Raw genomic sequence first — 65,454 nt, 5'->3', positions numbered from 1 at the left:
GGAAACCAGAGGTTTCACAGGGGTAGCCCTGACATGGCATTCCTGTTGTTTTTTTCATCCAAGTACATTTGGATAAGCATCAAAACTTCAATCACATTCATCCACAACACACACACACACCAGACAGATCCTATATCAGTTGGAGATGAAAACGAAACATTCTTTTATAAAAGTATGAAAATCTCTCCTTAATATGCGTTTTAAAAACTTTGAGGGGATGCGCGAAAGGGAAAACCCAAAGAGAACAATAAATACTAACGGTAGATTTGGGCTATTACAAATGAGTATAAGAGATAGACACCGGATGATGTGGTGTGCCGGCAACAACGCTGGACCCCGATAGAAAGTGGACTGTGAAGTCCCACATCGGTTGGAGAGGAGACGAAGTATTCTTTATAAGGAAGTAAAAACCTCCTCCTAGAAGGACAATATCTGCTAGCGGTAAACTTGAGGTAAGAACATTGGGGATAAATGGTTGGTTGTTGCTGCTCTTGTTTCCCAGCTGCGCCCATGTCCCAAGTACCAAACAGCATAGGCATCCAAACCAAGAGGAAATCAAAATCTATAATATTCTTTTCTTCCAAGATGTATGCACTAGTTGAGTAAGTTCAACACAACAAAACAACAAATGGTAGAAGATAGGTATTTGCTTGTTCATAACAGCTATGGCATCTTCAGAACAATAAAATTATTCCCTGGGTAGTGTATAATTTCTCCGTTACTGTGGTCGTGCTCGTCCAGCGATCTCGTAAATAACGTCACAAAATACTCCCTGTCATAAGTTGACAGCTGAATTATACCAGCACTCTGCAATTATATACAATGTATCGTTGGCTCAAAGATGCATTGAAAAATTGGAAAGCCTTGTACTATAAATAAAAATGATTTCATCAGTTGAATGTGGTATCCCATAAGGGTGTGGAAACCCGAGAAATGGGAGCTGAGAAGTAGGGGTGTACACCCAATCCGCCAACCCGAGAACCCAACCCGAATTATAAGGGTTTCATTTGGTTTAAAAGGACTTTGAGTTCGGGTTCAAATTTTAAATTATTGGGACAACCCGACCCAATCCTAAAACCATAAAAAAAGACCCAAGCCCACACAGCCCGCCCATCAGTCATGTTGTCACGTGGCGCACATGCACTATTGAAGCTGGAGAAGATTAATTATTGTAATTGTCTCACTTATAATTATCTCTCTTATTCAAGATGCAACGCTCTCTTCATCTATCTCATTGTCTCTCTCTACTCATCTTCATCGTTCATCTATCTAAGCTAAGTAAGCTACACTACAAAATACAAACCTTGATAAGGATTAATCTTGTTATCGATGTTAGTAACTTGAAACGTTACAATCCTGATCAGAAAGACTCCAAGCACAAAGAGACAACACGACCCCATGTAACTGAGAAAACGCGACGAGTCAACAAATGGATAAGGGATGTACAAAAGGAGAGGAAGAGACTCCATGATGCTGAAATCGATTGGAAACTTGTTGAAAAACCTAAAGCCAACCACATTCTACATTGCTGACAAGGATGTCAACCAGTTAAGTGGGGAGGATGCCACGATCATGTTTGTTCAAGGTGTATTGCACATAACCGATGTCCATTCTAATTCTTTTTTACTTGCTTTCATTAGATAGTTTAATAATAATAATAATAATAATAATAATAATAATAATAATAATAATAATAATAATAATAGTGCATTTGCAATAATACTAATACAATTAATAATGACAATAATGCTAAAATAATAATAACGACAATAATTATTATTATATAGATTGCATTATTTTATATTTATTGTTGTTGTTAAATCATATATTCATAATAGAAGGTTGCAAGCGGACATGAAAAATTAGGAAAATAAATGCCCACATGTTGCAGTCTGTACAGCAACAAACAGCTAAACACATTCCACGTGGCCTTCTGTCATTTCTCTACCCTCCACATGAATGGGCCCCACTCCCCATTTCCCACTATATAAAACTCGACGCCAATCCAATTCCCTCACCGTCACCGCCACCGCCGCCGCAAAACATTCCAACCAAAATGGTGGGTGTTTTCCGGCGCTCTCTATCATTCCCAAACAAGCCGCCGGCCATTTCCCGTCAGACAAAGCCCCGAATTTCCCGGCACCTTAGATCCCTAAGTTTACCCTGCAGATCCCACCCATTAATCTCATCTCTCAAGGACGAAATCGCCAATCTCAAATCCTGGTCGTCCACCGACCACCGCGACGCCGTCTGGCTCTGCCGTGGACTTACGACCGTGAAACTCGTACACGACTATCTCGACGACATCCTCCAACTCCCACAATCCCGGGAGTCGATATGTCGGCTATCGAAATGGGTGGAGAATGTTCTAGAAGACTTCCTCTGTTTCATCGACGCTTACGGAATCTTCCAGAGCCTCATCCTGGGGTTCAGAGAGGAGCACGTGGCAGCCCATGTGGCCATCAGGAGAAAAGACAAAACCAAATTGGATTTATACACAAAAGCCCGAAAACGTATGGCGAAAGAAACGACCCAATTGGTATCGGTGGTCCGGGGAGTGAAGGCGGCGGAGGGGACGGCGGTTTCCGAGGAGGAGCTGGAGGCGGCGATTAAGGATGTGATGGAAGTGACGGGGATGGTTTCGGTGGCGGTTTTTGAGGGAATTGGGGCGTCGTTGGGGTCACGGAGGAACCGGTGGACGGGGAAGACGAAGAAGGTTGAGAATGGGATATTGGAGTTTATGGAAGTGAGTCAAAATGGTGACGTGGATGAATTGACGGTGAGGATTGAAAAGATGAGGGATTTGGAGGAAGGGATTCGCTGCATTGAGAGTAGCACAGAGAAACTGTTTCGGAGGTTGATTGATACTAGAGTTTCTATACTAAATGCTATCTCGCATTAACATAATAATTATGAGATTAAGAAAAAAAAAAAAAAAAAAGCTACATAAATATTATTTTTGTTACATACATATTTATATACGATTGTGTTAATATATATTTTTTTACTAATATGATTTGAATTAGAGAGGAAGCTTCAAATACTTTGGATATAAAAGAGTTTATTAGTGTAATATAGTGATAAATGAATTTATGATCAAAGCTATCAAAGTTGGGACGTTAGGGGTGTTTTCGTCTTTTTCTTTTTCCACCCGAATCATAGGTTATGCTTTAAAATTCATTCTAATTGCTTTGAAATCTTGCGTAGTCATTGTGTCCATAAAATACAGTCTCATACAAATTTTCAAGGCATTTAGAGATCATTTAGGCCATGAAATCACTTACCGATGTAATAAGGGTATTTCTGTCATTTTATCCATGTATTTGGTTTAAGTCCTAAACATGCTTCTATGTCTTTCAAACTTTACATATGTGATTTTGGTTGAAGTGAGCTTGCTTGAGCTTCGCTCTTCAACCATGGCAATGGTAGCGAACATGGATTTATCATTTATAAGATTCATTCTTAATTGTAGCACGACATCGTCTTTACCCCTTTTGGTTGATGGCTGATAGTTTGAATATTATCGAGTTGGACCTCGTTACTACTAAACACTTCGCAAGGGGGTATGGGAATGACTTTGTGTTCAAGCAGGAAATTCATCCCTAACACGATGTCGAAGTTGTCCATCTTGACAATCATAAAATCAGTTTGTCCTGTCCAAGTTCATGTCTTGATCAGAGTTCTCTTTACAACCCTTGTGACAGGTAAGGGTGCAAAATTGATAGCTTTCATCCGTCTCATATCTCTATGCAAAAGGATGTTTAAGCGTTTTGCTTCAATCTCTATCATAAAATTGTGGCGGCTCTAGAGTTGACAATAGTGTTCTTGGTCGATTTGTGGTTGACCCAGGCCTCGATATACATAAGACTGTGTCTCGTTGGCTCTTCTATCTCACTCACTCTCTTCTGGAGGGAAAATAAATACTTTAGGGCCCTCATGCAGGAGTTTTCCACGCTTTTGACTAGCGATGTTTTAATTTCTACAGTCTCGTACTCAGCTTCTAAGTTCATTCCAAATTTTTCTTGGAAGACATAGAATGTTGCTTTTTGTGGGTATTCGGTTTCTCAATGGGCTCCCCTGCATATGAAGTAAGACAAGGGGCCTTGGCTTTGATTGTGATTGCTGTGGTTGTTAGGTCTCCGTCGTAGAGTTCTACCTCTTTGTTGGGAGGACACGTATTCCCCTCCTCGGCCTTCACGTCGGTCACATTCCCTACCTTTGGGGAAGTTGGGTCAATAATTTTTATTTCCACTACTTGTGAAAGACTGATTCCCCACCTTATATCTTGGGGTTGATCGATGCTAAGATCAAACAGTTGTTCGACTGTAGCATAGGCCGTGTAAAGGTCTTGAACTATTTGTTCGTAGAGTTTGGTCTTTGCCCACGACTTCAGTCCCTCAACAAAACTAAAGACCTTGTCTATATCCGGTTTGTTCGTAGAGTTATGGAGTCTGCTCCCTGTATTTATAGCTTGGTCAATGGCTATATCCGGTAAAGCTATATTTGGTAAAGCCATATATGCTAAAGCTATATCCGGTAAAGCTATATATGGTACATAGCTATATATAGTAGATGGTTAAATCTGGTAAAGCTATATTTAGTAGACTGAACCATATATATATCCCGTCCAGTAAAACTTTGAAATGTACTTTCTATTCTCTGTACTTTCTTGTTGTACATGCCTGAAGTCATCAATAAAAAATCCTTTTAGCCAGAGTTCTCCTTGCAATTCTCTCTATCCTTTTCTTTGTGATCATCTAGATCGAGCGTGTGCGTTGTTGTGCGATCCTAACAACTGGTATCAGAGCAAGGCAAAATTCACCACGATCTGTGAAGATGGAAAGTTCAAAGATTGGAATTGAGAAGTTCGATGGATCCGATTTCGGTTTTTGGAAGATGCAGATTGAAGATTATCTGTACCAGAAAGATCTTCACGAACCTCTGTTGGGGGTGAAGCTGGATACCATGACCACGGAACAGTGGAAGCTCAAGGATCGACAAGCCTTAGGGATGATCCGGTTGACGCTATCCAGAAACGTGGCGTTTAACATCATCAAGGAGAAGACAACGTCAGATCTGATGAAGGCGCTGTCAAATATGTATGAAAAACTGTCGGCTATGAACAAGGTGTATTTGATGCGTAGATTGTAAAATCTACAGATGTCTGAAGGTGGACGTGTTGCGGATCATATAAATGAATTCAATATGATCATAAGTCAACTGGGTTCGGTGGAAATTAATTTCGAAGATGAAATTAAAGCGTTGATTTTGATGTCATCCTTACCCGAGTCATGGGATACTGTTGTTGCCGCAATCAGCAGTTCCCGAGGATCTGATAAACTGAAGTTTGATGAAATTCGAGATGTAGTTCTCAGCGAAAGTATTCGCAAACGGGAAACTGGAGATTCATCAGGCAATGCTCTCAGTGTTGATCGAAGGGGAAGAAGCAAATCAAAGAGCTCAAACAAACATGGGCGTTCAAAATCAAAGAACCGGGGAAAATCTCCAAACAAACCCAACGTAACGTGTTGGAGCTGTGGGGGAAAAGGACACTTTCGGACAGATTGTACAAAGCTAAAGAAGAAGCAGGATCATAAATCTGAAGATGATGATGATTCTATATACACAACAGAAGATGCTGAGGACGTTTTAATCCTTAGTGTGGATAGCCCAGCTGAATCCTGGATTTTGGATTCAGGTGCATCGTTCCATTCGTCTCCAAGTAAGGAATTGTTTCGAAATTTCAAATCAGGAAATTTCGGGAAGGTGTATCTTGCCGACAATAAAACCTTGGAGATTGAAGGAAAGGGAGATGTCTCCATACAAACTTCAGCAGGAAATCAATGGACATTACAAGATGTCAGATACATTCCTGGTCTCAAGAAGAACCTGATCTCTATTGGTCAGTTGGATAGCACAGGCTATGCAGCAGAGTTTGGAAAGAGTTCCTGGAAGATTGTGAAGGGCGTCATGGTTGTTGCGCGTGGCACAAAATCCGGAACCTTATACACTACTGCAGAGTGTATAAACATGACTGCTGCTGCTGAGAGTGCTTCCAATTCAAGTCTATGGCACAATAGACTTGGACATATGAGCGTCAAAGGAATGAAGATGCTGACTGCGAAAGGAGCTTTAGAAGGCTTAAAATCTGTTGATATGGGTCTTTGTGAGAGCTGCGTTATGCGCAAACAGAAACGAGTTAGTTTCACAAAGGCTGCCAGAGAACCGAAGAAAGTGCGGTTGGAAATGGTCCATACAAACGTCTGAGGACCATCTCCAGTTTCATCACTTGGTGGATCAAGGTACTGTTAGGATCGCACAACAACGCACACGCTCGATCTAGATGATCACAAAGAAAAGGATAGAGAGAATTGCAAGGAGAACTCTGACTAAAAGGATTTTTTATTGATGACTTCAGGCATGTACAACAAGAGAGTACAGAGAATAGAAAGTACATTTCAAAGCTTTACTGGACGGGATATATATATGGTTCAGTCTACTAAATATAGCTTTACCAGATTTAACCATCTACTATATATAGCTATGTACCATACATAGCTTTACCGGATATAGCTTTACCATATATGGCTTTACCAAATATAGCTTTACCGGATATAGCCATTGACCAAGCTATAAATACAGGGAGCAGACTCCATAACTCAACAATTCTCCCACTTGGAGACTGATCCTACACCATACCCATTAGGGCTTTGCATAGCTTTAATTTTCCAACATCAACACATTTTGTCAACATGTCTGCTGGATTCTTTGCACCCTCTATCTTCTCCAAACACATATCGCCTTCTTCCACTAACCTGCGAGTGAAATGGTACCGTCTTCTAATGTGTTTTGTCCTTGAATGATAGACTGGGTTTTTCACCAACTGTATGGCACTCTGACTATCTGTATAAAGGATCTTCTTGCACTGCTTCCGGCCTAATTCTTCTAGATAGTCTGTCATCCATATCATCTCCTTTCCAGCTTCAGCTATGGCCACGTACTCAGCTTCAGTAGATGAAAGAGCAACGCATTTCTGAAGCTTGGACATCCAACTCACTGCTGTTCCATCTATAGTGTAGATATACCCAGATGTGCTCTTGCTGGAGTCTACATCTCCACTCAGATCAGCATCCACAAAACCTTGCAGAACTACTTTGCCATTGCCATAACAAAGTGTAGTATTGGATGTACCTCTCAGATATCTCAGAAGCCACTTCACAGCTTCCCAATGTTCCTTCCCTGGATTTGCCATGTACTTGCTAACAACTCCCACTGCATGTGTTATGTCAGGTCTAGTGCAGACCATAGCATACATCAAACTCCCAACTGCAGAAGCGTACGGAACTGATGTCATGTGCTCACGTTCCTCAACTGTCTTGGGAGATTGCCCCTTTGACAATTTAATATGATTTGCCAAGGGGGTAGTCCTGGGTTTAGCGTTATTCATCTTGAATTTGGACAACACCTTCTCAATGTACTGCTCTTGGGATAGATTTAATGTGCCAGCAGATCTATCTCGAGAAATCCTCATCCCAAGGATCTGCTTCGCTGCACCTAAATCTTTCATCTCAAATACTGAAGACAAGCTTGCCTTCAGGTGGTTTATCTCCCTCATACTTGATCCAGAAATTAGTATATCATCCACATACAGGAGTAGAAATACATAAGAATCAGTGTATTTCTTGAGGTAGCAACACTGATCCTTTTCACTTCTGTGGAAACCACTCTTGCTCATGAAGGAGTCAAACTTCTTGTACCATTGTCTCGGTGCTTGTTTCAGTCCATACAAGCTCTTATTGAGCTTACACACCATGTGTTCCTTGCTTGGAGCTGCAAATCCTTCGGGTTGTTGCATATAGATCTCCTCATCTAGATCTCCATGTAAAAATGCCGTTTTTACATCCATTTGCTCAAGGTGCAAATTCTCCGATGCAACAATACTCAGTAGAATTCGGATAGTAGTTAATTTCACAACTGGAGAAAAGATCTCAGCATAATCATGCCTTTTCTTTGTGAATATCCTTTAACTACTAACCGAGCCTTAAACCTCCTTCTGCCATCTGGTTCAACCTTGATTTTGAACACCCATTTGTTCAACAGGGCTCTCTTTCCTGTAGGCAGCTCAGTCAGCACCCACGTATTATTCCTTTCAAGTGAGCTCATCTCATCATCCATGGCTTGCTCCCACTTAGTTGAATCTTCCACTTGTAGGGCCTCATCAAAGGACTCTGGTTCTCCTTCGTCAGTCAGCAACAGATAGTGTAATGAGGTTGAATATCTGTCTGGTGCTCTGGTAGTTCTGGATGATCTTCTCAACACCTGTTCAGGTGCAACTTGCTCCACGTCTGGTTCTTCAGCAATAGGATCAGCCACGTCTGGTTCTTCAGCAATAGGATCAGGAGTTTCTTGAGCTTCTGTTGTACCATCACTGTGTGAATTTTCTTGCCACTCAAATTCAACTCCCACTTGCTTCGTAGTCTCAGAGTTTATCTTCTCTCTGTCCTTGTACATGACATTTTCATCAAAGGTCACATCACAGTGTCTTAGGATCTTCATATTTTTCTCATCCCAAAACCTATACCCGAACATGTCAGAGCCATAGCCTATGAAGTAGCATTTCACAGCCTTAGCATCAAGCTTATCTCTCTTCTCTGGATCAACATGAACATACGCAGTACAGCCAAAGGTTCTCAAGTGAGAGTACTTGAGTTCTTTTCCTGTCCATACTTCTTCGGGCAATTTGAACTTCAAGGGTACTGACGGCCCTCTATTAATCAAATATGCTGCTGTGTTCACAGCATCAGCCCAGAATGTCTTTGGCAATCCAGAATGAATCCTCATGCTTCTTGCTCGCTCATTCAAGGTTCTGTTCATCCTTTCTGCAATACCATTTTGTCTTGCCTTACCGGGAATTGTTCTTATTAATCTAATTCCCTCAGCTCCACAAAATGTTATAAACTCTGATTTGTTGTACTCTCCTCCATTGTCAGACCTCAGGCATTTGATCTTCAAGCCGGTCTGATTTTCAACTTCAGCTTTCCACTTCTTGAAGGTGGTAAACACATCTGACTTGTGTTTTAGAAAGTAAACCCATACCTTCCTGCTGAAGTCATCGATGAAGGTGACGTAGTACCTTGATCCACCAAGTGATGAAACTGGAGATGGTCCCCAGACGTCTGTATGGACCATTTCCAACCGCACTTTCTTCGGTTCTCTGGCAGCCTTTGTGAAACTAACTCGTTTCTGTTTGTCCATAACGCAGCTCTCACAAAGACCCATATCAACAGATTTTAAGCCTTCTAAAGCTCCTTTCGCAGTCAGCATCTTCATTCCTTTGACGCTCATATGTCCAAGTCTATTGTGCCATAGACTTGAATTGGAAGCACTCTCAGCAGCAGCAGTCATGTTTATACACTCTGCAGTAGTGTATAAGGTTCCGGATTTTGTGCCACGCGCAACAACCATGACGCCCTTCACAATCTTCCAGGAACTCTTTCCAAACTCTGCTGCATAGCCTGTGCTATCCAACTGACCAATAGAGATCAGGTTCTTCTTGAGACCAGGAATGTATCTGACATCTTGTAATGTCCATTGATTTCCTGCTGAAGTTTGTATGGAGACATCTCCCTTTCCTTCAATCTCCAAGGTTTTATTGTCGGCAAGATACACCTTCCCGAAATTTCCTGATTTAAAATTTCGAAACAATTCCTTACTTGGAAACGAATGGAACGATGCACCTGAATCCAAAATCCAGGATTCAGCTGGGCTATCCACACTAAGGATTAAAACGTCCTCAGCATCTTCTGTTGTGTATATAGAATCATCATCATCTTCAGATTTATGATTCTGCTTCTTCTTTAGCTTTGTACAATCTGTCCGAAAGTGTCCTTTTCCCCCACAGCTCCAACACGTTACATTGGGTTTATTTGGAGATTTTCCCCGGTTCTTTGATTTTGAACGCCCATGTTTGTTTGAGCTCTTTGATTTGCTTCTTCCCCTTCGATCAACACTGAGAGCATTGCCTGATGAATCTCCAGTTTCCCATTTGCGAATACTTTCGCTGAGAACTACATCTCGAATTTCATCAAACTTCAGTTTATCAGATCCTCGGGAACTGCTGATTGCGGCAACAACAGTATCCCATGACTCGGGTAAGGATGACATCAAAATCAACGCTTTAATTTCATCTTCGAAATTAATTTCCACCGAACCCAGTTGACTTATGATCATATTGAATTCATTTATATGATCCGCAACACGTCCACCTTCAGACATCTGTAGATTTTACAATCTACGCATCAAATACACCTTGTTCATAGCCGACGGTTTTTCATACATATTTGACAGCGCCTTCATCAGATCTGACGTTGTCTTCTCCTTGATGATGTTAAACGCCACGTTTCTGGATAGCGTCAACCGGATCATCCCTAAGGCTTGTCGATCCTTGAGCTTCTACTGTTCCGTGGTCATGGTATCCAGCTTCACTCCCAACAGAGGTTCGTGAAGATCTTTCTGGTACAGATAATCTTCAATCTGCATCTTCCAGAAACCGAAATCGGATCCATCGAACTTCTCAATTCCAATCTTTGAACTTTCCATCTTCACAGATCGTGGTGAATTTTGCCTTACTCTGATACCAGTTGTTAGGATCGCACAACAACGCACACGCTCGATCTAGATGATCACAAAGAGAAGGATAGAGAGAATTGCAAGGAGAATCTGGCTAAAAGGATTTTGTATTGATGACTTCAGGTATGTACAACAAGAGAGAGTACAAAGAATAGAAAAAAGTACCTTTCAAAGCTTTACTAGACGGGATATATATATGGTTCAGTCTACTAAATATAGCTTTACCAGATTTAACCATCTACTATATATAGCTATGTACCATATATAGCTTTGCCGGATATAGCTTCACCATATATGGCTTTACCAAATATAGCTTTACCGGATATAGCCATTGACCAAGCTATAAATACAGGGAGCAGACTCCATAACTCAACAGGTACTACGTCACCTTCATCGATGACTTCAGCAGGAAGGTATATGTTTACTTTCTGAAACACAAGTCAGATGTGTTTACCACCTTCAAGAAGTGGAAAGCTGAAGTTGAAAATCAGACCGGCTTGAAGATCAAATGCCTGAGGTCTGACAATAGAGGAGAGTACAACAAATCAGAGTTTATAACATTTTGTGCAGCTGAGGGAATTAGATTAATAAGAACAATTCCCGGTAAGGCAAGACAAAATGGTATTGCAGAAAGGATGAACAGAACCTTGAATGAGCGAGCAAGAAGCATGAGGATTCATTCTGGATTGCCAAAGACATTCTAGGCTGATGCTGTGAACACAGCAGCATATTTGATTAATAGAGGGCCGTCAGTACCCTTGAAGTTCAAATTGCCCGAAGAAGTCTCAAGTACTCTCACTTGAGAACCTTTGGCTGTACTGCGTATGTTCATGTTGATCCAGAGAAGAGAGATAAGCTTGATGCTAAGGCTGTGAAATGCTACTTCATAGGCTATGGCTCTGACACGTTCGGGTCTAGGTTTTGGGATGAGAAAAATATGAAGATCCTAAGACACTGTGATGTGACCTTTGATGAAAATGTCATGTACAAGGACAGAGAGAAGATAAACTCTGAGACTACGAAGCAAGTCGGAGTTGAATTTGAGTGGCAAGAAAATTCACACAGTGATGGTACAACAGAAGCTCAAGAAACTCCTGATCCTATTGCTGAAGAACCAGACGTGGCTGATCCTATTGCTGAAGAACCAAACGTGGAGCAAGTTGCACCTGAGCAGGTGTTGAGAAGATCATCCAGAACTACCAGAGCACCAGATAGATATTCAACCTCATTACATTATCTGTTGCTGACTGACGAAGGAGAACCAGAGTCCTTTGATGAGGCCCTACAAGTGGAAGATTCAACTAAGTGGGAGCAAGCCATGGATGATGAGATGAGCTCACTTGAAAGGAATAATACGTGGGTGCTGACTGAGTTGCCTACAGGAAAGAGAGCTCTGTTGAACAAATGGGTGTTCAAAATCAAGGTTGAACCAGATGGCAGAAGGAGGTTTAAGGCTCGGTTAGTAGTTAAAAGATATTCACAAAGAAAAGGCATGATTATGCTGAGATCTTTTCTCTAGTTGTGAAATTAACTACTATCCGAATTCTACTAAGTATTGTTGCAACGGAGAATTTGCACCTTGAGCCAATGGATGTAAAAACGGCATTTTTACATGGAGATCTAGATGAGGAGATCTATATGCAACAACCCGAAGGATTTGCAGCTCCAAGCAAGGAGCACATGGTGTGTAAGCTCAATAAGAGCTTGTATGGACTGAAACAAGCACCGAGACAATGGTACAAGAAGTTTGACTCCTTCATGAGCAAGAGTGGTTTCCACAGAAGTGAAAAGGATCAGTGTTGCTACCTCAAGAAATACACTGATTCTTATGTATTTCTACTCCTGTATGTGGATGATATACTAATTGCTGGATCAAGTATGAGGGAGATAAACCACCTGAAGGCAAGCTTGTCTTCAGTATTTGAGATGAAAGATTTAGGTGCAGCGAAGCAGATCCTTGGGATGAGGATTTCTCGAGATAGATCTGCTGGCACATTAAATCTATCCCAAGAGCAGTACATTGAGAAGGTGTTGTCCAAATTCAAGATGAATAACGCTAAACCCAGGACTACCCCCTTGGCAAATCATATTAAATTGTCAAAGGGGCAATCTCCCAAGACAGTTGAGGAACGTGAGCACATGACATCAGTTCCGTACGCTTCTGCAGTTGGGAGTTTGATGTATGCTATGGTCTGCACTAGACCTGACATAACACATGCAGTGGGAGTTGTTAGCAAGTACATGGCAAATCCAGGGAAGGAACATTGGGAAGCTGTGAAGTGGCTTCTGAGATATCTGAGAGGTACATCCAATACTACACTTTGTTATGGCAATGGCAAAGTAGTTCTGCAAGGTTTTGTGGATGCTGATCTGAGTGGAGATGTAGACTCCAGCAAGAGCACATCTGGGTATATCTACACTATAGATGGAACAGCAGTGAGTTGGATGTCCAAGCTTCAGAAATGCGTTGCTCTTTCATCTACTGAAGCTGAGTACGTGGCCATAGCTGAAGCTGGAAAGGAGATGATATGGATGACAGACTATCTAGAAGAATTAGGCCGGAAGCAGTGCAAGAAGATCCTTTATACAGATAGTCAGAGTGCCATACAGTTGGTGAAAAACCCAGTCTATCATTCAAGGACAAAACACATTAGAAGACGGTACCATTTCACTCGCAGGTTAGTGGAAGAAGGCGATATGTGTTTGGAGAAGATAGAGGGTGCAAAGAATCCAGCAGACATGTTGACAAAATGTGTTGATGTTGGAAAATTAAAGCTATGCAAAGCCCTAATGGGTATGGTGTAGGATCAGTCTCCAAGTGGGAGAATTGTTGAGTTATGGAGTCTGCTCCCTGTATTTATAGCTTGGTCAATGGCTATATCCGGTAAAGCTATATTTGGTAAAGCCATATATGGTAAAGCTATATCCGGTAAAGCTATGTATGGTACATAGCTATATATAGTAGATGGTTAAATCTGGTAAAGCTATATTTAGTAGACTGAACCATATATATATCCCGTCCAGTAAAGCTTTGAAATGTACTTTCTATTCTCTGTACTCTCTTGTTGTACATGCCTGAAGTCATCAATAAAAAATCCTTTTAGTCAGAGTTCTCCTTGCAATTCTCTCTATCCTTTTCTTTGTGATCATCTAGATCGAGCGTGTGCGTTGTTGTGCGATCCTAACACTGCACCCTTAGCTCGGTTTTGGTTCCCCACCCTCTCATGGTGAGGTTTAAGTATGATGCTTAGATTTGTCACTTCAGCCCTCATCGCTCCAAGGGATGCTCTCAAATCCTCAGACATTTCAGAGACCATCTAACCGATCGCTTGTTGGGAATTGTCGAAGTCCTCAATGTGTTCTTCCATCCGGACAACAGAGCCCGTCGAGCTATCCCGATGTTTGAAGTCACAAATAGTTGTCTTTATCTTCGAGGGCCTCAACCCTAACTATTAATTCACGGACAAGCATTGCCTCAAGGAAACTTGCCATCTCATCGATCCTGTCAACTTTATTGACAATCTCATCGATCCTGTCAACTTTATTGACAATCTCATTTATGCGAGACTCCAAAAGCCACATTGCAACAGAAACTTCACTCAGATAGAGTAACTGATCTTCGTTCTTTACTAATTAGTCAACCTGGGATTTTGTCCAGTTGTTTTGCAATGGACATGTTTTTGTACTACGATTCAAGGAGTCAACTCGGTTCTAATACTAGTGGTCACAATTGCACTCTTATGGCAGTGGGACAATGATTGTGCCACACTTGTTCTAACCCAACACGTATAGAAGTCAGACTTTGTGGACAACTTTGACGTAAGATTGAGCATCGAGTCAGGTTTGAGAGAAATATTTAAAAAAACCCTAGCGAGGAGATGTGTTGAAATAATTTGAAAAAAATTAATGTTATGAGCTAAAAGAAAACAAGCAACAACCACGATTGAAAACATATAACTCCGATGAGAAAAATTGACAACTAGTCACATCCCCTATAGTACATTTTGAGACATTTTAGCTTTAACAAGTGTAGACATGATTTTGGTGATTGATCATACACCCCCACATTGACACACCAAGAATTGTAAAGACCTATCTAGCAGGGAAGCAAGTAAAATTAGATTGGAACGGGCATCCGGCCATGGACAACACATCCTGGACAAACATGACCAGGACATCCGTCACGTGGCCACATGCTACATGTCTTCGACAAGCATGATGGTGACATAGAGCTTGCGTAGAACAATACTATGCATCCAAACCCACCAAAAATAAAATTAGTTCTCAAAACTATAGACATAATTTTAGGTTCCATTAAATATAAAACCATAGTTGCATGTGGTTGCATTTCACTACCCTAGCAGTGATCCATGTACGAATTAACCATTACTAATAATTTTTTAGGTAAAGACAAATAATCCATATACAGATGAAGACAAATAATCCATGTACAGATGATGACTCCTATCGAAGAGGCCATAAATAACTTATAATTTATTTTGCAAGACATAATTCTTTAATACACAAAAATATAAAGTTCATCATAGTTTTAAAAAATTATAATAAATAAGAAGCTTTATTCAATTTTTATTTTTGGTTTTGAAAATTATGTTTCTTTTATTGTTAAATTCTAAAAATGATTTGAATTCTTAATTAAAATTAAAAAAATAAAAAATTTGAAAAATATATTTTTTTTGCTAGGTATAAAAATTCATGGTTAAGATTTAATTTTTAAAAATAGAAAAATAAAAACTATAAAAATAAACAAAATGCATTAACAGACAACACAAAGGCTATAGCATTATTATTGGATATAATTATTTATAGTTATATTTATTTATTCCAAAATTACGTGGAAAATATAATTAAAAAAAAAAAAAAAAAAAAAAAAAAAGCCAGACGGGAAAAGAGAAATCGTAGGTCGTGAAAGTACAGCGCGAGAAAGAAAAACCGAAAAGAGACGTTAGTGAAATTACAAAATTACCCCTTTACTCTCCAAAAAGGACAACGCAATGTGAGGAGGAAGCGGAGAGAAAGACAAAGGTCTTGTCAGTACTCAGCCATGGAAAATAAGCCCCCCCCCCCCCCCCCAAAAAAAAAAAAAAAAAAAAAAAAAAAAAAAATTAATACAGCAAGGAGAGCTGTCCCCATGAGAACATCGAGAAGAGGAAAGATTAAATCATGGCTTCTGGGATTCTCTGATTTGTTCTGCAGCTTTTCTGTATGAGTTTTTTGAAGTAAAAACAGAGCTGGTGGAGGTGGGTGGGGGACTGAGTGCTGGAGTTATGGGTTGTTGTGGATCGTCCTTACAGAGAGCTCAAAATCATATCCCTTACGCACAAAACAGTTTCCAATCTCATCCTTCTAATGGCCCTTCCGATCCTGCCGGCGGCGGCATCCCTGCTTTCTCCGAGTTCTCCTTCGCCGACCTCAAGGCTGCTACCAATAACTTCAGCTCCGATTACATCGTCTCCGAGAGCGGCGAGAAAGCCCCTAATGTCGTTTACAAAGGTCGCCTTCAAAATCAGAACAACCGCCGTTGGATCGCGGTTAAGAAGTTCACTAAGTTGGCTTGGCCCGACCCCAAGCAGTTCGCTGTACTTCCTTCTTGATTACATTGGGGGTTTGAATTCCGATATGGGTTTTATTCGATTGTTGATTAATTTGTGTTTTTGGTTGTGTTCTTCAGGAGGAAGCATCTGGGGTCGGTAAATTGAGGCATAAAAGATTGGCTAATCTTATTGGGTATTGCTGTGAAGGCGATGAGAGGCTTCTTGTTGCGGAGTTTATGCCCAATGACACCCTCGCCAAGCATCTCTTCCACTGTATGGTTATTGATTGATGTTGGGATAATGAGTTTTTTTCAGCTCGACCTTTCTTGTTCTTTATTTGGTCATGGTGATTATTTCTATTTATGGGTTTGTCTCTTTTGGAGTTTTGGGCATATAGTGATGTGTTTGTTGAGGATGGTTGAGAGGGAGTCCCAAGTTGGCTAATTTAGGGAATGATCATGAGTTTATAAGTAAGGAGTACATCTCCATTGGTATGAGAGACCTTTTGGGGAAGCCCAAAGCAGAGCCACGAGTGTTTATGCTCAAAGTGGACAATATCATACCATTGTGGAGATTCGCGATTCCTAACATGGTATTCGAGCCATGCTCTTAACGTAGCCATGCCAATAGAATCCTCAAATGTTGTGGACCTCGAAGGTATAGTCAAAAGTGACTCAAGTGTCGAAAAAAGGGTGTACACCCTTTGTTCGAGGACTCCAAAGAAGGAGTCGAGCTTCAATTAAGGGGAGGCTGTTCAAGGGGGCTACATAGGCCTCAGGGGAGGTTTTATAGTGTACTTTGTTCGAGGGGAGGACATGATTCCTAAGAGTCTTATCCTATCATCAATGAGATGTTAAAGGCATCGATGATGATACTCATGTTTTGGATTTAAAATATTTGCCAATTTCTCTTGGAAATCTCCAATTTAGTGCTATTTCTTTGAACAATTTGCTCTAATATGGCAAGAAACTGTTTGTTTACTTGACAGGGGAGAATCAAACCATAGAATGGGCTATGAGATTAAGAGTTGCTTTATATATTGCTGAGGCATTAGATTATTGTAGCTCTCTGGAACTTCCATTATACCACGACTTGAATGCATATAGAGTACTATTTGATGAGGTGCTGTCACCATTTCTCTTACCTATATATATATATGCTATTGGAATTTATATGATATGCTTCATTTTCTATTGGCTTTCTAATATTTTATTTTGGTGATCTTGGTTAGATTCTCTCATTTGGGAATCCTTTGTGTGTCTGAGAGCAATGTGGTAATTTGTGGATGGTTTTTGACAGAATGGTGACCCTCGACTTTCTTGTTTTGGGTTGATGAAAAACAGCAGGGATGGTAAAAGTTATAGCACCAATCTTGCGTATACTCCACCTGAATATTTAAGAAATGGTATTTGATCTTCTTCTACTGTACTTAAATTGTTCGTTTAAGTGTTTTTGTTTGTAAAAGTGCACGCCCACCGCTAGTAGATATTGTTCTCTTTGGGCTTTCCCGTACGGGCTTCCCCTCAAGGTTTTTAAAACGCGTATGGTAGGGAGAGGTTCCACAACCTTGTTTCATTCTTCTCCCCAACCGATGTGGGATCTCACAATCCACCGTCTTTGGGGCCTAGCGTCCTTGCTAGTACATAGTCTCATGTCCACCTCCTTTGGGGCTCGGCCTCCTCGCTGGCACATCGTTGGAGGCACATCGCTGGAGTTTGGCTTTGATGCCATTTGTAATAGTCCTTTCGAGATGCCCCTCAAGATTTTGAAACACGTATACTAAGGAGAGGTTAAGATTTTGAAACACGTATACTAGGGAGAGGTTTCCATAGCTTTAATAAAGGGTGTTTCGTTCTCCTCCCCAACCGATGTGGGATCTCACAATCCACCCCCTTTGGGGCCCAACGTTCTCGCTGACACTCGTTCCTTTCTCCAATCGGTGTGACCCACCAAATCCACCCCCCTTCGGGACCTAGCGTCCTTGCTGGCACATCGCCTCATGTCCACCCCCTTCGGGGATCAACCTCCTACCGCTAGGAGATATTGTCCTCTTTGGGCTTTCCCTTTCGGGCTTCTCCGCAAGATTTTGAAACGCGTCTGCTAGGGAGAGGTTTCCATAGCCTTAATAAAGGGTGTTTCATTCTTCTCCCCAACCGATGTGGGATCTCACAATCCACCCCCTTTGTGGCCCAGCGTCCTCACTGGCACTCGTTCCTTTCTCCAATAAATATAGGACCCCCCACCAAATCCACCCTGCTTTGGACCCAGCGTCCTTGTTGGCACCACCTCATGTCCACCCCTTTCGAGGATCAGCCTCCTCGCTGGCACATCGCTGGAGTCTGGCTCTGATACCATTTGTAACCGTCCAAGCCCACCGCTAGCAGATATTGTCCTCTTCGGGCTTTCCCTTTCGGGTTTCCCCTCAAGATTTTGCAACGCGTCTACTAGGGAGAGGTTTCCAGACCCGTATAAAGGGTGTTTCATTCTCCTCTCCAACGTGGGATCTCATATTTTTTTTGTTTGACAATTTTGTAATTTTATGGGTCCTCTTTAACCTAAATTAGTGATCTCTTGTTTGACAAAGTTGGTAATGGGTGTAGCGTTGACAAATCTATACCATTTGTTCTTATTTCTTCGGTTATAGGGAGAGTGACTGCAGAAAGTGTTATTTTTAGCTTTGGAACTGTCCTTTTGGATCTACTAAGTGGGAAGCACATCCCTCCTAGTCATGTAAGTGTTGCATTTGGATTTAGGATAAACTTTAGGATCATATCTTGAGTTTAATATGTATATTGGCATGTGCAGGCACTCGATATGATACGAGGCAAAAATATTCTTCTCTTAATGGATTCACATTTGGAGGGTAATTTTTCAACTGCAGAGGCAACTGTGGTTTTTGATCTTGCTTCACAATGTTTACAATATGAGCCTCGAGATCGACCAAATACGAAGGGTCTTGTTGCAGCCCTTGCCCCGTTACAGAATAAGTCGGATGTAAGCAACCATGATATTAGCTTGCATTGATATGAATTGGTTCATTACTTAAAAAGACCACTAAAAATCCAATGCTTTGTAGTGAGTTCAAGCTATAGTGTTGTGGTATTAATCAAGGTGCTAATATGTTTCTTTATCAACTTCTTAGCTAGAATGTTGGTTTGGTGAGTGTTCATTTATCCCCGCCCATTCTTTAAACCTCTTTGGTTTTACGGCCTTATTCTCCCTTAAAGTACTCCTACATTGACCAACGACTTGTTAGAAATTACGACTCTCTACAATGGTATGATATTGTCCACTTTGAGCATAAATTCTTGTGGTTTTGCTTTTGGTTGTATTCCTTATAAACTCATGATCAACCTTTAATTAACCGATGTCGGATCCCTCTCCCAACAATCCTCCCCTCGAACAAAGTACACCATAGAGCCTCCCCTGAGGCCTATGGAACCCTCGAACAACCTTCCCATAATCGAGGCTCGACTCCTTCTCTGGAGCTCTTGAACAAAATACACCATTTGTTTGACACTTGGTCACTTTTTATTACACTTTCGAGGCTCACAACTTTTTTGTTCGACATTTGAAGATTCTATTGACATAGCTAGGTTAAGGGCATGACTATGATACAAGGTTAGGAACCACGACTCTCCACAATGGTATGATATTGTCTACTTTGAGCATAAACTCTCGTGGTTTTGCTTCAAAAGCCCTTAAACCAATGAAGATGTAAGCCCTCGTACCAATGAAGATGTATTCCTTACTTATAAACCCATGATCAACCCCTTAATTAACCGATGTGAGACTCCTCTCCCAACAATCCTCCCCTCAAACAAAGTGCACCATAGAGCCTCCCCTGACGCTTATGAAACCCTCGAACAACCTTCCCTAAATCGAGGCTCGACTCCTTCTCTAGAGCCTTGAACAAAATACACCATTTGTTCGACACTTGAGTCACTTTTTACTACACTTTCGAGTCTCACGACTTCTTTGTTCGACATTTGAGGATTCTATTGACATAGATAAGTTAAGGGCATGACTATGATACCATGTTAGAAACCACGACTCTCCATAATGGTATGGTATTGTCCACTTTGAGCATAAACTCTTGTGGCTTTACTTTTGGTTTCTCCAAAGGGCCTCATATCAAAGGAGATGTATTCCTTACTTATAAACCCATGATCAACTCCTTAATTAGCCGGTGTGACTCCTCTCCCAACAATCCTCAACATGCCCTAACCTGAAATGACATGTCCTGAAATTGCAGGTTCCATCTTATGTGATGCTAGGAATTCCAAAGCACGAGGAAGCTCCTCCAACTCCACAACATCCTCTCACTCCAATGGGCGATGCTTGTTCCAGAATGGATCTCACTGCTATCCATCAGATATTGGTAATGACACACTACAAAGATGATGAAGGATCAAATGAGGTAAAACCATTGTCCTCTCTTTATAAATGTTCCTATTTGCTGTATGGTGTGTTAAATTTCTAGAACTCTTTTCCAGTTGTCTTTCCAAGAATGGACTCAACAAATGAGAGACATGTTGGAGGCTAGGAAGCGAGGGGACTTGGCATTTCATGACAAAGATTTTAAAACAGCTATTGACTGTTATTCTCAGGTATGCATTTTACTTAGACTGATTATCTCACATCGGTTCGAGAGGGGAACGAATGATTCATTATAAGGGTGTAGAAACCTCTCCCTAATAGACGTGTTTTAAAACCTTGAGGAAGTCTAGAGGGAAAAGTCCAAAGAGGACAATATCTGCCGGTGGTGGGCTTAGCTGTTACAGATTTCCTCTCTTTCAACTGGTATCATATCACCTTTGTTTAGGACAGGTGGGATTTTAGCATCAGCTGGTTTGAGTAGTTGCTCTCGGCTGCGTGTTATGTATGGTATAGGACTAGCATGCTTCTGTTGGGAATTACGGATCTCCACGGTGGTATGATATTGTCCACTTTGAGAATAAACTCTCATACCTTTGCTTTGGGCTTTCCCAAAAGGCCTCGTATCAATGGAGATGTATTCCTTACTTATAAACCTACGATCATTCTCTAAATTAGGCCAATGTGGGACTCCTTCCCAACAATCCTCAACAGCTTCAACGTGTCGCTCTGTCGATTATTGAATTTATTCTCCCTCATAAGTAATCATGACGAACAATATGCTTTCAATCTGCAGTTCATAGATGTTGGCACCATGGTTTCTCCCACTGTTTACGCACGAAGAAGTCTGTGTTATCTTCTTTCCGACCAACCAGATGCTGCTCTTCGAGATGCCATGCAAGCGCAATGTGTTTATCCCGATTGGTCCACGTCATTTTACATGCAGGCTGTTGCACTAGCCAAGCTAGATATGCACAAGGACGCAGCTGACATGTTGAACGAGGCTGCTGCATTGGAAGAGAAAAGGCAAAAAGGTGGACGGGGATCTTGAGAACCAACCCCTGTAAGTGCCCTTCCTGCATTGTTCCTAGTTGTTCATTTGTTGTTCATAGTTTTGAAACAGGAACATAAAACGGAAATTTACTAAATCTTCTCATGAAATCGAACCTGTAACATAGTGAGGAACTTGTGTCTTCTTCATAATGGTGTTTTTTTCACCTTGAAAATTGGGAAATAATTTATTGGTTCTATCCATGTATAAGCTTAATACAACATATTTAGATTGTTGAGTGAGCTAATTGTGTCACGAAGAAAATCAGCTTTTGTTATTATCTATGAGATCTAACATCGATTGGAGAGAGGAACGAGTGTCAACGAGGAGAACAAATCATTCTTTATAAGGGTATGGAAACCTCTCTTTAGCGGACGCGTTTTAAAAACCTTGAAGGGTACTCTAGAAGGGAAAACCCAGAGAGAATAATATCTACTAGCAGTGAGTTTGAGCTATTATATTATCATTTATGACTAGTGTAGTAAGCTTAGTCAATAGAAAAGGAAAATCTATACCACCTATTGACTTGTATATACATTCTCTTGCATATATTACATTCTTGTTGTGATTGAAAACTCTGCTCTTCTGCTCAACCGTGTCGTTTTGATCAAGTGAAGTTCATCCCTCGAGCAACTTTGTTTTCTTTGTAGTAGGGAGATTGTTTTGCCTGTTCGTGCTATGATCATACTTTTTTTTCATAGTTTCTTTCAAGCAAAATGTGTTTTCTGTACTAGAGGAATTTTGTTTTGCGTTTCTATGTTCGAATTGTGCTTGTTCGCTTAATCGAGATTACTTGGCTAACAAAGTTATTATGCTAAACCCAAGGTTAAATTGTGTTTTTAACTCCTAACACCATTCTCTATCAATACCAAGGAGATTGAATAGAAATCAATATCTTCTATGTTCCAAACACCCTTTCACTGATGTCAATTCATAAATTCTTTGTTGTTGTTTATCAGTTCTAAAGAATCCTATGATACTACTGAAGCACATAATTCAAAGAGAAGTGCTCATAGATGATAAGAGTTTTGCACTCAAAATTTGTACATGCCATCGAGTGAATAGAAGAGATTATATCTAACATCTTTCAATGTCTCCATGAACATTGACAGAAGACTATATTATGACACAATTTTCAATGCACACAAATAGCTAATTAAACTCAACAATATATATATATAGTCTAATATAATTTTCAAGTAAGCAAATGGGTAATTATTATAATTGACATGCACACAAGTATGTAATTAGTGCAATTCTCGTGCAAATAAGTAAAGAGTGGTCTTCTTTTCTAGTGGATGTCGAATTTGTTGCCCCCTTTTGACTAGGAAGGGGTCGGGCACAAGAGCTACATTGCTCATGGGGATTATGCCATCATATTGTGATTTTATTTGGGGTAATTTGTGCATGAAAATTGACCAACTTTAAGCATATTTAGGTCCTTTGATTTTGTGATATTTTGTAGTAAATTTATGCACGTCTAATCCTAACACGAGTTACGTATTGAGTATTTTCAACTCGTACTAATCTATGAATTTTTCTAGAAATGGTTGAGTTTACGACTTCCATACATATAAAAACGAGCATGACTCAATTTAGGGTTTGAGAAAGTCGGGTTGCTATATTAATTTAATTTTAAATTTAAATTATTTTTACAAATCATTTGTTTATATAATTTAAAACCATGAGTTATTGTCCCCCAATTTTATAGGCTTTGGAAATTAAATTAATTTGATCATATCATCTTCTGATTCCATAAAAGATCCTTGATTTTGAGTGAGAGGCAATTTAGTTCATTATAAATTCTGTTCAAAATTAGTAATAGATCATTTTTCCAACACAAAAAAACATGTTTGCAGATCATCATAACCAAAAGTAAATTTGTTGAAACAAATTTAGAAGCAACTTTTGTAAAAAAGAAAAAATCTTAAATTTTCTCTCAGAAATTGTGCCTTTTCCAAGCTGAGACCTGAATTTTTCTCTACTCTATTCATTTACCCAAAGCCTTCCATCATTTTGAACATTACATCAAAAGAAAACACTATTTCCAAGCAAAGTAAGCATATCTCCATTTTCATTTCCTTACATTCATCATTTACACATTCCCTAGCAGTTGCAACCCTCAGCAAAATCCACAAACTATAATAATATGTTACTATCATAACAGGAAAGCCATGAAGAAGAAGAAGAAGAAGAAGAAGAAGAAGAAGAAGAAGAAGAAGAAGAAGAAGAAGAAGAGCCAAACTCCTAAACAACTCACTCATATCTCATTTCATTTTTCAAACAATCTGCTTTCCTGCTCATTACAGATCCCAATATAACAAATTTAGGACCAAATCTAACTTTTGTGAACATAATTTGGGACATTCGGAAAGAACATATAAAAGTTTTGTATGTCTCTGCACTGTTGTTACCTTTTCACATCGACAATGGAAGAAGCATCCTTCTTTTCTTCTTCCTAGCCAATCTCACTTGCTTGGTAACTTTCATGCATATAAGTAACAGCATCGTAATGCACACTAAAATAGAAGCCAATTGCATATGTCGAAAATATAAAGACACTGCCGAAAAGACCAAGAACGCTAGAATAATGAGTTCCCATATTACAAAAATGACAACATCTACCCTGCATAAACAAATAGACGAACCAAAATGCATATCATCAGAAATGACAAATCGTGCGTACATAATAAACCACAATTAGGATCTAATTCATGTTCGTTCTAATAGGAGAGTAAATCCCAACATAACATACATAAACCAAACAATACAAAAGTTGTAATGGTCACTCACACAGACCACCCCTGTGGATATCTATTTGAATAGATTGTACATAAGATGAAAAGATACATCAGTTGGTATGAGTGAAAATTCTTCTTAATCAATCACCAACTAACTCAAAGAAAAACTGCAAATTAAGTCCAATTTCATGCACTGACATAACATTTTCTTTACGAACTTAGATCAAATATATCAAGATTTTTATGGTGTTGGATTACGAACTTGGATCAATTAACAATGTCCAAAGAAAATACCAAGAGTTTGTCTACAAATTTTCACTAGACAAATTAGCAATAATGTACAAGAAAACGTATATCCAAGATCATGAAATTTGAAACCTAGAACTTTACTCCCGAGAGATAGATAATTGGATGCTAAAACTAAGATACAATAGATTTTTTTTTAGGAACCAGAAATCCTAATAGAAGAATCTGAGAACTTTGGCCCAATTTTTAACATTTCTTCATCATGAACAACGCAATTAGCAATCAATGCAAGATATAAAGACAGAGCTCTGTCAAAAGAAACTCATAGTCATAATGTTAATTATTTCGGAAGTCAGGAGTATCTGTCAATATCCAGTTACATAACATGAACTTCTGATTTGATGCTAAGCTAGGAGTACAAGAAATTCACAGGCTATGGCTGAAGGCACTCATGACCAAGCTCACGAAAAATTAATTACTTGCATAAAGGAACTTCAATTGAACAATTACCATAGCACATCGTTGGACAAAGCAATTATCTTGACATCCAGAGGATGACATGATGCATCTTGTCATGAAATTTATCTATGAGAATCCCATTTCACGTACCGAATTCCACATGAACACTATTATTCCCTAAAATTACTGCCCAGAACAAACGAAACCAACATTTCCAAAGCGATCTTACAAAATTCCAAAGCTTATCGAGAGAAGAAACCACCATAAATTCATACAAAATAAAAGAAATTGGGGACAGAATTTGCCAACGTCTGCAATGATCCCAAATCCCATCATGAATTCAGCGTTTAAAGAACAAAACCCTATTTCATCAAACATAAACGGCCCAATTCAAAGCAAAACAAAACCAACGCCATAAATTCAGAATCCCAAGAATCAAAATCTCAGAATCAGAAACATAGGTATAAACGAAAGAATTACGAATCTGGGAGACAAGGAAATCGAAAGCAGAAACGAAAGGGGGGGATTGAAATTAACGGATTGGGGCTGGAAATACCTGGAAGAAGTAATGTTGGAGGCAGATGAAAATAAGGAGACGGAAGCCCACTCGTGCTTCGATCGAATCTGGTATTCTCTCAACTGCTCAACCAGATTCGACCGAGTAATCATGGCAGCGCCCCGAGACCTTGTTTCCTTCGCCTCAGGGGAGGTAGGGCGACGGTGGAGATCGGAGGATTTGAAACAGTGAGAGACGAAGTGAAGGAGGAATTGAGAAATGGAATTGAGAGAAAGAGAGAGAGCAGGAGCGTTGAATTCGGTCCTTCTCTTATTTGTTGTTCTTCCCCTAATTTACATTTCCATTATTTCCTCTATTTTTTCCCCCTTAAATTTGGACTCAAGCCACGTGTCTATTTCAATATTTTTTCCAAATGTTCTTCGTGTTCTTCATCTAGATCGAGGGTGTGAGTTGTGTGGTCTTAACAATTAGTACAAGAGCTAGGAGAGATTTACCACGATCTCTGAAGATAAAAAGTTCAAAGATCAAGATTGAAAAGTTCGATGGATTTGGTTTTGATTTCTAGAAGATGTAGATTGATTGACGATTATTTTTACTAGAAAGATTTTCACGAACCTTTGTCTAAGGTGAAGCCAGATTCCATATCTATGGAGCGATGGAAGCTCAAGGACTGACAGGCTCTAGGGTTGATTTGATTGAGGTTGTTCCAAAAAAATGACATTCAACATCGTCAAGTAGAAGAAAACATTAGATCTGTTGAAGGCATTGCCAAAAAAAAAAAAAAAAAAAAAAAAAAAAAAAAAATGGCGAAGATGGTTCAATTTACAGATTTTTGAAGGTGGATCCATTGTGAGTCATATAAATGAATTGAGTTTTGTGGAAATCAATTTCGAAGATTAAATTAAAGAGTTGATTTTGATGTCATCTTTACCGAAGTCTTGGAATATTGTTATTGTTGCGATCAATCATTTTCGGGGACTTGAGAAACTTAAATTTGTTGAAATTTGAGATGTAGTTGTCAGTGTAAGTAGATACAAATGGAAAATTGAAGAATCATCGAGCAGTACTCTTCGTGTTGATCGAAGGGGAAGAAATAAATTGAAGGGTCCAAACAAACGTGATTAATCAAAATAAAATAAAAATAAAAATAAAATCTCTAAACAGACCAAATGCAACGTGTTGGAATTGCGGAGAAAAAGATACTTCCGTACATATGGCATAAAACCCAAATAAGAAATAGAATCACTAATCTAAAGATAATAATGATTCCGTAAATTCAAGAAAAGATATTAGGACGCTCTAATTCTTAGGTGAACGACTCAGTTGAATTCTCGATTCTTGATTCAGATGTATGTTTTCATTCTACTCTGAGTAAGACATGGTTTCAAAATTTTAAATTTGAAAATTTTAGGAAGATGCATCTTGCTGACAATACGCCTCGGAAATTGAAGAATTAAGAAGGCTAAACCTTTGTTAGTCAATTGGACAACTTAGGTTACACAGTAGAGTTCATGGAAGATTGTGAAGGGTGCTACCGTGGTAGTACATGACACAAAATCTAGAACCTTATACACCACTGTAAGGTATATAAACATGACTGTTGTTGATGAAAGTGCTTCTAGTTCAAGTCTATAACACAATAAACTTAGAAGTATGAGTGTTAAAGAGCGAAGATGTTGGTTGTGAAGGAGCTTTATAGGGTCTTAAATCTGTTAATATAGGTTTTTGTGAGAGTTGTGTTATGGAAAAATAGAAACGAGTTAGCTTCACAAAAGTTGATGGAGAATCAAAGAAAGCACGATTAGAATTGGTTCATACAAATGTTTGTGAACCATTTTCAGGTTCATAACTTGGTGGATCCAAGTTCTAGTCACTTTTATTGATGATTTAACCCGAGTTTAATTCTTAAAACACAAGTTAGATGTATTTTCCACGCTTAAGAGATGAAAAATTAATGTTGAAAATCAGACTGATTTGAAGATCAGTCTTTTAGGGAATTAGATTAATAAGAACAGTTTCTAGTAATACAAGACAAAATGGTATTGCTGGGAATAGAACCTTGAATGAGAAGTCAAAGAGTATGAAGATCCACTTTGGAGTATCAAAGACATTCTGAACTAATGTTGGGAATACAACAACTTACTTGATCAATAGAGAGGTATCCGTACCCTTTGGGTTCAAGATGCTAGAAGAGGTATGGACAGAAGAAAAAAAAAAAAAAAAAAAAGAAAACTCAGTACTCTCACTTGATAACTTTTGGTTGCACTGCAGATCACAGATTAGGTATTCACCTTCATTACATTATAATATATGTTGTTGACTGATACAGGTAACTAAAGTTCTTTTATCAAGGGCGTGAATTGTGTGATCCTAATAATATTAACACATTATAATTTTATTAAAAAAACGTCATAAAATGTTTTCATAATAACGTACATACGTTATACCTTCATACTCTATTATAATATCCTCTATTGTAACATCTCATATTTTTAATAATGTTGGCTTTCAAGGCCTAAGAAAAACGCTATAAATGATCTAAGATAACATTTTCATTAGCTATTGTATATATTATTTTTTTATAGTATATACACAGACCATATGCTAGTAAAACTAATTAAAACATAGCAACATGCAACCGATTTTAATGATGTATTACAAATATTCTATCGGTATAAAATGAAATTATATTCAAACAAATGTGAACAGGTATAGTTAATTATTTTGACTCGTTCCAAATATAAATAAAATCTAAACTATAAAGTATTGTATACATTATTTTGGTTTTTGAAAAATTTAATTATTTTCTTAGTTTTTATTTTTTTTTTATTAAATATTTAATTTTTTTTAGTTAAATACCAAAAACAAAAATAAGATTTTAAAACCATAGATAAGCCTAATTATGTAAGAAGTAGATTAAAAAAAAAATAAAAGGTAAGAATAAAAAGTCAACACATTTTATATTTATTGTCAAGTCAATGTTAAATTTACTCTCTCTCATATCTACCTTTGACTTTATCATACCTAATATTTAATAATTTAAGATTTCGGGGTCAAAGTAAACATAGTTCATTAGTCAATGCATTTCTTATTTTATTGAGGATTTCTCGTGTTATTCGAAGAAAAAAAAGAAACATTTCTATTGTATACTTTTTACCTCGTTTATTCCTTTTTGTTACTTTACATAGCCTCCTTTAAGCGACGTTGTTCTATGGTCCACAACATGACTAGTATTGTTCGAAATTTTTGTATAAGGATTCATGCCAAAGATTCAGTGTTTAATATGAAATTTCTCCGAGTAAACATACTTAAATTTGAAATTTCTATGATTGAGTCACTAAAAAAATGAAGGTGCACGTTGACATAAGCATACTAAAAAATGAAGGTGCAGGTTCGTATGCCCGGGCCTGATTACGGGCTAGTGCATGCTCGCACTGCCAAAAACCATAGAGAGAAAGAAGCCCGCATAATATCATGACATGCATAACATCGTAGTAAACACATCCATATTAATCATAACGGAGAAGTATCCCGTTACAATTGACATAAAAAATGCATGAGGTTCCACAGTTTCAAATCATGGTATATATTTATGATGCAAATCATAACTCCATTCTTTTCGTAGCATAGCATTCTTATAAAACATGCATACATATACTAGACATGTCTTTTATAGTTAACATACATGGCTTATCAATGTCTTATACGCATAGAGTGAACACGCTAACATAATATACATGACATGATATGTGGAGGTGCATGCATCATATAACATTGATATCACAACATAGTTTCATAATACAACATAATCACACATAACATCATAGCATCACAAAAATGACACGTTTAGGGGTCACAAGATACATGTCATTCATATAGCATACAAGTCATCCAACCATACCCATGTGAATCCGACAGTAGAACCACTTACTTAGTTGTCCTATGCCAAAGTCATTATGCTTCATTGATGCTAGCTAAAAGTTGCTATCCGAAATCTAGTTCCACCTAAAGTGTCCTACCATCATAATTTAGAATTCTATTATGGAAATTGGCTAAACAGTAGTCATACTAACTTTAAACACAACCGAAAGTGACAAAAACAACTCTTAAAGAGTCGAAAATGGTTAGAAAAAGCCTGAACGTATCATACCCGAGCCGAATCAACCGAAAAGTAAAATTGAAGCAGTCAAAACATGGACTCTCCCACTGACTTTAAATCACGAAGGTGAGATGAACCAGCAATTGTTGTCACTCACTAACCCTAGAGACCGCTTTTTTGTAGTAGAGTCCAATTTTCCACTTTTTTTTCATTCTAATTGACTTTTAATTTTTGGTTGTTACAATGTGAACTTGAATAATAAAATAATAAAATAATAATAATAAAATAGAATAACGAAAGCTTCTTAAATCACCCAACATTATTTTTAAAACTATATGTGAAGATCATATTCAAGTAATTAATAAACGTATAGTAAAAATATCGAATATTAATTGACTTTGACTTTGACTTTGATATTAATACTAAAATATTAGGTTAGTGTGACAATTTCTTGAATGGAAGAAGAATTCAATTGTTGGAGACAAATGTGTGACATTTTCTACTCTCCATCTTATAATAATGTCTTTACCATACTCTACATTAATAAAATGTCAACCCACCAATATTAAATTATTTTGCCACAAAATTAATAAAAGGGTAGGTGTAAATATTTTTTATTTTAATATTAAAATTGATGAGGTAATAATGTTAAAAATTAAAAATAACTTGATAATTAGACCACAGTGATTTGATTTGGTCCAATAGGATCATGACGCGTCATTATAATTTGCATGCTACTGAAATATTGCGTCTTTGATTGGATCAACGTCAACCTCCCTTAATGAAATATAATTAATTATTTGGTCAAATAATATATACTTAAAATCTTGATTTTGAGTACGTAACGCTTGAATTATTTTTAAGCCAACTTCGTATGAATTTTTAATATTATGTACTTTATTTACATAAATATAATGTGTTGAAGTATATATAAAATTTTAATATATGCTTAGTCAAAATGTATGCATACTTGAATTTTCAAAAGAAATTTATTTAATGTTCATGCCCATTACATAATCGGTATGAAATTTTATTTTGGCTAAATTAATAAAAATATCTTTGAATTTTGTATTTTATTTGAAAATTTGGTGGAGAGTTGCTCCGCCAACTGGAACACTTAGAGGAGTTCCCATCAAAGGGAAATTAAGTCAAGTGTCAAATTAGGGTAGTGCAGACGTTTTCGCTTCATTCACCACTGCTTGCGTGGGTGCTTTTCTCTAAAGCGGAACGCTTTTATACCAATGCATTTTTACATCTCACAACTTCGGCAGATTGCTTAGCCCCGCTCATCTTTGATGCAAGAGAGCTTGCAGACGTCTCATCCCTAAGATTTGCTTGGCAACCGTAGACCCATTTCGTTGCCATAAAAGGTGCATTATGCCATATTTCTTATATCAATACCTTGATAATGCTAACTTTCAAAAGTTTCAATAATATTTTTAAACTATTGAAAAAGTTTTTAAAATACTTTTATCCTTAGTTTTGGATAGAAACGATTCCCATTTTGTTTCAAAAATAGCTTTCAAAAAGTGTTTAAAAAATACATATGAATTTTCAAGTAACATTAATACGGTTGAAATTTTAGAAAATGTTTTTAAAAAATTTACCTCCGATACTCTTAAGTTTAAAGAAGGAGACGATCTATAAAGTGTAGATAGTTTTCATTCATATATTAACGGTAAGAACATATTTATAAAGTTTTAAGAGGGTAAATACTATACCCACAGTATTTTTGAAATTTTTAAAAAAGTTATGAACAAAGTACTAATGGTTTTTTATTGAAAAAATATGATATATTTTTTTTATTAATTTCATTTTTTTTACTCTAAATCAAATTTTAAAAACAAAAACAAAAATTGGATTTATTTTTTAAAATATATGTAATTAGTAGGCAACAAAACAATAAAATCACTAGGAAAAAGTGGTATTTATTGACCTAATTTTAAAAAATAAAAATCAAATTACAAAACTTATTTTTGTTCACAAAATTAAAATATAAAATAAAAAACCATGGGGTATTTTTTTAAAATTTTTATATGGGTGTTCATATTATGATATTTGCAATGCAACTTCGTAGGTAATTTGTTTGCTCATATAATTTGCACAACAGATAAATACATTTTCAAAAAAAAAAAAAAAAAAAAAAACAGTGAGGAAAAGATGTATTTTTATATGTTCAGTCTGTTTCAGTAAGGTCAACTGTAAAGCCCACACCCAATAGAAATAGAATTACAATCCACTAATAATCAATATATATATATAACAACACCACCGCCATAGAACATCACTGCAAAAATGAACCCAAATCAGGGCAGCTGCCGGGCTCTGTGGTTCATCGCAGGCTGCGTGTTGTTGGTTGCGACGGCGGGGGAGGCTCAGAATGTGAGCGTGGGGGTGGTGTTGGATATGGAGAGCTGGGTTGGGAAGATGGGGTTGAGTTGTATTCACATGTCGTTGTCGGAATTCTATGAAGCTAATTCTCACTACAACACTAGGATTGTTCTTCACCCCAAGGACTCCGCCGCCAATGTCGTTGGCGCGGCGGCTGCAGGTTCCAAGTCTTTTCCTTTTCTTTTTATTACTGTTTTTTTAAGTTTTTTGTTTTCCGGAATTTATTTAGCTTAAATTAATAAAAATATTAAAATTGATTAACAGTCGGGAAGAAAAAAAATCAACTAAAACTAAATAAACTAAAAATTCAAAAATCAACTAAATCTCTGAAGCTAACAAAATCCAACTTTTCTAATGTTTAATCATCAAACCATTTCAATCCTTTGGTGGAACAGCTGTTGACCTTATAAAGAACAATAAAGTTGAAGCAATTTTGGGGCCAACCACTTCGATGCAGACCAACTTTGTGATCAAGCTCGCCCACAAAGCTCATGTCCCCGTCCTTACCTTCACCGCCTCCAGCCCCGCTCTCGCCTCCCACCGCAGCCCCTACTTCCTTCGTCTCACCCACACTGACTCTGCCCAACTTGCCGCTATCAGCGCCTTAGTCAAAGCCTACAATTGGAGACAAGTACGTGTTAAATCACCCTTTTAACTACAGGGATTGCCTGCCCTCCATTTTAATCTTTATTTTTTCTGTCTATCCAGGTCGTTCTGATCTACCAAGATGACGAGTTTGGAGGCGGGATGTCACCCTACTTGATCCACGCATTGCAGGGTGTGAATGCGCGCGTCCCATATCAGAGCATCATTGATCCAACGGCTACCGAGGATCACATCGGGGAAGAGCTTCACAAATTGATAACAATGCCGACCAGAGTGTTCTTGGTGCACATGCAGCCGTCTCTGGCGATTCGCCTATTCGCTAAGGCCAACGAAATTAGAATGATGAGGGAAGGCTACGTTTGGATTTTGACTGATGCCACCGCGAATTTGCTCGATTCCATGAGCTCCTCTGTTTTGAAGTCCATGGAAGGAGCTTTGGGAGTGAGGACATATGTCCCAAAATCAATGGAGCTCGACCGTTTCAAAATTAAATGGAAACGGGAATTCATAATGGAAAATTTTGTCCTCAATGATCCACATTTAGACATCTTCGGACTGTGGGCCTATGATGCAGCTCGAGCACTGGCAATTGCTGTTGAGAAAACAGGGGCCAAAAACTTCACATTCGAAAACCCAAATGGATCTGAAAATCTAACCGATCTTCAAACTCTGGGGGTTTCTCAAAACGGGGAGAAAATTGTTGAGGCGTTGTCGAAGATGAAGTTCATGGGGCTGACTGGAAATTACGAGATCGTGAATGGGCAGCTGCAATCGGCGGAATTTGAGATAGTGAATGTGAACAGTAATGGGGGAAACAGAGTTGGGTTTTGGAATCCTGAAAAGGGGTTGTTGAGTAACAATATGACAGTGATCTGGCCGGGGAATACGGCGGCGGTGCCAAAAGGGTGGGAGTTTCCAACAGCGGGGAAAAGGTTGAGAATTGGGGTTCCGATGAAAGAAGGGTACAGTGAGTTCGTGAAAGTGAAAGGAAAGGAGGTGAAAGGGTATTGTACGGACGTGTTCAATGCGGTAATAGCAACACTTCCATATGATGTTCCATTTGATTACATTCCCTTTGCACTTCCGAATGGATCTAGCGCCGGTTCCTACGACGACCTCATCATGCAAGTTCACAAAGGGGTCAGTATGTTTGTATTCATTTGATTACTTCAACTACTCCGAGGACTAAAATAAAGTAATGGTGAATGTGTGGTTTATGGACAGGTCTACGACGGTGCAGTAGGAGACATAACCATCATAGCAAACAGATCCAAGTACGTTGATTTCACCTTGCCATTCACAGAGCCGGGAGTTTCAATTGTGGTTCCAACACAAGCCAACTCCAAGAACAGAGCATGGCTCTTTCTCAAGCCACTCACTTTAGACCTTTGGATCACAAGCTTCTGCTTCTTTGTCTTCACGGGCTTTGTGGTTTGGATTCTCGAACATCGAATCAACCAAGACTTTCGTGGTCCTCCCTCTCATCATATCGGCACCAGCCTCTGGTTCTCCTTTTGCACCATGGTCTTCGCCCAAAGTAACCACCTTTACCGACCCATTTGTTATGATGGACTAAATTTATAATTTAATCGTTTATTCATATTTTTACCGACCCACTTGGTTTTTTACTCTCAGGAGAGACTTTGATAAGTAATTTGGCGAGGTTTGTAGTGATAATATGGTTCTTTGTGGTGTTCATTCTAACTGAGAGCTATATGGGGAGCTTGACTTCTCTTTTGACGTTGCAACAATTGCAACCCACCATTACAAATATAAATCAGCTGTTGAAGAAGCAGCCATCGGTGGGGTATCAACAAGGCTCGTTTGTTTGGGAGCTATTGACTTCTTTGGGGCTTAAGAATCTCAAGTCTTACGGGTCTCTTGAGGAACTCGACAAGTTGTTCAAACTAGGAAGCTCCAATGGTGGAATTGATGTTGCTTTTGATGAAATCCCTTATATTAAGCTCTTCCGTGGCAAGTTTCCTAATAAGTACACCATGGTTGATCCCGACTATAAAACCGAAGGATTTGGATTTGTAAGTCTTTACTTTAATCTTAAAGTAGAAAAACGGCTGGAAAGTTTTCAAACTTAAAAGAAACAAAGGTTGTCACGTATCATTGAGAAGAAGATTTTTTTTAAACAACAATCAAAATTTAAGACATAACTATCATCAACTTATCATGTTTAAATTTTTTTTTTTTTTTTTTTTTTTTTATCGTCTATAATGAATGATTATGCCGACAGGCATTTCCCATTGGCTCACTGTTAGTAGCAGACATATCAAGAGCGATTTTACACGTGACAGAGAGTAAGAAGATCAACCAATTACATAAGGAATGGTTTGGTGATCAAGGCAACTCCTGGTCTTCCATCCCAAAGGTTACTTCTTCCGAGCTCAGCATGAACAACTTTTGGGGTCTATTCCTCATTGTTGGAGCGGTCGCCATTACTGTTCTCCTCGTCTACTTCGTCATTTTTCTTTACAAAGAAAAACACACACTTCGTCGCACCGCCAATGAAAGCTCCAACCTCTCGATTGGAAATAAGATACGAGCACTACTCAAAATCTATGATGAAAGAGACTTAACTTCGCACACGTTTAGAAAGGGTAATCCTCCTAAAGTAGTAGACAACAAGATTTATCCAATCCACGATGACTCCGTTGGCATCTCACCGAACTCAAATTATCCGTCGAGTCTATCGAATTATTCGGTCCATGACATGATCTATGAGTCCTCTGAATCCGTAGATTTGAGTTCGAGTAATCAAATTATCGAAATGGTGATCCATACAATAACGGAGGTCACTCCCGAGAACGAGGAGTAGCATTTGGAATTTTGTGAAGTCTTTTTAATGTATATTTTAAGATAAATTTGACTTTTGTTGGAGATAAATTATCCCTTTGTAATCTAATGCACAAAAATGTAGATAATTTATTTAGTTTAATTAATATTAGTTTAATTAGAATAATCCTCTCTTAATTTTAAATTTTATATGATCAGATAATTGGATCAAACTTATATCTAAACCATAAAAGTTTGGTTGGGTGAGATTTTTTGGTTTGGATTAGATTAAATTTTTTGAAAACTGAAAATTTATGTATTGGTTCATTTTTATTGGGTTAACTCTGTCAGAATTTAGTGCAACTTATTTGTAGTTTATAACTGAATTTATTCTTTAGAGAATATATCTTAAATATTTATAATTAGTTAAATTTGATTAATAGTATATTTTATTTTATTCTCAAGATTTAGTTACGGTAGGTATTAATTGGTATTTTGTATTTATATTTAAATGGGGTGAATATCAAAGATTGAACTTTCGATCCCAATTCTAATTCTTAAATTTGTATTCTTTCGTTAGTAATAATATTTTCATATATATTCAAACATTTTAGTAGTAAATATTGTGTCAGTTGGTATTAGAGCGAGTAACCAAGGGTTTGATATTATTACTCAAACGAGATGGATGGTAGGAGTGCTCCTACGAGTATAGTGATGAAAAAGCTTGTTGGCAATAACTATAGTTATTGGAAGTTATGTACTGAAGCTTATCTATAAGGGCAAGATTTGTGGGATTTAATTGAAGGTGATGACACAGAAATTCGATCAAATACTCTAAAGAATGCTGAATTACGCCGAGAATGGAAGATCAGATGTGGAAAAGTCTTATTTACCTTGTGAACTTTGATTAGCAAGGAATATATTGATAATGTTCGTGATTTAAAGTCACCAAAACAAGTGTGAGAAACACTTCAAAGCAACTGGGTTAGAACCCAACCCAAACCCACTTTCAAAAACAAAAGGTTAGGTTAGATTGGGTTGCTCGGGACGTCATCGTAACTGAATTCAAAATTTCGAATGGTTCCAAACTATTTTCTCAAAAAACGTGGAAAAAGTATTAAAATTGGCATGAATTTAAGGCGATGGGAAGGGGAGAAAAAAATGGCGACAAAATTGAAGATAAGTCCGGCAGCATGGTTGATCCGAAATCGGTGATTGGGCAATGGCCGCTACCGACTCCGACATCCGAAGTACAAAGAGGGCGACAAGAAAACGACGCTGTTTTTATCTCTCAGGTCCTTTTGCTTTCTCAGGGCGAAATGAAAAACCTGTGGTACATGCACACCAAGTGTTCGACGAAATGTGTAGCCCAATTCAAGTCTCTAAAATGGTGACAACCCACACACCATTCCCATATTAATGGGTGATGGGTCAAAGTTACTAAAGATGAAGATGTTGACAAACCGAACATCATTCAACCAAGTCAACAAAATTCTTATTAATTATGACAGGTATAGCTACGAAACTCTGTTTGACTTTCTAGTTACCAGGGTTTTTACTTTCAAGTTTTTCAAGCTCACCGGTAGTAGATATTATCTTTTTTAGACTTTTCTTTTGGGTTTCCTCTTAGAATTTCTAAAACACGTTGGAGAAGGTTCTCATCCTTTAATAATTTCTGATATTGAAGGAGGGTGGTGTTCAGGACATCCTAATGAGATGAGCAACACGTGAGTTCGTTGTCGATGGCATGACCAAGCGAGTTGTGATGATCGACGACACCCCGAGACTCCAAATGGCGTCAAGACAAATGGGTCAAGGTCTCTCAATGCAACGTCGCGTCTCATCCTGTCATCTTGATCCATATCCACATGGGCTAATTTAGAGTATGTCCATACATCTCCATTAGTACAAAGAAGCAAAGTCATGAATATGTATGTTCAAAGTGGACAATATCATACTATTGTAGAGAGTTGTGATGGACAGGTAGCGGTGGAAGAAATGGCATGGTGAGAAGGGAAATAGAGATGGGGAGAGAGCGACGTGAAGAAAAATGAAAGGAAGAGAGAGGCATGATATGCGTAATGCCAGTGCACGTGGTGGCACAGGCGGCATGCGGCAAGACACTGAAAAGACACAAAAACACATGGATGGGGGATCCAAATACGCCGTTCTTTTTCAAATCCCCATGTCTGGGGGGGCTCTTCAGGTTCCCTCCCATTGGGATCTCAAATTTCCCCTCTTTTCAACCCCATTTTCCACTACACACTTATATAACCAATTATTCCATTTCACCTTATCCTTCTAAAATTCAACATTAAATACAATTTTGTATTTATCTCAAATTTTAGATAATACGACCAAAGTTTTAACCAACATATTATTAAAAAAATATATATTAATTAATTTTGGACGTTTGTCGTTTGTCGTTTGTCGGGTTTCGCTTTCAACAATTCAATGCCGCCCAATCTTCCGCATGTACCAACTAGCACGATTGCAGACGACGTAACCGTGTGAGATCTCTTCATCGCATATGTCGAGTGTGTTCCTAATTGGTCTGACCCAAATCCCGCCGCTTCCGCTCGGACCATAACCATACGATTTTGGGCCCACCCCATAACCGACTGAAGAGTTAAATATTTTTTTAGATCCAACTTAATTTTGTCGAGGATTATTGGGAGTGAGTCCCACTTGGTTAATTTAGTGCACTTGTTACAATCTCACTCTTGATGGCAGCGGATTTGCGATTGTGCGGCACTCATTTTCCAACGACAAGTGAGCTAAGCCAATTCGTTCTTACGTTGCCTACGGTCAAGCGACGTTATGCTCAAGCCTCTGGCCTCGATTTTAGAAAACGAGGGCAGAGAGAGATTTTCAAAAGAGAGATTTTGAAAGAGACTGTTATATATGCAAGCAAGAGAGTAACAACGGCTCACCGTATATAACTATTGGTAGGGAGATGGGTTTATAAATGAGAATACTACGTCTGTTGGCATGAGGCTTTTTGGGAAGCTCAAACCAAAACCATGAGAGCTTATACTAAAGGTGTGGAGAGTCATGATTCTAAATTTTTTTAATAAAAAAATAATTTTATGAAATATTCGATTTATAACTCTATTTTAAAATTATTTTTAATTTTATGAAATATTCCCATTTATAACTCTATTTAATATTTTAAAAAGTTATTGAAGAATAAATTACCAAAAATAATTATAAAATAAAATAAAGTATAATGAGTAAAAATGTATATTTTAAAATTAATGGTCCGATTCAACTCAATTTAATTTCAGGGAAATTCATGAATCAACCTGTATAACTCAAATCATACGGAATGGATTGAATTGATCAATTTTTTTTAATGATTTTTAGGCTTAATTGAGCGGTCAACATAAAAACATCATTACTACTTTTAATATGTCATTATAACGAGATCTGAATATTTTTATGATGCTATATTACTTGTTGGATAAAGTTGGACCTTATCGAACACATTTGCTCGAACACCAACTCGTATTAACCACTTTTTTGAACACATAAATAGAATCAAATCTGTGAACAACACTAAATGGGAAGGGTTGGCGATGGTCCTACATGTTGGTTGCAAGCTTCAAAGAAGGTTTAGAGTTGAAAGCACAGAAAGAGAACCATTTGTTTAAACAGGTTCAGTGGAAGCCACCTACGATTTGGTTCCAGGAAGAGTTGGGTGTGTTGTTTAGCTCAGAGACATGGCGGCGCACATAGGGCCGCTGGAGGATACGCCCATCATAACCAATGTCCTCTCGCTCATCAACGCCAATTTGGATACCATGTGATCTTGGTAACTATAATGGACGCACCATATCATCTCTCTGTTTTCGAGGACAAACAATTGGTGGAGCTGGTGGACATGTGACACTCGAGAAAAGAAAGGGTATGTAATTGAATTGAGACCACATCGAAATGAGACTGATCCTGAGGATATGATAACTACCTATACCAACTATACTAACTACATCTTCATTTTGATGGGTCGGAAGTATGTGAGTGAGAACAAAGTATGCTAAAAAATCTTGTGTTGGTCTATGGTTAGTTTTCACTCTTAGAAGCAATAAGTAAACAACGTGGCCCTGTCGTAGGAATGTCGAGACCATCGAGTGCTAAATCTGAAAACATGATATAGACTTGGTTATCAAGAGGTGTTAAAAAAATTTAGTGGCCGGAAAAACTCAATTAATTCAATTCAATTTAACTTTGGTTGGGTTATCAATTTATTTGGAGTTCGATTCAAATAAATGAAATTTTTTTATGAATTTTATTAATTAAAGAACGTCCATAAAATTAGTTTGAGTTGAATCAAACCAGTCAAAATTATTTTTAATTTTTTTTTAAATACCTATTTTCTTAGAATACAATAATATTTACATATATTTCTTATGAATTTATTAAAACAAATAGTATTTAGTTATTTAATTAGTTGATAACATCTATTAATTGAATTTTTTTTTTCCAAATTTGATTTATCTATTTTCTTTCATTAAATATCAATGGAAATAATTTTTCTATAAAAAGAAAAAATAATAATAATAAATTTAAAAATAAATTGACTCAAATAAAATTTCTTCCTACAAATTTCTAGATGCCTTTATTATTATTATTTTATTTTTAATTTAACGAATATTAATTTAATCCAATAAAATTATTAATCAGTTACCGTTGTCGTACGAACCCTACTGTATATATGTCCACACCAAATACTACCCCTTACCCTATCTTCCATCCGACAGAATCAATCAACGGCTCCAAATTCGAAATACGAAGGGACATTTTGGGAACATGGAAAAAAAGTGAATTCAACTGCCACGTCAACAATGACAAGCTGGCAATAGCGCGTATTATGCACGCGCCATACTACCCTCTATAAAAGCCCTCTGCCCGCCCTCTTCTTCTCCAACGCACGCCATTTTCCCCCTCCTTCTCCAAAGAAGCTCTGTTCATTTAACGATGAAGCAGTGGGAAAAAGAGTTCGAACACAAAAATCCATCTTTTTCCGCCTCTCTTCTCGACGAGATTTACCGATCCTTCGATGACGGAGAGATGAAACCTGCCGGAGAGACGAAGTTCTTCAGACAAACGTCGACGGCGATAAAACAGAGCAAAACCAGAGTTTTTGAAGACAAAGAAATGGCGAATCTCCGGCGAGCTCGTTTGGTTGAGAAATGGATGGAAAAGGAAGTTGGTGAAAAGGCTAACGTTTGCAGAAGACAAGAGCCTTACAGAAAATCGCCTATCGATCATTTTGACCACGATCGTGATACTCTGCTTTTCACCTCGACTTCCTGTTCTTCCGATTCCAGCTCCGGCGGACTCTCCTCCTCCGACTCTGAATCGATGTTCGTTTCCAGATCCTTAATCCCATCCTCGTGTTTTTCCAAGTCGAGACTCAAGGCAATTCGTACCGGCAGCGGCGTCAGGCCGGCGGAAACAGAGAGAAGAAAGACTCTGTTTCATGGGATTAGTGAACGCCAAGTGTTCGACGAAATTCCTAAGTCGAAATCGAATGGGTTGAAGAAAATGAAGCAACCAATTTCTCCGGGAGTTCGACTGGCTGGATTAATTACCTCGCTCTTAAATACTAGAAAGTCGAAGAACTCTCCGGCGACAGAGAGGAAAGATAAAACAGGTGAAGAATCGACTTGTTCGTCGGCATCTTCGTTTGCAAGATCGTGTCTAAGCAAAAGCTCAGCATCTTCAAGAGAAAAATCGGGAAACAGGGCAAAAAGATCAGTTCATTTTTGCCCAATTAGCGTCATCGTCGACAAAGATTGCAGAGAAGATAGTTCGAGTCTAATGCCGGTGTCGATACCCACCGCCTGGAAAATCGGCCGTTCGCCGGCCGGAAAATCAGAGGGAAAGGACTCAAAATCCCAAATCACAGAGAAGAGCAGGAGAGTGGAAGCCGCAGCCAGAGAGGTTGTTATAAAGAACATGAACACCAGAAATTACAGAGAGTTGGTACAGAAAAGCAACGAGGACGACGGCGGCGAAGAAGAAGATTACGAGGAGGAGAACTGTAGCTGTGCAAGTTCAGATCTTTTCGAGTTAGATCATTTGGAAATGATGGGGCAGAGAGGGTACAGTGAAGAACTGCCAGTGTACGAAACAACTGATGTAGAGAAAAATCGTGCCATTTCAAAGGGGTTATAGGTTTTAGTTTGAAATTGTTGGATGAAATTGATGTATTAGCATTGATTTTACGTTAATGAAAGGTTGGATTTTGGGGATATTTGGGGATACTTGGGGATATTTGAGGATATATGAGGAAATATGAGGATATTTGGGAAGTGGGTATGGAAGAAGAAGAAGCAAGGGAGGTGTAAAAATGGGTGAAAGAAAAGAAGTTCTCATCTTTTGAGGAGGGTTTAGTTTAGGGAGATAAAAGGGGAAAGAGTTGAGATCGATCGATTTAAAATTTTATAATAGAGAGGAAAAGGGGATTCGTTTCTGATCATCAACTAAAGGGTTAAGGAATCACAGAAACAGAGGAGAAACAGAGGAGAAAGAACCCATCAAAAGAAACAAACAAACAAAGAAATAAAGAAAGATTCGAGATCCTAATCACAAGCAAAATGTGTGAGAGAGAGAAGAGAAGGGAAGAGAGAGAGATAGAGAGAGAGAGAGAGAAGGAGAGAGAGAGAAGGTACTCTTGTCTACAACCTGCATCGCTGAGTCTTGGAAATTCGACCCAAGGTATTCTAGACCTCTTGTCCTTCCAATTGGATTTGGAGCTTTTTAGATTGGATTTGGAGCTTTTTAGATTGTTGGAGCTGCAAATGTACCTAGACTTCCCGTTCTTCTTACTTATGTATGGCTCGAATCTAATCTAAGCGGTGGTCTTTTCTTTGCCGATTCTTTAATAAAAAATAAAAGGCGGAACACCCAGTATCCTCAGAAAACATATCGTTAAGGTGACCCAATTTAAGCCGGAGGCTACAGAGATCCATGATAAATTCTACTTATGAGAGATTTAATTAATTAATTAATTATAATAAATTTGTCCATTTTTATACACCATTTTAAAAAATTGAAATAATATCCATTTTTATTTTGATTCAATGAAATTAATTTACATGGGTAATGTTGAATTCCATAAATTCAATAACCCAAATTCGAACTCTAAAAATTAAATTGATTGGTTTCCAATTTTTATCAAAAATTTCACTTTAAATTTGTTGGGTGAGCAACGTAACATTAAATTTTGTACTTAAAGGTGCTCGAACAAGTTGACTACCAAAAAATTCGAACTATTCTAAACCCGAGTCATATGATTTTAGTTTGGACCTTCGTAGGGTGAAAGAGCATATAAACTAAAACGAGTCAATAATAAGCTAGTTTGGCTCAATTTGGCACGTCTTTTTAGATCCATTAGAAATAATTTTATTTTAAAACAAAAAGACTCTTTGAAATCAAACCAAAATTTCAAGAATGTTTTTGAGACCCATTTAGAAATTACAGAAAGACAAAATGTTAGTCAAAAGCCAATTTACAATTATAAATAAATTCATTTTTTTAAATTTTTTTTAAAATTTTTAACGTTCCAAATTCAGATAAAAATTGAAAAATGTTTTTTAAAAGTGAAAAAAAAAAAAAAAAAACAAATCTTGAAGAGAGAATATTTCACTTTGTGGGGAAAAGGGAAAGCTGAAAATGAAATGGTTAAGTGAAAGAAAACTAATACACATCTCTGTTGCTTTGGGATCGTCTCCCATTCTTCCTTCTACTTTCTCAAATCCCAAAACTACCCTCCACCGTCCTCACTCGACTTGCATTAGAAAAATCTTTTAGATTAATTCAAAATCTCGGGTTAATTCAGATGGTGACTCGTATAATCTAAATAGAGTTCAGAATCAAACCTTCAATTTTTGGGTCATCGTAAATGTTACGTTAATAGTTAAATTCTTCCACCGTCCTCACCCGAGTTGCATTAGAAAAATCTTTTAGATTAATTCGAAATCTCGGGTTAATTCAGATGGTGACTCGCACAACTCGAATATAGTTCACAACCAAACCTTCTATTTTGAGGTCAAACTCAAATATCAAACATTTACCAATTACAATACATCACTAATATCTGTTACAAATGTCAAATATTTTAATCTTCCATAAGCAACCCAACAAAAATGGCAAATATTGTCCTTTCTAGACTTTCTCTCCCGACTTTAAAACACATGTGAAGATTTTCACACCCTTATAGAAGGTGTTTTGTTCTCTTCCCCGACCAATGTGGGACATCACAAAAAATATGTCAGTAGGCAAACCAACCAATATTTTTCAGTTTTCCAAAAATTCAACTCAATCTAAGATCGAACTCAGCCCAACATAGTCTGAGTTGGTCGGGTTATTAGGTTATATGAACACCCGTGTTTTTTTTTTTTTTTTTTTAAGATTTGAAAAGTAAAATGAAAATAAAAAAAGTTAATGTTTAAGTTGTTTAAAACGTTGCCTTTTTAGACCATAATTACATTTTTGTTAGGAATAAAAGGAGCGATGTTAATTATGAATGATGATAAAGATGAAAAGTATAAAAGAAAAAAAAGAAAAAGAAAAAGAAAAAGAAAAGTTTTAGACAAGGCGCATTTATGAAGCCCAGCGTTGTCCTATGGGCCGACAGAAATTAGTGGACGGCCCAATTATTAAAATTAGTGCATTAAATAAATACTTGTATTCTAATCAATAAACTTGTTTTTTTTTAGTTAAATAACCGTCGTAAATGAGTATTATTAGATTACGATGAGAATCTAGTAAAACTTTAACGATAAAGTAGATGAATCATAGTAAAAATTTGGTAGAGTGCGGGTATCTTTTAAGATACTCGATGTCTCATCTCAACTGTAAAAAAGAAACAAGAACGAGTATCAATGGAGCAAGAGTCTACTCGTCATCCTAAACTTGGTTAAATTTTAAAAATGGACCCACAACGACGTAAAAAAAAAACCAACTATTTCTCTAACCCTTAACGAAAAGGGGCCTTTAATGGTCGACACAAAGTCGAATCGATGACCTAAGTAATACATTTGTTGACATCTACTTCCCCACATGGATGGAATGTACATCTAAAAGGGGAAAGTGGTAGGGAAACACAATGTTAAAAGAAATCTAGACGATGAACTCATATAGACCCTATAAACTTCCCGGGTCGATAATCCTCTGTGATTGTTGAGCTTTTAGGCACACCCTTGTCTCGACCAGCACACTCATGGATATGAAAAAGAAAAGTAGAACAAAGTGAGTATATAAAAATATACCGAGTAAGAAACCTACTTGTAGGCTCTCATCACATATTTGACCTAACAAACGATCACTGGTTATTTCTAGGATCTAGGTTCGTCGACTTTGTTGTGCATAGACTTTGTATCACGTTAGGCTTTACAGTAGTGTCTAGTGCCTGGAGTTGAGGCGCTACCTCAAAAATACTCTTGTAAATCAGTTGGAGACAACATGGTGAGTGCTAGCCTGCTTATCAAATATGGGAGGTAGTTGGCAAACCCATCCCACAGGCTACCGAGTTGCCCAAGGTTAGGGGCGCTACCCCCTATACATACGTGTATACAAGCTCTGTTGATTACTGACATGATCAAAGCCTCTCATAGGACAGATCCTCTACTTAAGGTAGTCCAGCTAAACTCTCTCACTCAAGTCACACAACCCTAACTGATCTCAGGCTTACCTCAGCAGTACTATATTGAAGTAGAAAGGGGTGATTCTTTATTATGAGGGATAAAGGAATCATTCAAGCTAGACATGATTGATCTTGCTTGTGAAGTGATTCGAATCTCAAACAAGTGTTTTTACTTTGAGATATTCGATCAACAAGGTAATCTGAATCTTACTTCCCTTGTAATGATTCCTTATCATTTGGTCTCATACCTTTTCTTTGGGTTGATTACATATCACTTGTCGATCGATTTTATCCCTCAATCGCCGGATTTTGAGCGGTTCTTCCCTTCTTTTCCTTATTTTATTAAACCCTAATTTCCATTCTTGAGTTTCTTTATATTTTTTTTTTATTTTCTTTCTTTCTCTTCTTGTTGACCAAGAGGAGGGCCAGACCCCTCAAATGGTAAGTGGGGCAAAATTACCATTTTGCCCCCGTTGACTTTGACTCGATTTTTCTGATTTTTTTAGTATTTTTTTTTCTAGGTCCCTCGAGGTGTCCGAACAATTTAATCATAAGCCGTGGTTAAAGATTCAACCTAATAAAACTCTAGAATTAAAAAGCGAATAAAGGAAAATTTTCATACCTATTCGGATCGAGTGCTACAATACATGTCATTCAAAGTTTTCAAAACATTTCAAAGAAATATTAATCAGTCTTTTCTATATAAACTTGACTAACATGTATGAGTTCTTTTAAAAAATATATTTAAAAAAAAATTAAAACATGTGAGAGTTATAAACACGAAGTGAAAAATCATCTAATGATTGTCAATGTGAACGTTTATTAAATCAAGGTTAAATTAATAAAAATACCTCTAAACTTTATACTCTGTCTAACAAAATATCTCTAATTTCAAAAGTTTTAATAATAATCTTAAACTATAAAAATAAAAATAAAAATAATAAATACTTTTATCCTTAATCGCGAAAGAACCAACAAAATAAAATTTCTCCTTACTAGTATTTTTTTTTTTAATTTCTTAAATAAGTTTAAGGGTATTAATGAATTTTTTTTAAAATATAATGGTATTTTAAAAACATTTTAAAACATTCAAATATATTTATTCTATTCAAAATTAATAGTAAGAATATTTTTGAATTTCTTTTTAAAATTTAAGAATATCATTAAAAAAATTTAAAATAACTCCAAATCCACCGTAGAGGGTTTTGATATGTAAGTAAAAAGGTCTGATTTTTCTCGTACTTTTTTTTTTTATTATTATTATTAATTTAGCATATTTTGTCGCACATCATCCTAGAAATCGTTTGATACCAATAAATTGAATGTTGAACATGCCTAGCGCCAACCTACCAACTATAAATTATAATTGCATTATTATGATAATAAATACAGAAGTAACTACATTTCTATAACTCAAAATATTTTACCTAATTCACCATATATGCTATCTTTACATAATAATGTCTTAACTATAAAATATTATACCTTAATTTAAAATTTATTCCTTTCCCAATTCAAATATAAATTTAATATTATTTAATAAAAAAAATAAATATTAATAAAGGTAATTTAGGGTGGTTTATGATTTTAGTTGGTTGGAGGTGGTTATAACGTGGGCTCATGATGAGAGGAAGTACACGTAGGAAAATAGATCTATTTAAAAAATTAAAAAAAAAAAAAAAAAAACATGTCAATTGCGTGATCCAAAAGAATTTTAGGTAATTCTTTAATTTGACGCTAACCGTCAGATCTACCTACCCTCCACCAGCTACACATTGTCCACTCCATATATAAAAAATAAAATAAAAGGTTTTAACTCAAATCTTTGTCGGAATCTTGGATGGAGTGTTGTCGTAGTAGAATCCTGTGATTCAAGGATGAATCAAATCAGAAGTTGATGAACATCTGACACTCAGTAAACGAATGATAGTCGTTAAGAAGCAATTAAATTACTACGTATACCATTAATGTGTACTAACAGTTTAGTGTTAGGAGACTAGAAGACAAAATATTTGATTTTTAAAATTTTTATATATATTAAATTAAAAGATATATAATACGATATATTACCATATTTATTTAATTTAATTTAAGGTAGCTTTTTAACTACTACCAAATTGAGAATATAAGAATATAGCTGAATTTTTATTTTAAAAGAAAATTAAGAAAATAATAAAAGGATTAAATTATAGATTTGGTTGATAAATAAGAAAATTAATTTTTTTTTTAAAATTAGTTGCGTATTTATTAAAAGTCTTTGTGAATCAAGGTTGTGAGCCAACTAACCGAGGCCACGTGGTGGATGCTGGATCATCCTCTTCTTTCTCATGGTTAGCTCTCCGGTCCAATAATCTGACCACGCTCACCTTCCTTATTTAAATCCCAATTCAATTTCCTCTAACTTCCAGCATTCAATTTCTTCTTTCGTCGCATTTCTCCGCCGGATTCCACTCGCCAACTCTGAGTGTGCTATCAGGTATGTTTTCTAGTTGCATTTCTGTCTCCGATACTGATTATCGCCTTTGTTGTTCTTTTTCTTTTTGTTTATTTACTTCGGTATGGATTCCGGCGCGGTTTTAGATCTGATTCTTGCGTCTGTTGGATTTGAATTTCTGTTTGCCTCTTAAACATTGTGTTTTCTTGATCTCTTTTACTCTTTGGTTTTGAGTTCCTGCTGATCTTCGAGACGTGGCGTTTGTTGATCTCTTGGAAGCTAATTGTTAAGTATTTGTTGAAATTGATTGAACTTTTTTTTGTTTTGAATAAAACTTTGTGTATGTGAGCGTTTGATCTGCTAATCGACTGGATTGGCGTTCTGTGTTTCTGGTTCGGCCTGAATCTTTGAGGGAGTTCTATTGTTCTAGCAGTAAGAGTTCAGTAAGTGTGTGTTACAGAACAACTCAAATTGTGTTACCGATTCGGATTTTCTAATTGAGACATTGTGTATGCGTGTACAAGGATTAATCAATCTACTGAGAGAGCAGGTAGAAAAGACGTTATGTCGGAGCTTCTTAGGTATGGACTTAAAGAGTGCTGTCAAAGTGAGAAGGAAAAGCTATGATGCGAATTAGACAATAGAAAATCGGGGAAAACAAGAAATTAGGCTAGCTAACTAAAGTAGTTGAGTTGCTTTACCTTCTTTCCATGCCATCTTATTCAAGCTTATTGATAAATTCGGTTACACTGCGATGATTCAAATTTGTCCGTTTTTGACTTGCAGAAGTCATCTGGTAGGCTTTAGTTGTTGAATTAATATGCTCCCTTTCTCCTCCTGTCCTTCAATGATGCAAGGCCAGAATCAATTTATTGATTGATGTAGCAACCACGATTTCTTTTTTGCCCACCTCCTACGCTTAATCCTTTGATCGCCTTGGTTTGTACTTTCTAGTTTCTGGGTTTGTATCTTTAATGCGAGCTTTTGATAACTTAGTAATCAAAGAGATTGATCAATTTCATTATGAGTTAGGTTACGAATGTATTGTTCTTGACTAGATAATCGACTTTTGTGATTAGGGGCAACATGTTAGGGAAAGTACATTAATGCCGACCTGATCTCAGTAGTTGCTTGAATTTGTGTATAAATTAAAACATCTATTTATTTAATTGGTTCTGTACTTTGATTTAAATCTTTGCTATGATAGGGCTTTTTGTTGGAAAAAAAAATATAAGAAAATCACGTTGCTATTCGCAGGTCCTCACCATGGCTACCGGACAAATATTTTCTCGCACGACACAAGCATTATTCTATAACTACAAGCAACTTCCCATCCAACGGATGCTTGATTTTGACTTCCTCTGCGGTGTGTATTTCTTCTTGTAACTCCGCCTTTTGTCTCCCTCTTCTTTATGTCTGTTATTATCTACAGAAAGTATAGTTCAATACAAGCAATAGATTGTCATATTAACGTGGCTCTGGTTTATGTACTCTTAATTTATCTGTCTGACTCACTTTTTAGGGAGGGAAACACCATCAGTTGCTGGAGTCATCAATCCGGGTTCTGAGGGATTTCAGAAACTATTTTTTGGTCAAGAGGAAATTGCCATCCCAGTGCATTCTACGTGCGTAATATATTCCTCATTCTTTTGTAATAACTATTTTTAATGTCTCACCTTTATTGATACATAATACTTGCTCACTATTTTTCAATGGCTTCTACTGCGGTGAAACTGCTTATAAATTAATTACTACAGTATCTCATGCCTTTTCAGCAACAGCATTACATTATTTTTGGAAGTTGTAGATTTAAATGACTTTAAGTTGAAGGATCATTAATCGGTGCTACTTTTCTATGCAATCTATATGTTCATTTAATTCTTCTACAGAAGTTGTTGAAGTTATATATATGTTCTTTATCTCATCTACAGAAGTTGTTAAAGCTGTATCGGTTTAGACATCAGAATAATTGAATTATCATCCCAACTCCTTTTTGATTCGTTTTCAGGATTGAAGCAGCCTGTGCAGCACACCCCACTGCTGATGTTTTCATTAACTTTGCATCCTTCAGAAGGTTAGTAATCGTTGTTTACTGATAGTGTGTTGTACAAAAATTTTCTGTTCCAGCTCATAATCAGTTCGTACTATCGTGTAGTGCTGCTGCATCATCAATGGCTGCTTTGAAACAGCCTACCATCAGAGTTATAGCTATCATAGCTGAGGGTGTCCCAGAGTCAGACACCAAACAGTTGATTACATATGCACGGGCAAACAATAAGGTAAGAAATGTTTTGTTCCAGCGATATTGGGCTCTCCTAGCTTTGGTAACCCAAAAGTAAATATTATCGGTTCAAATAGCCACATGCATAACCCAAATGATGAGTGACGTAAGGAAAACAAGAAGATCAAGGTCAACAAGTCGTGGGATCTTCATCGAACTTGAATGATTTCTCTTTGCTTAATCTGCAGGTTGTTATTGGCCCAGCTACCGTTGGTGGCATACAAGCTGGAGCATTTAAAATTGGTGACACTGCTGGAACGATTGACAATATTATACAATGCAAGCTATACAGACCTGGATCTGTTGGTTTTGTCTCTAAATCAGTAAGTAACTTAAACATAACTCTTCAGCTATTCTTTTCCTTATTTCTTGTTGTCAACTTACTTCTTTCAACCAAACTTCTTTTAGGCATGAAAATTTGGTAGACCTATCGTGCACAAAGTAATTGTTATGGCATTGTAGATGTTATTTCAATGTTGAAGTGTTGACCATCCAATCAGCGTTTTCTCCACATTGACCGACTTTCTCAAAATTACATCACGTTTTTCTTTTGAACTGTCAGACCTTATTTTGCCCTCTTCAAAATAGTTGACCTACTCATCAATGACGCTAGTGTAATAATATGTTATAAATGCTGCAGGGAGGAATGTCTAATGAGATGTACAATACTATTGCCCGTGTCACTGACGGAATTTATGAAGGTAAATTCCACAGTCACACACTGTTATTTTAGTTCCGTTTGAAACAATATTTGATCAATTCTTGTACTGCACAGGTATTGCAATTGGAGGGGATGTGTTTCCGGGTTCAACTCTTTCTGATCACATTTTGCGGTTTAACAACATTCCACAGGTATTCTGACTGATATATTCTCAAAATATCTTTCAATTTAGCTAGTCGTCTCCGTTGGCCATTCAAGTCTCATGAATTTTAGGGACTTGTTCTAACATTTTAATCAAGTTATTATCTTGTTGCCTGTTTCTGCATTTTGTCATTTGCATTGAATGTGTTTTTGTCTCGTTGGCATATTCTTAGGTTAAAATGATGGTTGTGCTTGGAGAACTTGGTGGCCGAGATGAGTATTCTTTGGTTGAAGCCTTGAAACAAGGAAAAGTTAACAAACCAGTGGTTGCCTGGGTTAGCGGCACTTGTGCCACATTGTTTAAATCTGAAGTTCAATTTGGTCATGCTGTAAGTTCATACTTGAGTTACTCCGCTTAATTGTGTTGTTGTTGTATGATATACTTGGCTAACACATTATTTTCTCCTTTGCCTTCACTATAGGGAGCAAAAAGTGGCGGTGAGATGGAGTCTGCACAAGCAAAAAATCAAGCTTTAAGGGATGCGGGAGCTATTGTTCCTACATCATACGAGGCCCTTGAAGCTGCCATTGCGAAAACATTTGAAAAATTGGTAAATTTGCACTACGACTTTCTTCTATGATATCAAGGGGCTATTTTCGATCAGTGTCCTCATGTTTCAAGGGGAGGGATAAATGCTCCTTGATTTTATTCGTTGCAATTACCATGTAATTTGTTTGACCATCTAATTTACTCAATAGGTTGGAGACGGAAAAGTTACCCCAGTAAAGGAAGTGAAGCCTCCACAAATTCCTGAGGATCTTAGCTCAGCAATTAAGAGCGGGAAAGTTCGGGCCCCAACCCACATTATTTCCACCATCTCTGATGACAGAGGTATGCATGCTTTGAACCTAATGACCAGATTTTCTTTGAGAATAACTGTAGTGTTTGATATGTTACACTTCAGATTTTAGTTACTAACTTTTCAAACAAAAGGTGAGGAGCCAAGCTATGCTGGAATTCCAATGTCTTCAATTGTTGAGCAAGGCTATGGTGTTGGGGATGTTATCTCACTATTATGGTTCAAACGCAGCCTTCCTCGATACTGTACCCATTTCATCGAGGTTTGTATCTCATACTATGAAACTGATTTTCTATTTCGGTTTAGTTTTCTAGTTGCATAGAGCCTGTTTTGAATGACTTTATAAATACTTAGAAAAGGAATTTTAAGAACTTGAAAAACCATTTCAACACCACCCTTTTAAGTTTTTAGCTTATTTTCTCATAGCCCATTTCTTGTACGATTCCTCTTCACAACCTAAGAAAAATTAGTGAGGGGAGGAAGCTTGGAACTGTACAAGGCCAATCCAATTCCACATTCTTTGATTTCTGGCTTTCCACTTTCATGAACACTCTTGTGAAAGTTTAAATGACAGTCTTGAGTTGGGGTTTTAAAAATTTCATGATCTCTTCAGATATGTATAATGCTCTGTGCCGACCATGGTCCTTGTGTATCTGGAGCGCACAACACTATTGTAACAGCAAGGGCTGGAAAAGACCTCGTGTCCAGCCTTGTCTCAGGTATGTGGTAACTGTCATTTCATTTCCCTTCCACTGTAATTTGGATTTTCTTCACACGGTATGTTTTTTTAATTAAATGAGTCTGGTTTTTGCCTCATAACTTTCTGAAATAGGCTTGCTTACTATCGGCCCCCGATTTGGTGGTGCCATTGATGACGCTGCTCGGTACTTCAAGGATGCTTATGACAGAGTAAGAATTCATCTGTTGCTGAAACTCTGAATTCACATGGTATCTTAGAATCTATGGTCGGTAAGTTTCTATGATTTTTCCGGCCTTCTTGCAGGGTCTCACGCCTTACGAGTTTGTCGAAAGCATGAAAAAGAAAGGCATTCGGGTGCCTGGAATTGGTCACAGGTATGCACACTTGTAGTTCTTAGTTCTATTCTAAAAACTTATATTTGCTTCGGTGTATATTTTTTATACCAAAAAGACAAATCGAAAATTTAAATGCAAAAACAATGAAGTAAATTTATAATCTTTGTTGTTTCTGGGATCGGTTTGGTTGTAAAATAAAGGATCAAGAGAGGCGACAACAGAGATAAGAGAGTGGAGCTGCTACAGCGGTTTGCACGAACACATTTTCCATCAGTGAAGTACATGGAATACGCTGTGGAGGTTGAAAATTACACACTCTCAAAGGCAAACAACTTGGTTCTTAACGTAGATGGTGCAATTGGGTCTCTTTTCTTGGATCTTCTTGCCGGTAGTGGAATGTTCAGCAAACAAGAGATTGATGAGATCGTCCAGATTGGCTATTTGAATGGTCTCTTTGTGCTCGCTCGCTCTATTGGTCTCATCGGGTAAGCAAAATAAATACCAATTCTAATAAATTCTTCAAAACTTCAACTTCTAATTTTAAATGAAAAAGTGTTAATTGTATCTCTAAATAATTCAATTGGTGTTTTTACAGACATACATTTGATCAGAAGAGACTGAAACAGCCTCTATACCGCCATCCTTGGGAAGACGTCCTTTACACCAAATGAAAAGCTTTACAAATAAAATAGCAAGTAAGAGCAACGAGCATTTTCAACTACATTTACATTTAGTTTCTGTAAAATTATTACTGGGACTGCCGTTCTTTATTGTTTTCTTTTTTCCTCCTATCTTCTCCTCTCTCCCCTCTTTCCCCACCTCACCCTTACATTTAGCATCTGCATATCTATACCGCCATCCTTAGGAACACGTCCTTTACACCAAATTATTACTGGGACTACATTTACATTTAGCATCTGCATATATTCTGTTGAAACGAGGCAACCTTGTCTAAACGAGCACATGCTGCATGCTAAATCCAAAAATTTAATGGATAGATTACAGTATATTTCATCTTACTTCTCTCCCAGGTGAGCAACACGGGACTAATATTACAGGAAACCTTGGGATTAATTGTGTTTCATTATTCCCTTTTATTGCCTTTTTTTTCTTTCTTTCTATCACAATTTTAATAATTTAGATAGAAATAAATATCCAATTGAGAGATTATTACAGTTTGGTAAGCACGGTCAAAAAAAAAAAAAAAAATAATAATAATAATAATAATAATAGTTAGTATATATTTTGTTTTCCTTTTGCAGGTGAGACTTGAGTATCCGCTGCTAGTGTGAAAGAGTTGGTTGGCTATAGAACCTGTTAGGTTAGAGTCTAGAGTAAACTCAAAAATTTTCGTTGCGTCTTGTTATACTTTATATAGCATCGTTTTTCCATACCAAAATTTTAGTTGTAATGTATTTGCAACCTTCCAGTTTTTTATTAAATGCTATTTCGTCCGGTCCCTAAATATTGTTTTTATCATGTTTGTTTCAAAAAAAAAACTTTATTTCTTTTCATTTTTTCATTTCCCTTTAAATGACATCTATCTGAAGAGAGGTCACATATTGTTATGTAAACTAATAAAAACAAAAACTGTAACTAAAAAATAAAAAATTTATAATTGTAATTAAAATTTAATAATAATAATAATAATAAAGAAAAGTCTTGGGGTTTAGGTATCCTATTAATAAATAAATAAATAAAAACAATCAAAATCTTACCGGAAAACACACAAGATTACCAACAAAGTGTAGTCTTAATGTATTCAAGTATAATCTCCAAACTTTTGATTTTTTTTTATAAATTTTTAAAATATATTCATACAATTTTTTTTCTAAAAAAAGATTATTATTATTTTATAAACTTGGATAAAAATACATGATGTCACAACTATGTTACTATAATAAAGTCACTACTGATGTGACAAACATTCATTAAAAATGTTTTTCATAAAAGGTGTCATGAATTTAATGTTTAAAAACCAATTCTTTAAACGCCAGTAATCATAAATAACAAAATTAAAAATAAATGACATAAATTAAATAAAATAAACAAAACCTTGAAATAACCTAAGGGTTACTATACAGAAATTTAAAATAAATGACATGAACTAACCTAAGGGATATTATAGGTTATCTTGTAACAGCCCAAGCTTACGGCTAATAGGTATTTTTTTTTTTTGGAATTTTCCTTTCGGAAGAGATTTCAAAACCTTGGTAAAAAAATGCTTGATTCCCCCCTCCAACCAAGGTGTGATCTCACAATCCACACACTTCAAGACCAGCATCCTCGCTAGTACACCACCCGGTGTCTAGCTTTGATACCATTTGTAACGGCCCAAACTCATCGCCAACAAATATTGTCCTCTTTGATCGATGTGAGATCTCATAATCCACCCGCTTTGGGGGCCCAGTGCCCTCACTGGTACACCGCCCGGTGTCTAGCTTTGATATACTATTTGTAACAGCCAAAACCCACCACTAACACATTGTCCTATTTGGGATTCCCCTTTTGGGCTCCTCTCAAGATTTTTAAAACATGTCTATTAAGGAGAGGTTTCCACACCTTACAAGGAATGTTCGTTCCCCTATCTAACCAAGGTGGGATCTTACACCACTTGTCAACCTAAACCTAAGCATAGATCAAAAGGTCAAAGTTTTCCATTCTCAACAAAACACACGGGGACATATGAAAAGTAAAGGTTCCTAATAAATAAGACCTGAAAATATCAACATAAACCATACAGTACAGCAGAAAACAAATAAATCCATTCAACAAACTATGAGGAAAAAGTGATCCGGCATGAAAGAAAAAACAAACCAGTACAAATAACGTAATAATACATACAGATGTTGGAGAATATTCCAAACTCCAAGCACATTAAAAGAAGCACAAGAAGCCTGACAAACTCCGAATGGTATTTATGTGAGCATTAAGTACACAATCCCCAAGGTTCACCGAGCAAGACAATGGGAGACATACATATGCTCGTGGGTGATGTCAATTATAAAATGGCAGCAGCATTGCTTTGAATTCTACTTGGATTCACAATTTCAGGAGAACAATACACTACCAATGCCAAAGATCAAAAATCGTTTTTAACTCATAAAGGAACATTAAAAAAAACTAAGAAAAAACAGAATTATTGTACCTACACAAATCATAATCCCAGAGGATTTAATCATATCGCACTTGGAAAATAATACGGAATCAATAAATGATAGATTTCCCGAGAAACATGAAAAATCAGCACTACCATTAGAACTCACCCTGAGTCAGTGAAGTTCGACGGAGGTCGAAGATTCAATTACACCCACACAAATGTACTGATCCAACGGCCAGACCATTGGACGGCGACTGGAATCTCCACCGCCAACGCCGATAGAGCCCAGTCGGCAACCGAATGCGATCCGGCACTCAGCCGGATCGCCCAATGACTGATTAGTATAATGATATGATGATATTCGAAATTGGAACCTCCCTCGATAACGAAAATACGGAAAAAAGTAATCAAATGTTTAGTGTCGAAGGCACGCGGCTGCTCCCTAACCTTCACAGCGGTTCATGGAATGGAGAAGAATAAGTAGGCCTCGCGTACTAAATAAGACCGTAAAAAAACCCTAGCGTATTTCTCTGCCAGAATAGGGAACTTTCTTTTTTTTTTTTTTTTTTTACTTTATTTATTTATTTTTAATTTTTTATAAATATTGTTCCGATTTTCAAAATTTTAATAATATCTTTAAACTAAAAAAAAATTCAAAAATACCTTTATCTCTAATTATTTAGAATTGTTTTTTAAAATTTTTTTAGATTAATTTTCTCAACTAAACACCATTTACATCTATTTTTAAACTTTAGAAATTATTATTTCCAAATACTAAAAATGTATTTAAAAAAAATCACTAAATAAATAAAAATACTCATATAAGTTTTATAAAATTTTTTAGAAAAATTGTTATCATTTTATTTCAAAATTATCTTTAAAGTGTTTTCTGTCATAAGATTTGAAATCTAGATTTGACACTTGATGGCTCAGATGTTTTCCTACAATTATTCTCCACATGGTCACGTTACTTATTTATTTCTAAAAGTGAAGACTATCCCGTAGACCAACAAAGATCTTTCAACATGTTGTGTCTCCACTTGCGTGTTTCTTAGGAAATTTTCCAAGAAGTCACATGATTTATAATTACTCCAGACAAAACATGCACCTTGTTTGTATATGGAGTAACTTTCACTTTTTTTTTTTTTGTAGTTTCTTAGACATTTTATCCTTAGTATCACTCTTATCCAGATGTGGTCCGAATTCGTTCATATACTCCTTTACTCGGGTGTTACATGTCCACAAATTTTTGCCTTGGTTCATCCCCAACTACAGGGAGAGACACCACTTTAATACTATTTGTAATGACCGTGCCCTGAATTCAAAATATGGATTGAGACACCACTTTAATACTATTTGTAATGACCGTGCCCTGAATTCAAAATATGGATTCAAAACTTCCTACGACATGACACGTTATTTACTCCTCTCTAAAGACTATCTCCATAAATTCATATGAATCCTTCCACCATGATTTATCCCAACTCACGTACATTAAAAAGAATTTAAAGAACATACAATTCTTTTAAGCTAAACACACTTAACTTGACCCACAAAAAAACCAGGTACATTTCCCTTTTTGGTGACTAAATGATAGAGACTCTAAAAGTTTATCATGTTCTACTTGAAACAATTCTATGTTGGATAACAAAGCATACCGACCCATGTTTTTCTTTTTGTAGGGATAATTTTTACTTTTAGAAACGAGAAATAATATGACCATGTCGTAGAGAATGTCGAAGCTATAAGTGTCAAACCCAAATTATGAATATAATCAATTGAAAGTTTAATAACGATATAAAAATGTATAATGTAAGACATAAGATTAAAAGTTTAAAATTTTCCTACACACCTTTTATGTTTAAAGACCAAATACATGCCAATCTAAAAGTTTAAAAACTAAATTTAAATTTATAATATATATATATATCTTATGCATTTTATTTATAAATGGCGTTTTTCATATAAAATGTAATTTTTTTTTTCAGTTCTCCTACCACCACTCTGCTAAAAACTTGATACAGAAATAACCATTGGATTTCAATATATTAAACAAACACTTAACATTTATGAATTTATTTCATTAAAAGAAATAAAAATAAAAAAGTAATTAGACACTTTTACCGTTTAAAGGCTTATTAATACAATTGAAATAGATGTAATTTAAAACACGTAATTTTTTTAAAAAAATTTATAAATAACTTGAAAACAAGGCATTTAGTATTATCTAAATTAAGTTAATCAAATCATTTACAATAAAACCATTAATTTAACTACGCCAAATTTTAATTAATAAAATTATTATTTTGATTTTGACTAATTAAAATCAACTATTCACCAGAAGTCAGTTTTGTTCAAAATGTCTCCTATTCCTAAATATTAAAATTATATTAATTTTTCAAAAAAAATTAATAAATCATTACTTACGCGTTAAACCCGGGTATCACGCATCCGAAAGAAACGTACCTTCAACTGCTTCTTCAAGAACCTTTGCTTACAAAAATCTGGCATACCATAGCTTACATCCATGAACTAAGAACTCGTTTGCTTGCTTGCTTCCACACTTCAAACTAAAAAGGTAAACAAAAGTTAGTTACATAACTAAATTACCTGTCAAAAGACCACCAAGAAACCAATATCTGTATCCAACAATTTCACATTAGAATCACTATGCTCATAATAATCATAATAAAACCTGCACCCAATCCGAGTCTGGCTAGTCGAAGAAGGTTGAACAAAATGTATAATAAATTAAAGTAGAAAACCATTGTAATCATGTAACCAAGAAGGTAACAACACGGATTGCCAAAGATATGTAAGATGCTAAATATACATTTGTACCTTGGAATTCAGATCTGTAGTTTTTCACTGCCTTCTTTGTTTATATTTATGGACACGATTATCGTTTGGCTCGCAAACCATTTGCCGATGATGATCTTGAGTGAGCGCATTGTGCTTAGAACCTCTCGATCTGGGAAAGCTTTGTTCTAAATCAAACTTTGAGTCGTTAGGATGCTTCTTTGTTTGTCGCTTTAAGTCGAACTCGACCACATTGGTTTTATCTTCTTTCAATTTGCATTTTTTGTGGTGATTCGAGCTAAAATGACTGCAACATTCATCTGCCCTCCCACCAACCTCCCGGAAGCTTCTATGGTGATGTTCAGACCTCTCCTTAGTCAATACTTTGGTGTTGCAAGGCAAGCCTTCTGTGTCCAGGCCTAATCTCCCGTTGAATTGATTGATCATAGCATCTTTAGAAGAACGGGAACTCTTCCTTTTTTCGTCATACAGCCAATTTATTTCGTCGTTGGCAGTTTCTCGACGTGGGTGTTCCTCTTCTTCGAGCATTCTATAGTCTCTTGATTTTCCATCCCACTCATGAAGGCCTCTATTCTTAGCAACATCATCTTCTCCCTCGCACCCATCCTCATTGATGAAAGCCATTGCCCTGAAGAGTTAAAAAAACTCGCGTTACAGAAATAAAAACAATGATAATTAGCAATGAAAAGAATTCTCAACTCCTCTAAACATACTCCAAATCCCAACATAGGGCTAGGTTTTCAGCAAGGGATGTTCCTGATTACCAAACAAAAGAAATGCTAAAATTCAAAACAATGTGTTCTGAAAAATTTTCAGGTGTTTGGGGAAAGCCTAGAGGACTAGGCTTTCAGCAAGGGATTGGAGAACGGTGATAATAACCAAACAAAAGAAATGCTAAAAATTGAAAGTAATGTGTTTTGGAAAATTTTCAAGCGTTCCGAAAAAGCCTAGAAGTAGAATTTAAATATGCACAAAGAAAATATTCTCGAAGCCAATATATAGGCCTAAGAGAAGAGGATACAGAATTATTTATCACACGTTGTTTGATATCACAAAATAGTAAAAGGATTACCTCCTGGAACGATTATCAGGTATCATCCCTCTTTTATTAGTGTCACTAACGTCTATGGATTGTGAATAACCACCGCAGAACTCTTCAATCTTCCGGAGTGGTGGAGCAGTCATGTCTCTCATGCCCACATATCCACTGCAAGGTCAAAAGTAAAGACATATATGGGTTAATTGTTCTCCAATTTTCAAAAATCAACGTTTTAACCAATAAATTCGTTCAAACGAGCTTCTAACACTACCAGAAATCTGGTTGGGCACATTCTATCACGTGAATTTGCTTACGTGACTTTGTTAAACTTTTCCTTATTCAACTATTATTATAAAACAAACAAATAATCATTTTCTCAGACACTTCATTTAACATAGTCCAATATACTCAAACGGCATTCAAATTGGAACAAATATAGAAGCAACAGTTCCAAAAAACTTTTGAACCAGAGCCTCAAAGAGAAGCTACAAAAGAAATGCTACCCCAAAGTTATGCATAATAATCTTGAACACATTGGAAGATTATTCTATTTCTCTCTAACCAAAAATGTATTCTTATATGCAATGTTAAAAACCCACAAACATTGAAATTTACCTTGGGGCAGGATATCCACCATAAAGAGATGCCCAGTAAGAATTTGCTTCAGGTACCGTTGATGTATTGAAAGGCATGGCACAACCATACAGGTTTGAAAAGGAACTGACATGATGCCAAGGTGATGCATAATATGGCGTAGCTCCTGAAAATATAACATTCAACACATTAACTTAAAAAATTTATAGGAAAGGCTCCACCAAATGTACAAGATATGAGTGGAGAGTCAACTCTTTACCCATTAGAGGCATGGGATGTGGCTTTGAAGCAACTGGACAGTCTCTAATGAGATGGTCCAGAGAACCACACATGTAACAAGCACGGCAACGCTGAGTAATTCAAGGGCAAAGTTTGACATCAACTTAATGCGAGCCCATACATAAACCAAAAACGTGAAAGAAAGCAAAATATGTACCTTTTTTTGTCTTCTAAAATCTGCAAGGTTTTGGATTTTTCCCGGTATATCTACAAGCACAAAATGGCAATAATGAGAATATTCTTTTTGGCAGTGAAAAAAATGATAGGCCGCCAATTACAAAGGTGTATACACGTAAGCGAGTAGGGAAGCGTGCAGGTATGGGGGAATGATTGTGTATGAAAATTGTGTGGGGCCCAAAGTTTGTTGTTAGTTAAATTTGCAATAGTGAGAGTGAATATATAGACTGGTTGTTGGCTGAGTGAGGGTGTCTTTTGGCTATTCTGCTTTTGGGTATTTTCCAGAGAGAATTGGGCGAGCTGGCTCTCTAACCTTCCATTGGCACCTTGTTATCTGATTATAAATAAAATTGTCGGACAAGGCTTATAAAAAAAGTTCCAGTTGAATGAATATCCTACCAGAGGCGTTGATCAGCAACCCATGCTTAAAATCCCCAAAAACAGGCTGACTTTCCCCTTGGCAATCATCAAAAGGATGAAGGTCTTGTGGCATACCACCAAATTTTTCAGGGTGGCCCGATCCAAATAGTGCTCCATCAACCTTAACCATCCGAGGCAAAGTGTATTATTATGATGAGTGCCATCCTCGGAAATAATAAGAAGAAAGTCAAATGTAATTTACCATATTTCTTTTTAATGATGAGTCATTGATGTCTTCCACCACTTCTTGATTACAACCCCTACTGGTAGCATAAGACAGAAATGGCATGTCCTCTCCTTCAATTCTTGATTCTTCATCTGTTTTATAAATATATGATTACACGCTAAAACCTATCATTAAAAGAACATGCAAATATAATCATCCTACCTGGTGCATCATGACGAATGGCATTGTCTGGGTTGCCCATCAGGATCTGAGACTCAAGGAAATCAGCAACATTTTGCCTAAGAGATAAATTCGGCAACAAATCTTCTAGTCTACTTTTAGTAGAGGCACAATTAGCGCACTTTGCCTTTCGCAGTAGAACATGATGAATGCCTGTACCAGCAATCAAAAGATTACATGAAGTATGTTAATAGCAAGTCAAATTATAACCACAAAGGAAGCACATTATTCGTAACATATGACAGGTCATGAAATGTACTTCTCAGTTAATTTAAAGGAGGAAGGATAAAGTAAAACATATAAAAGACTTATTATTAAACCCATCCCTGAACCAATCAGGAAGATGCTCATTCAATCATCTTCTCTTCCACAAACTTAAGTTCTCCATTATATTGCTTCTCTGAGTGTAGGATGTTGGTATGGAGTGGTGATGATTAATGAATTTTGCAAAGATTAAGTTTGAAAATGTAAGATAACAATGGTTGATGGTATTACTAGCTTTCTTACTACCAGGTTAAGTAGAAGGTCATCCAGCAGTCGGTATCAGAGTCGATAATATTTGCCTAATAAATATAGCAATTTTCTCAAGTGAGAACTAATTTTTGACCAATCAACAATACTCTTCTAACTTTTGTTTCCCCCTCACACTCCCCTGCCCGCAAGCCTAGTGTTTCTCAAATCTGGACAAAAAGTAATAATGATCGCGCCCAGTGTTAATGCTCATGATTTAAGAATTAACAGGGGTAGTCCACGAGTCTGGCTGGTTTTAAAATTATTTCTACTTTGTAACGTAACGACACCATGCTATTCAAGAACATGTGACACAGATGTGTACAAAGTTCTATTCGTATACTAAAGATAGTGCATTAGTTTAAAGTTAAGACTATGGTCTAATCCCACAGCATTTGAAGGTCTGTATGATTTAAGACCGTTTACCACTAAAACCACTAGAACCAAGTCTCAAGGCTATGAGAAAATTTATATTAAAAACCATACTTTTAGAACATGGCATCATAGAATTTACAGAAACGATGCTTACAATGTCATGGGGTGTATCACTCAAGTTCACAAATATTTTCAAATGCAGAAACAATAAGAATTTAGGCAATGGGTTCCATAAACTTACATTTCTCACAAAAACCAAGTTCACAAAATATTTCCAAATGCAGATTGTTAGAGAACCGAACAATGGGCTCCAGAAACTTACATTTCTCACAAAAGCTATGCTTACAGCAACCAATAATAACGGCATCCACAAAGAGTGACTTGCAAAGAGTACACTTCAGTTCTGGCGGTATTTCACAATCATGATTCACTGAAGCCATTGCAACAACTGGTCTACAAATTCCAACAGGTACGACAAGTTAGATTATCAAAACAAATGACAACCAAACTATTAGAGTGAAAGAGGGTAACTACGCATCTTACTTCTCCAAACCAATTCCCTCGCCAATATGAACTTTTATGTTTGTTTGCAGCTCAGTTCCTCCAACTGTTGTACCATGACTTGAATCTGAACATAGTGATATTTAGATAAGAACTGGATTAGAAACCATAAACACCATAACAAAATTCAAGGAAGACCTCTTTGAATAGCCTCACTAATGCCACTTCCTTCAGGCTCAATATATCCTCTTTCAGTCTCCTTATAATGTCTGAAAACATAATAAAAGATTTCCGGTTGAGTTAATAGGACTGCAGATATACTTGATAGCAAAAGGAGAAGAACGATAGGGAAAACAAACAACCTAACAGCATCATATTTTTTATGATTGAGAGAAATTGATGATGTTCTTTTGCGAATAGGGTATAAGTCTACACCAAAATCATCAAAATTGTCCGTCTCAGCCTTCTGTACATTGTCCAAAAGAATTATTCAGAGAGGGAAATCAAAATATAAATAATACAAATAAATCATTTAAAAAATTGATGAGAGTGACTCCCCCCACATAAACGTGAATGTGCAAACTATAACCCAACCAAAGAAGCATTGTTAAAAACTTGACGACATCAACATGGTCAGTTAGTGGATAGGACCCCATGAAACAATACAACTAAATCCTTTCAAGAAATGATGAGATTGACTCCCACACATAAAAGTGAATGTGCTAACTATAAACCAACTAAAGAAGCATTGTTAAAAACTCGACGACACCAACATGGTCAATTAGTGGATGGGACCCCAGGTAGGACTTCAAGAAATATGCAACGGCTATCAGAACAAAAAACATACAGGCTGAAATATTAGTCAGCCAACTGCTGTTGACGTAGAGCCTGCAGTTCTAAATGTAGTTGATAGAATAAAACACACAACTTCATATACTCCTCTTAACTTTTAACCTAATACGACATCCATTAAAACCATGGTCAAGAACAGAAATTATACAGATATTCACATGTAAAAAATAAAATAATATTAAAAAAATCATTTTCCTTCATCTAGAACTAACTCAAAGAATAGGGCATAAGCATAGAAGCATCAAATGAGATTGTCACAAAATTACTCTGAAACAGCTGCCGTTGTTAACCATATTGTCAACCATCATAATATAGCAACACCCAGTTCCTTATTTATAGACAAGAAAAAAAAAAAAAAAAAAAAAAAAAGCAACTAACAAGTAAAGTAATAATCAACATACCACTGGATGAGATGAATTAACCATGTCAGTGTCTTTGACTTGAAATTTCCCAAACAAGTCGTGATGTACACTGCATTACAGTATCATTATATGGAAAACCGCCGGTAAGTTTCAGTTAGGATTGAATAATTCAAATTAATTGGAAGTTGGTGATTCGAATTGAGTTTTGTAAGGCTCTCTGTAGCAGTAACACAAAGTGAACACTGTTTTTGCCCAAAATTTTCGGTAAAAGTAAGAGATAATACTCAAAACACAGTTGATTTTGCAGCAACAAAAATATAAATATAGGTGCAGAAGCATGCACATAACAGGTCTGTAAATTCCGAAACTACAATTATTGTCATAAACAACTCAATTAAGAAAACAGGGCATCTTACACATTGGAAGGAACTGATCCCGCAGGAACTCTCTTTATGATCACGCATGAACCACTAGGAATTTCAAATTTCTCGTCAACCAAATCTGCAAAATAAGGAGTATCAAGATAAAATTTTAAGCTAAATACCTTCAATACAAATGAAATTATACACAAAGGCAAATGCGTTTGAGCTGCCTAATTCCAATATGCACTGACTACGTCAAAACGTCGTTTCACAAAGGGTAAAATCTCAAGGATCATCCATTACTATGAACTGAACGATATGGTAAATCCGAGGACTCTTCCTCTCGAGTCCAATTACCATGCAACCAATAGCGGCAGAGAGATGACGGAATACCTTGGCCGGTACGGGCATCGGAGAAAACGAGATCAAAGTTTTGGCAGGTATCGAGGTTCTTCATCCGAATAATTTTGGATTTAAGATCGCCAATTGATATGGAGGGTCGGCCATCGATATCCACCGAGTCGAAGATCACCGAGCTCCTGAACTTAAATTGGATCGCCATGGACAAAACACGGGGATGGATCGCAGGGAACTCAGATCATTTTGGAGTTGGGAGAATTTCAATTCTAAAAGGAGAAGAGATTATTCCTAATATCAGAATCTAAACGGCAAGCTTGCAGTTGCGGTTAGGGCTCAATTCGGTAAGTTAGAGGTCGATGATCATGAAACTTGAAAGTGGCGCGGGTACAACACTCCTAGTGGTATACCTATATATACCCTATGCCCTTTAATGTTATTTATTTATTTATTTATTTGTTTTTTTAGAGAAAATAAAAAAATGTAAATTATTGGACTAAGAATAATTAAGTAAATTATAAATAAGATAATCATAAGTTTTTAAAGTACAAAATTGGTATATTTTCGATGTATAAAACCTTATAACATAGTTTTATCTATGAAATATTTATGAAACTTTTATCAAACTATAGGAATTAATTCTAATCTTTATATCATATGGTCTAAATTCTAATTTTTTTAAAATATAGGAACTAAATTTGTAATTTAATCTATATTAATAATTGTGAAATCTTTTTAATGGTTAAATTACACTTTTAGCCTCTTCGGAGAAAATTAGAATTTA

The 65,454-nt window shown here is 36.8% G+C and overlaps 7 protein-coding genes across 9 annotated transcripts; 5 read left to right on the top strand and 2 right to left on the bottom strand.

Annotated features, from left to right (window-relative positions):
* The first annotated feature begins 1,867 nt into the window (after positions 1 to 1,867).
* On the top strand, positions 1,868 to 3,011 carry LOC111798474 (uncharacterized). Its single transcript, XM_023681644.2, has one exon. It carries the CDS (start codon positions 1,883 to 1,885, stop codon positions 2,900 to 2,902), a length of 1,020 nt encoding a protein of 339 aa, XP_023537412.2. The 5' UTR covers positions 1,868 to 1,882; the 3' UTR covers positions 2,903 to 3,011.
* A 12,715-nt stretch (positions 3,012 to 15,726) lies between these two features.
* On the top strand, positions 15,727 to 21,856 carry LOC111798473 (serine/threonine-protein kinase BSK1). Its single transcript, XM_023681643.2, has 9 exons — positions 15,727 to 16,226; positions 16,319 to 16,454; positions 17,170 to 17,303; positions 17,481 to 17,586; positions 18,826 to 18,911; positions 18,987 to 19,175; positions 20,437 to 20,601; positions 20,678 to 20,791; positions 21,355 to 21,856. The coding sequence occupies exons 1-9, from the start codon at positions 15,915 to 15,917 to the stop codon at positions 21,607 to 21,609; spliced, it is 1,497 nt and encodes a 498-aa protein (XP_023537411.2). The 5' UTR covers positions 15,727 to 15,914; the 3' UTR covers positions 21,610 to 21,856.
* A 2,001-nt stretch (positions 21,857 to 23,857) lies between these two features.
* On the bottom strand, positions 23,858 to 25,879 carry LOC111798046 (uncharacterized). Its single transcript, XM_023680999.2, has 2 exons — positions 25,612 to 25,879; positions 23,858 to 24,235 (listed from the first exon to the last, which is right to left on the bottom strand). Exons 1-2 carry the CDS (start codon positions 25,722 to 25,724, stop codon positions 24,028 to 24,030), a joined length of 321 nt encoding a protein of 106 aa, XP_023536767.1. The 5' UTR covers positions 25,725 to 25,879; the 3' UTR covers positions 23,858 to 24,027.
* Positions 25,880 to 31,966: 6,087 nt separating this feature from the next.
* LOC111798802 (glutamate receptor 2.7-like) lies at positions 31,967 to 35,495 on the top strand. The gene is made up of 6 exons (XM_087125565.1): positions 31,967 to 32,222; positions 32,458 to 32,693; positions 32,771 to 33,808; positions 33,893 to 34,205; positions 34,304 to 34,704; positions 34,914 to 35,495. Exons 1-6 carry the CDS (start codon positions 31,967 to 31,969, stop codon positions 35,493 to 35,495), a joined length of 2,826 nt encoding a protein of 941 aa, XP_086981691.1.
* Positions 35,496 to 40,414: 4,919 nt separating this feature from the next.
* On the top strand, positions 40,415 to 41,711 carry LOC111799020 (protein BIG GRAIN 1-like A). The gene has a single exon (XM_023682398.2). The coding sequence runs from the start codon at positions 40,430 to 40,432 to the stop codon at positions 41,630 to 41,632; it is 1,203 nt and encodes a 400-aa protein (XP_023538166.2). The 5' UTR covers positions 40,415 to 40,429; the 3' UTR covers positions 41,633 to 41,711.
* A 5,712-nt stretch (positions 41,712 to 47,423) lies between these two features.
* Positions 47,424 to 53,992, top strand: LOC111798753 (ATP-citrate synthase beta chain protein 2). 3 transcript variants are annotated; one of them, XM_023682079.2, is made up of 18 exons: positions 47,424 to 47,580; positions 48,796 to 48,904; positions 49,061 to 49,163; positions 49,547 to 49,612; positions 49,694 to 49,817; positions 50,008 to 50,142; positions 50,460 to 50,520; positions 50,595 to 50,671; positions 50,855 to 51,010; positions 51,104 to 51,232; positions 51,381 to 51,513; positions 51,616 to 51,743; positions 52,095 to 52,200; positions 52,314 to 52,390; positions 52,485 to 52,555; positions 52,717 to 53,001; positions 53,112 to 53,207; positions 53,779 to 53,992. In XM_023682079.2, the coding sequence occupies exons 2-17, from the start codon at positions 48,805 to 48,807 to the stop codon at positions 53,185 to 53,187; spliced, it is 1,827 nt and encodes a 608-aa protein (XP_023537847.1). In that variant the 5' UTR covers positions 47,424 to 47,580; positions 48,796 to 48,804; the 3' UTR covers positions 53,188 to 53,207; positions 53,779 to 53,992. The 3 variants fall into 3 exon arrangements, with proteins under 3 accessions (XP_023537847.1, XP_086981449.1, XP_023537845.1); XM_023682077.2 differs by lacking the exon at positions 53,779 to 53,992 and adding an exon at positions 48,325 to 48,499 and having other exon boundaries at positions 47,457 to 47,580; positions 53,112 to 53,535; XM_087125323.1 differs by lacking the exon at positions 53,779 to 53,992 and having other exon boundaries at positions 47,425 to 47,580; positions 53,112 to 53,535.
* A 1,407-nt stretch (positions 53,993 to 55,399) lies between these two features.
* Positions 55,400 to 65,057, bottom strand: LOC111799023 (uncharacterized). The gene is made up of 16 exons (XM_087125322.1): positions 64,671 to 65,057; positions 64,368 to 64,452; positions 63,991 to 64,060; positions 63,100 to 63,203; positions 62,936 to 63,006; positions 62,780 to 62,864; positions 62,478 to 62,689; positions 61,334 to 61,504; positions 61,148 to 61,263; positions 60,925 to 61,066; positions 60,506 to 60,555; positions 60,329 to 60,419; positions 60,091 to 60,235; positions 59,509 to 59,643; positions 58,458 to 59,064; positions 55,400 to 58,186 (listed from the first exon to the last, which is right to left on the bottom strand). Exons 1-15 carry the CDS (start codon positions 64,873 to 64,875, stop codon positions 58,482 to 58,484), a joined length of 2,265 nt encoding a protein of 754 aa, XP_086981448.1. The 5' UTR covers positions 64,876 to 65,057; the 3' UTR covers positions 55,400 to 58,186; positions 58,458 to 58,481.
* Positions 65,058 to 65,454: the final 397 nt, after the last annotated feature.

The sequence above is a fragment of the Cucurbita pepo genome, chromosome 7 (genome assembly GCF_057944985.1).
Source record: "Cucurbita pepo subsp. pepo isolate OVF chromosome 7, ASM5794498v1, whole genome shotgun sequence".
NCBI lineage: Eukaryota > Viridiplantae > Streptophyta > Magnoliopsida > Cucurbitales > Cucurbitaceae > Cucurbita > Cucurbita pepo.
The sequence above is the reverse complement of the archived record's forward strand: the minus strand, read 5'-3'. Positions and strand labels throughout refer to the sequence as shown.

What these genes read in the sequence shown, in the direction of transcription:
- LOC111798474 (XM_023681644.2), top strand. Translation starts at nt 1,883, where the DNA reads ATGTTGCAGTCTGTACAGCAACAAACAGCTAAACACATTCCACGTGGC.
- LOC111798473 (XM_023681643.2), top strand. Translation starts at nt 15,915, where the DNA reads ATGGGTTGTTGTGGATCGTCCTTACAGAGAGCTCAAAATCATATCCCT. An exon ending in ATAGAGTACTATTTGATGAG is followed by an intron (nt 17,304 to 17,480) that starts GTGCTGTCACCA and finishes GGTTTTTGACAG; the next exon opens with AATGGTGACCCTCGACTTTC. An exon ending in AGCACATCCCTCCTAGTCAT is followed by an intron (nt 18,912 to 18,986) that starts GTAAGTGTTGCA and finishes TGGCATGTGCAG; the next exon opens with GCACTCGATATGATACGAGG.
- LOC111798046 (XM_023680999.2), bottom strand. Translation starts at nt 25,724, where the DNA reads ATGATTACTCGGTCGAATCTGGTTGAGCAGTTGAGAGAATACCAGATT. An exon ending in TCCAACATTACTTCTTCCAG is followed by an intron (nt 24,236 to 25,611) that starts GTATTTCCAGCC and finishes TTGTTTATGCAG; the next exon opens with GGTAGATGTTGTCATTTTTG.
- LOC111798802 (XM_087125565.1), top strand. Translation starts at nt 31,967, where the DNA reads ATGAACCCAAATCAGGGCAGCTGCCGGGCTCTGTGGTTCATCGCAGGC. An exon ending in CGTTGGCGCGGCGGCTGCAG is followed by an intron (nt 32,223 to 32,457) that starts GTTCCAAGTCTT and finishes TTGGTGGAACAG; the next exon opens with CTGTTGACCTTATAAAGAAC. An exon ending in CACCATGGTCTTCGCCCAAA is followed by an intron (nt 34,206 to 34,303) that starts GTAACCACCTTT and finishes TTTTACTCTCAG; the next exon opens with GAGAGACTTTGATAAGTAAT.
- LOC111799020 (XM_023682398.2), top strand. Translation starts at nt 40,430, where the DNA reads ATGAAGCAGTGGGAAAAAGAGTTCGAACACAAAAATCCATCTTTTTCC.
- LOC111798753 (XM_023682079.2), top strand. Translation starts at nt 48,805, where the DNA reads ATGGCTACCGGACAAATATTTTCTCGCACGACACAAGCATTATTCTAT. An exon ending in TTGGTTTTGTCTCTAAATCA is followed by an intron (nt 50,143 to 50,459) that starts GTAAGTAACTTA and finishes TAAATGCTGCAG; the next exon opens with GGAGGAATGTCTAATGAGAT. An exon ending in ACTGTACCCATTTCATCGAG is followed by an intron (nt 51,744 to 52,094) that starts GTTTGTATCTCA and finishes TGATCTCTTCAG; the next exon opens with ATATGTATAATGCTCTGTGC.
- LOC111799023 (XM_087125322.1), bottom strand. Translation starts at nt 64,875, where the DNA reads ATGGCGATCCAATTTAAGTTCAGGAGCTCGGTGATCTTCGACTCGGTG. An exon ending in ACTTGGTTTTTGTGAGAAAT is followed by an intron (nt 61,505 to 62,477) that starts GTAAGTTTATGG and finishes TTGCTGGTACAG; the next exon opens with GCATTCATCATGTTCTACTG. An exon ending in ATTTTAGAAGACAAAAAAAG is followed by an intron (nt 60,420 to 60,505) that starts GTACATATTTTG and finishes TGAATTACTCAG; the next exon opens with CGTTGCCGTGCTTGTTACAT.